This window comes from Pan troglodytes, chromosome 2 (genome assembly GCF_028858775.2).
Source record: "Pan troglodytes isolate AG18354 chromosome 2, NHGRI_mPanTro3-v2.0_pri, whole genome shotgun sequence".
NCBI lineage: Eukaryota > Metazoa > Chordata > Mammalia > Primates > Hominidae > Pan > Pan troglodytes.
The window spans coordinates 160,261,633-160,333,721 of NC_086015.1; the positions used below are offsets into that span (position 1 = coordinate 160,261,633).

At 45.1% G+C, this 72,089-nt stretch overlaps 3 long non-coding RNA genes across 4 annotated transcripts; 2 read left to right on the forward strand and 1 right to left on the reverse strand.

The window, feature by feature from the left end:
* Positions 1-1,067: 1,067 nt before the first annotated feature.
* On the reverse strand, positions 1,068-57,303 carry LOC107970825 (uncharacterized). Its single transcript, XR_008547165.2, has 4 exons — positions 53,635-57,303; positions 42,064-42,185; positions 20,245-21,985; positions 1,068-5,365 (listed from the first exon to the last, which is right to left on the reverse strand). It is a non-coding gene; the product is annotated as an uncharacterized LOC107970825 (long non-coding RNA).
* LOC129143549 (uncharacterized) lies at positions 20,494-27,245 on the forward strand. Its single transcript, XR_008547163.1, has 3 exons — positions 20,494-21,628; positions 26,558-26,715; positions 26,986-27,245. It is a non-coding gene; the product is annotated as an uncharacterized LOC129143549 (long non-coding RNA).
* On the forward strand, positions 27,953-39,841 carry LOC129143550 (uncharacterized). 2 transcript variants are annotated; one of them, XR_010155849.1, is made up of 3 exons: positions 28,379-28,820; positions 37,996-38,280; positions 39,384-39,841. It is a non-coding gene; the product is annotated as an uncharacterized LOC129143550 (long non-coding RNA). The 2 variants fall into 2 exon arrangements; XR_008547164.2 differs by having other exon boundaries at positions 27,953-28,820; positions 37,996-39,841.
* Positions 57,304-72,089: the final 14,786 nt, after the last annotated feature.

The following is a 72,089-nucleotide window of genomic DNA, read 5'->3' on the forward strand; positions in this document are numbered from 1 at the left end:
TATACTATAGTAACAGGAACAGAGGGACCATCAATTAGATTCAATGTGCTGAAACCCCATGAAAAACTAGGCAGTGCATGGGAGACATTTCTCAAAAGAAGAAATACAAGTGGCCAACAAACACATGAAAAAAAAGTTTTAATTTGCATAGAAATGCAAATTTAAAACACACTGAGATATCATCTTACACCAGTCAGAAGGGCTATTATTAAAAACAAAAAACAACAGATGTCGTTATGGATGCAGAGAAAGGGGAATGTCTATACACTGCTGGTGGGAATGTAAATTACTTAAACCTCTATGAAAAGCAGTGTGGAGATTTCTCAAAGAATTAAAAATAGAACTACCATTCAGAGCAATCCCACTACTGGGTATTAACCCAAAGGAAAAGAAATCATTATATAAAAAAGACACCTGCACATGGGAGATATATATATATATATATATATATATATATCTCCCATGTGCAGGTGTCTATATATATATACACACACACACACCATGCAGTACTACACAGCCATAAAAAAATAATGAAATCATATCCTTTGCATCAACATGGATGGAACTGTAGTCCATTATTCTAAGTGAACTAACTCAGAAACAGAAAATCAAATATCACATGTTCTCAAAAGTGGGAGCTAAACAATGGGTACACATGGACACAAAGATGAAAATAATAGACACTGAGGACTCCAAAGAGGTTGGGAGGGGATTGGGGGTTTGAAAAATTATCTATCGAGTACAGTGTTCACTATTTGGGTAACACACTAGCCCAACCCCCACCCTTATGCAATATATCCATGTAACAAGCATGTATATGTATCTCCTGAATCTAAAATAAAATAAAACTTTTTTAGAAGGAATCAGTGTGCTGGACACTGCTAAGTGCTCTGAGAATACAAAATGATTTAGAGTTGTTTCCCTTAAGGGACTCATCATCTCCTGGAGAAAGACAAGATGAGCCAATACTCTGATAAAGGTGTAAAGAGAAACTTTTGGAGCTAAGAGTGATTGATTTGAATTTTGGGCTTGGGATTCTGGGAAGGGCAGGGAGGATCAGTGAAGGTTTCACAAAGAGGGAGAAGTTCAAGTAGGACTATTTTGGTACCTATTGATCTCTAGCAGTACAACTATGGAAAAACATAAAGAAGCTCATTCATTATCTCAAGGCAAGCTATGTGCCTGGACCTGAGCTAAGAATTAGAGCTATAACCTTAAGCAAGACAGAGTTACTGCCTTCAAAGAGTGTATAGCCTGCTAACACACTCGTGATCACACCACCAAGAGTTAACCACTGCTGATATGTTGGTGCGGTCCTTCCCAATTTGAAAGAAAAAAAAGTTGAGATTACCCTGTGCGTACAGTTTTGTGCCTTGGTTTGTTTTTTCTCTCCTGGTGCACAGATATTGTGAGAATTTTCCTCACAGCATTAAATAATCTACAAAATCATGATTTTGAATTGATACATCACACATTGTCATATGAATATATCATTGTTTACTTGAGCGATTCTCTGTTGCTGGGAAATGTTTTCTAGTTTTTGCTACTACAAAATAACACTGTAACAAATATACTTAATCTTTATGCTTCTCTCACAATTTTCTTAGGGTAAGTTTCCAAACTAGCTAAATAACTAGTTCAAAAAGAAAGAACATTTTAGAAGCTCTTGCTGATAGTTTTTCTAATGTGGCTTATAGAAATGTTGTCCAGGTTTCTGTTTCCCTAGCAGGTATCTGAGTGTCTTCTGCCTGGAGATTGTCAAGCGGCAGACCATGAGGAAAGCAAGCCTGGTCCCAGGAATGGGGTGGGGAGTTTTGGCCAAGCGTGACATGAACTAAAAAATGCTGAAAGAAACCAAAAGGCAGGCTACAAACTACAATCAATGACTAGCTAGTAGGAACTTGGCAATTAAGGAAATAAATTGTAGGAAATGATTACAACACAGTCCAAGTCAACACAAAGATTTTATTTGCTTCTAGCACAATTTTAGGGCACCATTCTGAAACCTGTGTGTGACTAAAGGGATTCTGAGAAACAAAGGTGCATTGTGGGTGTAGTTAGAGCTCCTTGAGTAGCAAGCAACAGAAACTGACCTTGGCTCATCTAAATCAAAAGGGAATTTACTGGAAAAACAGCTGATCTTTCAATAGCTCAACTGGAAATCAGGTCCAGAAACTAGGAAAGAACAAACAGGAACCGGGGTGATGCCATAGGCAAGAAGCAGCACAGAATCAAGACCTAGGACCTCCTCATTGGGGTCGCTTGGCTACACAACTGTGAATCACAAATGAGCTCCAGTTGGTTTCCATCTTTTGATGACTTTGTTCAAATGTCAGATTCCAAGGAAGGAGGATCTGACCGACCTCATGTGGTTCACATGCATTATCCCAGGCCAGAGAAAGGCAGACACCCTGACTAACAACTTTCCATATGTAGAATAAGTAATTCTTAGAGGTAGGTCAGGGCACAGCCAGCCAAAACCAAAACTGTTTACCATACCATGTTACCTGGCAGGTGAGGTACACTAAGATTTAACCATTGTTAATCTCTGAGCCCAAATTAATTTCCCACATCGAACTCCTGCCTCCCCACCCCACCACACCCCACCAAAGTAGAATTCTGTGGAAGTGAAGAGACCCAGGAACTGTTAAGCTTTGATCAGACACGACTGAGAAATTCTAAATACCAGCCATCGTGTATGTGGTGCTGTGCTGGAAGTTGGTATGAATAAATAATTAAAATAAATAATCCTGCTTTAACTTGAACTGAGGTTTAGCCTTTCTCCCTCCCCACTTCTTTTTCATCTGGAGCTCTTGGCTTTGACTGATTAAAAACAACAAGGGAGCAAGTGAACTGGAAGGAGTCTTGACTGAGAGCCAAAGCCAGACTCCTGCTGCCTTCTGCTGGGCCAGAGTCCCCTCCTCCATCTGATGAGCCTAGTGCAGAAAAGAGAGCCCAAAAGATATTGCCTGGCTTTGTTTGAGAGGAATGCTAAAACCAGATCAGTACAGGGGGCAATGGGAAGCTGGCTCTCCCCAAGAGGTCTCTCCCTTGAGACAAAATCTCCCAGGCTTGTCTTTCTCTTCTGGCTTGTAGGAATCACGCCTCATCCCAGTGGCTATAACTGAAGCCATTGGCCCTGCGTGCGCTGCTTCTGGTACCCGCGAACAGAAAGAAGACACCCAGTTCCCCTCAGGCACCCTCATCATTCAGCCAGGCAGTGATAAGATGAAAAGGGGAAGTGATAACTTTCAGGAACAGAAGCAAAGTAACACAAATCTCATGGCACTGTGGCACATGACAAGTCACAGGATCAGGGCGGGGGTTCATGCAGGAATGTAACACGGGAGATGAGCTGCCCTTGAGGACAGGGCGGTGGTCAGGAAATGGCAGACTCCACTCTTTCTGAAAAGAGGCCAGGAGTCCTGGTCTCAGGTTCTTGGGTGCTGCAGAGCAGACGTCATTAGACATTCCCTTTGAGTAATCAGGACTGCAGGTAATGAATTACTCCCTTGGGAAGTGGGTTTGGGGCTGCAAAGTGGGGACAGCGATCCTACACTGATCTCCAGAGTCAACTCAGTCTTCAAGAGTACATTCTAGAAAGACTTTGGGATCTTTACATCCACAGAGCCAAGGCAAGATCCCAAGAGCTCGGAGAATGCTCTTCCAGAGTCCCAGAGGAGTGGAGAAATGACCATTTGGTCCAGGACACTTGCTGATTTGGGAAGGGGCGGCCTTGCCAGTCTGTGGAGCCAGGGTCTGAGTAGAATCATCACAGAGTCCTCGCCCAGAAAGAGTTACAGTGGCCCCACCACATGCAGAATTTAGAAACTGCCATGCCATACAATACTAGTAAAAATATTAACAGGGTTCCAGTTTTCCCCACGATAAACACTTCAATATTTTTTTCTAAAATATCAAATCATTTCCATTTTTTCTCATTTTCTAGGGCTTTGTTTGCCTAGTCTGCTTCGGGTAACGATGTGCTAGGCATGGCCCCAGGAGGCTCCACCAGACTTTGTTAACTGGGAAGAGGCTGCTTTTGTGCATCACAGCAGGAAGAAAGTCTACATGTGAAAAGCTTCCTGCTTGGAACGTGGGGGTCAAGAGGACTTGCTCCTAAGGAGGAGAATATCTGTCCTGGGCAGGCTCTGTTCTCCCCCACAGGGCTTCTCTGGGTGGGCCCCTCAGCCCCATCTGCAGAGCGGAGGCTGAAGGACCAAGAGCAGGTCATGTGGGTCTGAGGGCACCTGGGATGAACTGTCACCCTGAGAAACATCTGTTGAACGCAGCCTTCTCTTCGGTGACACTTAGTCCCAATCTAAGGGTCTCTGGCATGGAGCGTGTCAACTCAGCATGCAAGCTCTGCTGCACCGGCCATCCCTCTTCCACAGATGCTCTTGCCTGCCTTTCCCTGTACTCATTCCCACCCTCGCTCTGTGTCCATCCCTAAACCCACTGTAGCTGGAAGTCCATTTCTTTCCTTCTATGGGGCACTTACATTCTTCTGACCTTTCACCTGTGTTGCCTATACTTAGCTTTTCCTTTTAACTTTTAATCTGTTTTGGGCTCATATCTAAAGTCTATCATATGCTCCAGAAGGCCAGGGTCATTTTTTTTCTATTCTCTGTGTGTCCTGCACAGTCCCTAACACATAATAGGTGCTCCTCTGTGTCCCTTTTTCCTCAAAAAGCTTGCTGATAATAGCTCAATTACAGGACACATACATCACCTTCACACATTACCTAGAACAGTGGCCCTTAACCTCTTAAGAGTGACTATATTCTTAAGAATATAGTGAAAGCGACAAACCCCTCCTCAGAAAGATGCACATGGACATATATGGAAAAATTGCTTCATGCAAATTTCAGGATTTTACAGCCCCTCTGCAACCTGTTCAGCCATTGACTCTAAGCTAAGAAACACTGTTTAAACCGGTTCTTTTAACTGCACTGCGAGGTGGCTGCACAGACATTGTGGCCTGTGTTTAACAGGTGGGAAAAACTGAGGGTTGGAGATGGGGAGAGACTCCTCCAGACTGCTCTATATGGTTGATTGGTGTGGCTCCTTGCCCAGTGCCCACATCTCCTTTGATATCTATTTTGCAGATTTGCCCTGAGAAGTGCAAAATCAACACAGAAATATCTCTTCCATCAGTACCTGTGCATCAGGGCAGAAACTGTAATTCTTGTCATTCTTGCCCTTGCTATGACGTTTGGCATCTGATGAAACAGTGCCTCACAAAGTCCAGCTGCAATTCTTGCCAGGGCTGAAGCGAGTTCCTCTCCTGGTGTCAGAGGACAGCTTGCTTGTTGTTGTAAATTTTTTATTTTCTCATCAGAGGCTCCCAGCTGTCTCTCCAAATCTGAATACAAGAAGTCAAATGTGAGAGCAGCCAGGTGGAGTTATTAGCATTGAGGCAGACTTTCTCATCTCAGCAGCTGCATCAGTTATTCTCGTGTGTTGGCTCGAGATGCCCTGCACCAAACCATGGGCCCTTTACTCAATCGACCCCATGATTCGGAAGGCCCCGGCATCTCGGCAGGCAAATGACGTGATGAGGAAGGAGTCATGGAAGGGCATTGAGCCAGCACCTTACACAGCAGCTTCGGTTTCCACTGTCAGTGCGTGATATGTGAATGAAAATCCCTGCGTAGTCATTAATGCATAATGCCTCAGTCACTGCCTCAAAAATCAATCTTTTACTGCCTCAACGAGGAAAAAAAAACAATCCCACTGCTCTCCCAGGCCCTGTAGTGTGAGTCTATCATGGCCACTTGGGCATCACTTGGGCTTAGCTCCCTGACATGACAGAGTGTAATAGCTTCATAAAAAAGCAAGGGTGGTGGTTTTTTCAAACACCATTTGCTGTGTTTGAACAAATGTGCTTCATCACAGCTCCGCCTGCCTGTGGGCTGCTCTGTAGCTGACAGATAGCCCCAGCCTAAGGAAGCTAAGGTAAGGATACATGAAGTTCACCTTCCTGCACACTCAAAATATTCAAATCTTCTCTAACCACAGCCACAGGGCTCGTGCCAAATAGGTGTGCCCCTTCCTTGAATTTGTATGTGTGAATATTTCAAGCAGTGATGGCCCTGTATACCTTCTAAGGAAAAATATGTCTCTCAAATCAGCTGTTGTTGTTACTTTTTGCCCTTGTGGTTTCCCGGCATGACCCCAGGCACCTGTTAGTAGCTGTTGTGCTCCAAGACCACAACCTCCTAAACAAAGGTATTTATATTTCAAAGGGGATGAGGCCTTATTCAGTTCCTTCCTTCCCCACCTCCTTTAAGAAAATTCCAGCATTTGGGCTGGGCGTGGTAGCTCACTCCGGTAGTCCCAGCACTTTGGGAGGCCGAGATGGGTGGATCTCTTGAGGACAGGAGTTCGAGACCAGCCTGGCCAACATGATGAAACCCCATCTCTACTAAAAACACAAAAATTAACTGGGCATGATGGTACATGCCTGTAGTCCTAGCTACTCAAGAGGCTGAGGCAGGAGAATTGCTTGAACCCAGGAGGCAGAGGTTGTAGTGAGCCAAGATCTTGCCATGCACTCCAGCCTGGGCGACAGAGTGAGACTCCATCTCAAAAAAGAAAATTCCAGTGTTTGACTAGCGTGCACTGTGATAGCCTGTCAGGGAGAAATATTTGGCCAGAGGTGTAAGTGGCTGCTGTGCACTGTTGTATTAAAATGACGGTGACTCTAGGAGTCAGGACACTGTGTAGGACATCACTGAGCATCATGTCTGGTACTTCCTCTCAGCCTCCTTTGGGAATCACCTGCATGAGTGGTTCTCAACCAGGGGTAGTTCAGGAGACATTGTCAATGACTGGGGATACTGCCAGTGTTTTTGATATCATAACTTGGGAGGAAGAGGAGGAGGAGGAGTGCTACTGGCATCCATTGGGGAGAGGCCAAGGATGCTGCTCAACATCCAGCAGGGCACAGGACAGCCCCCCACAACCAAGAATTATCCAGCCCAAATGTCAATGGTGCCAACGTTCAGAATAACTGACTACATTGACTAAGTCACTGCCACTTTCGCACTACAGTCTGTTCCAATAATCTGTGGTAGAGATACACATCTGGATAGGAAAATTGTCATCCTTCTTCAATTCATTTAAATTTCATAAAAATGTATTGGATGTCTAACCTGTGTAAGGGCCATGGGAATGATGACAGAGAGCGTCTCTGCCTTCCAGAAACTTAAGTCCAGTGACAGAGACAGACAAGTGCGTACCAACCATGCAATGCCATATCAGGAGCGGGTGGCGAGTGCTGTCACAGCATACAAGGGGCTGGGAACCTGAGAAGCAGAGATGACCTCCAGCCGGCCCAGAGGGCAGGCGGGCTACGCAAAGTTTTCAGAAAAAAATAGATGTGAGCTGTGGGGGCTGCAGGGATGAGGAAACCTCACACAGGTGAAGCAGGACGGGGAGCTCTGAAGACTCAGGGAAGAATGTGAGCAAAGGCAGAGATGCTGCCTGGTGGGATGGTGGGAAAGGAAGTAAGGGGCTGATTTCTGTGGCTTGCCCTAGGCCGCCTGGTGCACTAGGGTGGAGGAGGCTGACTTTCTTCCTTTTGTTACATTTACTATTTTGGAATAGTGGGCCACATATTTACATTTCAGACTTTTATAGTCTCTTCCTTTGTTTGCTACGGTCACATTAATATTCAGTAGAGAATCTTGCCATTTTTATGCAGTATTTAGTGGAGAAGAGACTTTTCACCTAAAAGTAAATTACAAGTTTCTCCTGCAGAGAGTGGTAGCTCATGCCTGTAATCCCAACACTTTGGGAGGCTGAGGTGAGAGGACTGTTTGAGACCAGGGATTTGGGACCACTGGCAATATAGTGAGACCCCATCTCCACAAAAAATAAAACAATTAGCCTGGTGTGGTGGCGCACGCCTGTTGTCTCAGCTACTCCGGAGGCTAAGGTGGGAGAATTGCCTGAGGTGGGAGCATTGCCTGAGCCCAGGAGGTCGAGGGTGCAGTGAGCCATGATTGTGCCACTGCACTCCAGTCTGGGTGACAGAGCAAGACCCTGTTTCAAAAAAAAAAGATTTCTCCTGAGGCCAGAACTAAATAAGCTGCTGTATTTGGTTCAGTCGTTAGTAATTCACATGAATCACAATTTGGTTTTAGAAAAACTCATTTTTAGTGCATATATTTGAAAATATCTCAGAATCATGGATTCCAGAGACGGAAGAGATCTTGAAAAATGCTCAGGTTCAGTTTTGTCTGGTCCAACCAGATAAGCTATTTTCGTCATCATTTCACAGATGAGACAATTAAACATCTGCACATTTTAGACAGAAAATAAGCCTACGTTAAGTGGCAGGATTTTTAAACCTGATGCATTTGCTAAGTGGTGCAGTACTCGAGATTTGGAGGTGAGAGAGTAACTATCGTCCAGACTCAATTGCCCAGAGATCAAGGAGGTAGACTTGGGGGTAGAGGGATACAGGCTTAAAGGGCAGTAGGAAGCCATCCAAGCTCAAGATTTATTGGAGGACAGATTCTCATCTCTATACTGATTGAGTGACCCCAGCCAGTGAGATCTCCTGGAAGCAGATGTGGGGAACAGTTGTGATTGTTATAAGTCAGAGGACAAAGTTCATCTGGAGAGAGCATCTGTCCAGGGAATCTCTGGAGACTGGAGCCACTGTAGGAAATTCGGGATTTCAACAGAGAAAAAGCTTCCCTTGGGTGTGGGCAGGCAGGGGATATCCCTGGGGATCTTGACCGTAAGTGACCACCAAGATGTGCTCCAGCCCAGACTTCCCTGACTCTGGGCAGCCTGTGGACTCTCCTACCCTGGCTCAGAATCTCCGCCTTGGTTACAGTTCGAACTGAGATGACCTCTTGTTTCCCATCAAAAATGCACCCTTTTCCTCTCAACATCCCCAGTATGGGGCTCACTGCCACATCATTTGCCCCACTCCAGGGCAGGGCCCACCCGGGAAAAAGCCCTGGTTTTCTTTCTGAAGACCACCCTAGTTTATAATAGCAAATAAATATGGATTATTTTTCTCAGTACAAGTTCCTGGGTATGGGACTCAGAGAGTTGCTTTTGTCAGCTCATGAGATGGAGAAGGAAACAGTGTGGGGAAATCCCAAATCCTTGGCTACCCCATTTCCTAAAGTGAACTTTACCCCTGGCATCATTAAGTGACTTTAACAGCCTTGTACTTGCAAAGTGAACTAAAAAGGCAAATGTATAAAAATCAGGTCCTTTTGGGGGGATCACAGAGATGCTTTATGAGATCCTTTTACAGCTGCCAGTAATCATTCACTCACATTTTGCTCGACACAGGGGAGGTCCTCTTCTGCTGGAAAGAAAGGCAACTTCCTATAAAACAGACTTGCGTAGAATCCTTGGCAGGGAGAAGAAAGCAGTGAGATCACTTCTGGGCATGGCTTCTGGGGACTGCTGATTTCCTTGACGATAATGCCAGTCAGGCCCATAGCAGTGCCTGGCAGCTGCTTCCCTCCCACACCAAAGAAGCCCAGGCCTCCTTAGGTTTACAGGCCCCTGGCCATGGGCTCTCTGTAGGAAGTTGGTTGTGTATTTGTTCTGGAAGTGAGCCCTTGGGGCCAATGCACCAGGCGATCACTGGTAATGTCTTCTTTGGAGCAAATTCAGGTAAACGACTCTGCTACATGTGGCCTTGTTAAAACAGACAGTTCTGCTCAGCACATTTCCCTGGACATTCTAACACTTGTTATTACACAGGAGTGAGTAACCAAAGGCAAAAGGCATCCATGTTAGCACTTAAGGTCTGTTTCCACTTTGGGTTCCAGTCCCATGGCCTGTGTCCTTTTCCTCAGAAACTGTGGTCTCACGGGGTACCCTCTTCCTCAAGCTGATCCTGGCAAACAGATGTGGTACCAACTCTGACCATTGCTCCTTGGAGTTGGAGGTGCAGATTACTTGTCAGAATCTCGTGATGTCCTGAGTGGTCTGGGATGCCCCTGCTCAGAACTACCATTTCCTGAATGTTGACTCTGGCAAGGTGTTTACATATGTCATCTGACTTAGTCCTCGCAAGGATCCTGTGCTCATTTTAGAAGAAAAAGTCTCCCTCTACCCAGGCAGTGTTCCCCCACATCTGGGCCAAGGAGCCTTACCCGAGGGTAAAACTAAGCTGAGGGGCAAGCAACCACACACCCCATGTTTGGTCTCAAGCACTGGCTGTTTCCTTACAAGTTTAATTTTTTTTAGGAAGATGCTACTTGAGGCCAGGAACAGTAGCTCATGCCTGTAATTCCAGCACTTTGGGAGGCCAAGGCAGGCAAATCAGTTGAGGCCAAGAGTTAGAGACCAGCCTGGCCAACATGGCAAAACCTCATCTTTACTAAAAATACAAAAATTAGCTGGGCGTGGTGGTGCACACCTGTAATCTCAGCTACCTGGGCAGCTGAAGCATAAGAATCAGTTGAACCTGGGAGGTGGAGGTTGCAGCGAGCTGAGATCACACCACTGCACTTCAGCCTGGGTGAGAGAGAGAGAGAGAAGAGAGAGTAGAGAGAGAGAGAGATGACAGAGGAGAGAGAAAGAAGAGAGAGGAGAGAGGACAGGAGAGAGAGAAGAGAGAGGAGAGAGAGAGAGGAGTGAGAGAGAGAGAGGAGTGAGAGAGAGAGGAGAGAGAGAAGAGAGAGGAGACAGAGAGAGAGAGGAGTGAGAGAGAGAGGAGAGAGAGAAAGAAAGAAAGAAAAGAAAAGAAAGAAAGGAAAAAAGAGAAGAAGGGAGGGAGGAAGGGAAAGAAAGGAAGAAGGAAGAAAAAGAAAGAAAAGGAGGAGGAGGAAGGAAGGAAGGAGAGAAAGAAAGGAAGAAAGAGAGAGAGAGAAAGAAAAAGAAGGAAAGAAGGAAGGAAGGAAGGAAAGAAGGAAGGAAGGAAGGAAAGAAGGAAGGAAGGAAGGAAAGAAGGAAGGAAGGAAGGAAAGAAGGAAGGAAGGAAGGAAAGAAGGAAGGAAGGAAGGAAAGAAGGAAGGAAGGAAGGAAAGAAGGAAGGAAGGAAGGAGCTACTTGAAACTCTAGGCCTCCTGGTGGGAAAGTGACACCAGGAGGTACCTTGGCTGTGGCTGGCCCAGGGTAGCAAACAGCCCAGGAGTGGGCACAGTGGGCTGTAGAAAACCCCAACCAGTTGTGCTATGAATTCTGCTTTTATTTTTCTGAAAGAAACTGAAAATCCTGGGTTTTTGTTTTGGTTTGGGGTTTTTTGTTTTTGTTTTTGAGACAGGGTCTCACTCTCTTACCCAGGCTGGAGTGCAGTGGTGCAATCATGGCTCACTGGAGCCTTGAACTCCTGGGCTCAAACGATCCTCCCACCTCAGCCTCCCAAGTGGCTGGGACTACAGGTGTGCACCACACCTGGCTCAGGGTTTGTTTAATGGGAAAATCTTACAGTTTTAAATGTTGGCAATTTATTTAAAAAACAAACAAAACAAAGCTTGCTTAACACTCTGCAGATGAAACAACACACTTGTGGACTGGTTTGCAATTTCTAGGTTAGGCTTTCCCTCTAGACATAAAAATTCAAACACGGATAGAATAGGATCAAATCTTTCATTCTCTTGATTTTTCATGAAATATATTTTTTATTACAATGTATTAAAATTCTCAAATTTTAGAACAAAGTTCTAAAAAATATAAATGCTTAAGTGTTTTTGTCACTAAGTTTATTTTTCGTATGAATGATACCGCTTTCTGTTCATTGACAGTTCACATGGTGATTTGAGATCTACATGTTATTTATTGCTCACAAGGCAGCTGTGAGGTGGGTGCTGTGACTTCTGCAGGCATTCATAGAGAAACTGAGGCTAAGAGAAGTTCACTCATGCTCACATGACCACATGTTTGAAAGAGCCTAAAACCCAGCCAGGCGTCCAGACTCTGATAGACCTTTTCATTCAGTAAACCGTGGTTTCTAGTTTCTCCCACTAATACTACTGTATCGATGATTATTCTTTGCTTCAGGCCACATGATTTTTTTTCTGAGTTGCCTCTGGTGATTAAATAAAAGAGAAGTCATGGGCCGGGCACGGTGGCTCATGTCTGTAATCCCAGCACTTTGGGAGGCCGAGGCAGGCGGATCACGAGGTCAGGAGATCGAAACCATCCTTGCTAACATGGTGAAACCCTGTCTCTACTAAAAATACAAAAAAAAAAAAAAAAAAAAAAAATTAGCCAGGCATGGTGGCGGGTGCCTGTAGTCCCAGCTACTTGGGAGGCTGAGGCAGGAGAATGGCGTGAACCCGGCAGGCCGAGCTTGCAGTGAACCACTGCACTCCAGCCTAGGCGACAGAGTGATACTCTGTCTCAAAACAAAACAAAAACAAAAAATATAAGAGAAGTCATAAAATGTCCTTTAAGCTAGGACTTAATTTTTTTTCTTTTTGTTTTGTTTTGTTTTGTTTTTGTTTTTTGAGGGAGGCCAATAAGGGAAATGTGGATGGTTTTTAACCTGGAGTTCAGGGACCTAAGAGTGAGTCGAAGGGAGCCTGGGAGAGGGGCTGAACCCCTGGTAATTATTTGAAACGTTTTGTAGAGACATGTATTGGGGTATGTTTTGGAGAAGGAGATCTGTAGCTCTTTCCAGAGTGTGTCTGACTTCCTCAGGGTAGGCAGGATCCATGCAGGCTGGACTCCAGCCCTTGATCTTTATCGACACTGGAACATAACTTCAGCAACATTCCTGAATCTGCAAATTGATTTCTCCTCCGTGGCTTTATTCTGTTAAAAAGATGTAATGCATGCATGCCACCTAGCATCTGGAATTAGTCACCACCAGTGGCTTTGCTTGAATCCCTTGTTTATTATGCCTCATTACCATGCAACCAGATTGTGCTCCTGCAGGACAGGCCTCTGCAGTTTTCACAACCTCCATCAACCCTGTGACTCTGATTCGTTCCTTCTTAAAAGATGCAAAACCTTTTTTCCTATAAGAAACATTGCAAAACGCCTTTTAATAAAATATAAGTTTTCATGAGCCAATAATCAACTCATGCTAACAATTATGTGTCAAGAATATGTAAAAAATGAGAATGACATTGGGGCATTAATTTTGTTACAAAGGCTTTTGGGGTAGTGCAAGAACCTTTCAGGAGCAGGTGCTTTTCACTTAATGGTAGAAACTGCATCTGGGACCTAGAGATTGTCCTTTATAATTCTTTATAGGACACAATATGTGGGGAATTTTTATAATGGGGACATGAGGATCACCAAAGACTACATCAAGGGTAACCACAGAGCAGGTGTGGCATCAGGTGGCCTGGACTTGATATCCAGCCTTGCAGCAGCTCATGGTGTAACTGAGGACAAGGCATTTTACTTTTCCAGGCTCTGAGCTTTTCATCTCTTAGACAAATGCTCAGAAGGGAAAGGCAAGGTAAGAATAGCATCCATTGAGAACCCACCAGGTTGCCAGGTTCCATTCTTGGTGTTACTACACGCACCCTCCTGCTTATGCTCACAATAGGACATTTGGATTCATGCCCAAGGACACACAACTTGTAGGTGGCATGGCCAGAATCCAAAGCTGGCTCTCTGAACTCCAAAATTAAGCTCTTTCCATGACCCAGTTCAGTGTTCCTCAAGCTCTGTCAATAAAGCACCCTCAGCAAGAGAAGAGAATGGCCACATGTATTAGTTTGCCAGAACTGTCGTCACAAAGTACCACAAACTGAGTACCTTAAAACAAGAGAAATTTGTTGTCTCACAGTTCTAGGGGCCAAAAGTCTAAAATTTGGGGCTGTGAGTGAAGGATCTGTTCCAGGCCTCTTACCTACCTGGCAGTTTTCTGGCAATCTTTTGCATTCCTTCTTGGGCAGAAGCATCACCCTGATCTCTGCACATGGCTGTGTCCAAATTTCCCCTTTTCATAAGGGCACCAGTCGTATTGGACTAGAGCCAACACTACTCCAGTGTAACCTCCTCTAAACTTAACTAATTTCAACTGCAATCACCCTATTCCCAAATAAGTTCACATTCTGAAGTACTGAGGGATAGGATTAGCACTTCAACATATTCTGGGAGGACACAATTCGACTCATAATTCTACCCACTTCAGGAATCTGAGGGGATCACTTATGGCACCTGTTATAAGCATTGAATATTTTCGATGCATTGAACATTATCTTTAAAATTCATGCAAATTAAGCACTCAGCTCCATTATTACACTACCACTTAATATAAAAATAACATTTCCCAAAAGTTTACGAGTAGAATTACTGATCCAGAAAGCTGCTCCATGCTGATCCTTGGGGTTCAAAACCCCACTGTCAAATCCCTGACCTGCATCTTTTCATGTCCTCAGAAGATGCGGAGACACCTTTAAGGAGGCACATTCAACTTAAATGAGTGCGAAGAACGTGGACCTATACAGGGCTGAACAAAAAGCAATGCAAATTAAATGCAAACAGAAAATCTGAACATCCCTGACCAAAATCAGTGACAAAACACACCAGTATGGAAACAACACTTGCAGAGAGCTCTGTTGGAACTGCACGGCTTCATTTCATTCTCCTCTCTTTCGTTTTTAGAGGAAATCAGCATTAGACAAGCACAGTTTGTCCTGCTTCCCCAACAACAATGGCTTTTGAAGAACATGCTTTTAAAGTACAGGATCGTGGTGTTTGGGGACAAAGATGATGGTTGTGGTAGTAACAGACCTCCTAACACACTGATCAGATTCATATTTTTCTATTACAGTAACTGTGTGTCAAGTAATAGAACTTACCAGCAAAACTAACCATGGCCATACACTGTTCTTTTATTTCCTAAGAAATAACATTTTCAAAAGTGACAAAGGACTCTCTGACAAAGGCCCAGCAATGGATGTGAGAATGAGTCAAGGGGAGAAAAGGGCCTCTCCGTGTGGTTAGCTTAATGCCCCACTTGGTTCGTTGACACAAAAACAGGTCCAGCCAATGCATTTCCACATCCTGAGGATCTGCTGCCAGCCCAGCAGAGATGTGCTCTGGCCAGGACCCAGAAGATGGGCAGGGCTCAAAAGACAGAACCAGGCACCCTGACAGCATAGAAAAAGAGATGGCTTTCCGCTTTCCACTTTCCTTGGTTGAAAACACGGAGACCACAATGTTCCTTTCTTTTTCCTGCCACTCTATTGGGAGAAATACAAACTTTCCAAAGGCATTCACCATCCACTTAGCAGAAACATCTGTCAGCTTTAGCTACAATCAAAGAGAAAACATCTCCGGAGAAGGAATATCCCACAGGGTAAAGCAAGGGACAAACCTAGAGAACACTCGTGACCCATTGCTCTAGCTCAGGGGCAGCAAAGAGGCTGCAGCTCTGTTCAGAAGTAAGCCCTGCTGGTCTCTAGGTTCTGGGAGCTTTGCTAAACAAACCCAGAATGCAGGAGGTCATTCACCGAGTTAGCAAATGCAGGTGACCAGACCCTTGAAATTAAAAAAAAGAAAAAAAAAAAGGCACATGGGTCAGGCGTGGTGGCTCACGCCTGTAATTCCAGCACTTTGGGAGGCTGAGATGGGCAGATCACTTGAGGTTAGGAGTTCGAGACCAGCTTGGCCAACACGGTGAACCCCCATCTCTACTGAAAATACAAAAAAAAAAAAAAGAAAAAAAGAAAAAAATAGCCAGGCATGGTGGTGTATGCCTGTAATCCTAGCTACTCGGGAGGCTGAGGCAGGAGAATCTCTTGAATCCAGGAGGCAGAGGTTGCAGTGAGCCAAGATCGCACCACTGTACTCCAGCCTGGGTGACAGAGCGAGACTCCGTCCAAAATAATAAATAAATAAATAGGGCATGTGATGACAGAGTGTGATGACAAAGAAGGGTGGTCTACAAGGGAGGAAGGGCTGGGGGATCTGCAGAACCAGTGCCTGTGCCGGGGAGGCACAGCCCCTTTCAGCCAGAGAGCAGCTCCCGCTCAGGGCAGAAGTGACTGTGCCCATCTCTAGGGAGATGAGCTCCATACAGAAGCAGAGCATTTTCATCAGGCTTTCCCACAGCCTGGTGAGAATAGCTCCTGAAATCAACCAACGCCCTCTGTCCTGACTCCACCTCTGCCACAGCTACTGCAGTTCTTTGGTCATCCTGATAACCGAAGGCCACTCTGGAAAGGTGTCCACCGGGAACGACTGGCACTCTGCCTTGGGACACCAACATTCACTGAAGCAGACACCGCAAATTATTTCTAAAGATCGTGCACATCTTTAAGCTCTCACTCTTCTCTTAAATCCCAGCTTTTTCTCTGCCCCACCCTCTCCTGGCCACAAAGGTCATCCCCTTGGCAGCTGAGACAGAAAGGGCCAGACATCCGGGCCAGGGCTGGGGCCCACTGGCCTGGGGCCCTACGTGCACTCTGGGCTACATTTCATGCTGCTTGCCCACGTTCCAACTCCGGGTGAGGGCTCCGGGGATACGCATTTTAAAGCAATACTGTAATAGTCTGGTGTGCAGCCCAGTGTCTGGTGAGTCCAGTTTTGGTGAATTATTGCTCCCAGTGGCTTACTAATTCACAGGGAAAAGAAAAAAAAATCTAGTTCCCAGATCAGCAAAGTGGAAAAGCAGAGTCCTAAACACAGTATCCTCATGAGGGCAGTGTCCAGGCCCTAGGACAGCAAAGCAGCCCACTGGTGCCTCTCCCAGCAAGTCATCATGTGCCCGTCAGAGCTTCCAGAAAGCTATTCCTAAAACAAGATGGGATCAAGCCACAGAAAGCAGGTCCAACCTAGTGCTAATGGTGAAAAAAAATAGCCCCTAAGGGGAGAAAAAGGGCAAAGTGGTCAAATGCTGTATAATTTAAATGCATTTGGAAGACTCTCCTCTCCCAGCTGTCAGAGCAGAACACCATGCTGCTTTCACTTTTATAAAAACAAAACAAAAACCTCCAAAGAGAAGAAGAACACCTAGTTATGACTATCATTTCCTTTTTTCCATGGCTTCCCTCTTCCACCTTTATCCCTTAAAGCAGTAGCTCTCAACCAGGGGCTTTGCTCCCCCAGCCCACCCTAGGGACTTCTGGCAATGTCTGAAAATGGTGGGGCATGCTACTGGCATCTATGGGTAGAGACCAGAAATGCTGCAAAATGTCCAGCAACGCTCACGACAGCCCCCACGACAGAATTATCCAACCCAAGATGTCAACATGCTGCTGTTGAGAAACCTGGCCTTTAGAAGCAGTCTTCTAATCTTATTTTCTAAGAATAAGAAAATATTATTCTTAGTTTATCCTGCAGCTAAACAAAATGCATAGGGGAAGATTCATGATGAGGAACGGGGCAATGGTGACTAAGAACTTCACAAAGTCCTGAACCATTCAACCTTCATTCTGAGAGGATGGACGATCAGATTTAGTGATTCACTTCTCTGATTGTAAGTATCATCTTCTGAAGTCCATTAAGTGTTTAGTCATGCCCTGTGTTTTTGTCAAGTGGTAGGCAAAGGGAGTTAAGTGGAACCTCAGTCCCCTAAGAGTTTATCATCTAAGATGGGTAACAATGACTAGGCAGAGATATAAAGGTGAGATGGACAAATAACCAAACTACAGAGTAAGGCCAAACCAATTGCAGAAGCTGGGAGCTGAGCATAGTGTGAGGAATGGGGAGGGCAAGTTATCCAAGTGAGTAGGTGGCATTAAAGAGAAGAACTAGGGATGGCATCACTCTGCACCTCCATTTATCCATTTGCTTTCACTAAAATATGTACCACATGCTTCTGGGCATGCAGAAGTACATTTCATACTCCAAGCACTTGCAATCAAGCCAGTGTGACAAGATTCATACACAAATAAGCAAAACACAAAAATTCCATTCTGAGAGGTATAGCAAGTACATGTCACAGTGCTTAGAGAAAGAACTGATGCCTGCATGTGGTGGAACTGGCATTTGGCTGGGCCTCGGAGTGTGGGGGCTACTGGGGAGCAGAGCCTGCCTGAGAACCTAGGGCAGGGTGGCAGCAGGGGTGTTCGCTGTCCTACAGACAAGAATCTCCAAAAATGGAGTTCTGGCTTAAGTGTTTGTCCTGGCTTATCTTTTGGCCACTCAACAAAACTTTCTGTGCCTCATTTTCTCTCTTCTTCCCATTTCCAAGCAACAAAACCATGTCCATCTACTCTTATTAAAAATCTCCAAGAGTGGTGGCTCATGCCTGTAATCGCAGCACTTTGGGAGGCCGAGGCTGGAAGATTGCTTAAGGCTAAGAGTTCAAGACCAGCCTGGACAACATAAGGAAACCCTTTTTCCAAACAAATAAAAATAAAAATTTTTTTTTGTGGGTATGGCAGCACGCGCCCATAGTCCCAGCTGCTCAGGAGCCCAGGAGTTCAAGGCTGCAGTGAACCATGATTGTGCCACTGCACTCCAGCCTGGGCGACAGAGCAAGACTCCAGCTCAAAAAAAAAAAAAAAAAAAAAAGAACCACAACATACCAAGTGAAGCCTTATGGAGCTTCATGCAAGAAGATCAACATGCACCAGGTTCAAGGGAGATGCTAGCAGTTACAGCTCACAGGCTACCTCAGGTTTCTCTCTTTCACATGCTTCTGGCCTTACCCAGTAACAGCAACTCTGAACACTATCCAAGCAAAACGTCATATGCTTTGAAGATGCACTAGTATTTCAACAGGCTAAACGTTTTCCAGAACAAAATCTTTACCAAAGCTGCTAACAAGCAGTCAGATAGACTGCCCTGTGAGTGTTCTCCTCCAACAATGAACCAGCAGAAAGGTCAGCAGCCGGACACAGAAAGAGGAGAAGGGTCCTAAATAAACACAGTTTAATCAACCGTGAAGAAACCTAAAAGTTGCCCGAAAGTGCTTTGTTAATGGGAGAAGCAAGGCCCCTGCCCTCAGAGAAAGGCAAGGAAGGTTGAAGGTCACTTCAGCTGACCAGAGGATGCCATGGCGGCAGCGACATTCCCTGGTGGGAATCTCAATGGAAGACGCAAACGCAGAAGAGAAGGAAGGGAGAGGAGAAGCCAAAAGGTGGACCTTTTCCAAGGACCTGGCAAGCAAATGTTCCCTAGAAAGAAGATGAAAATTTAGGTCAATAAGAAGGAAAGACACTGTTTTTAGAACCATTATGATGACTTCAGAGTTGGTTCTCCTTCAGGCTTTTGTCCATCAAGTCTGTCATGTCTGATTCCAGACTCCTCAGGATATTTGAAAAAAACTAATTTATTTGAATTACATCAATGTCCTTTACTTGCATCTAAAAAATCAAGGTCAAGCTATGCTGATATGTGAGAGAGAATTGAGATGAATGAGGGCTGACTCCCAGTCTCTGCCCCTGTAATTACTTTCTTTGTAAGCCTGAATACCCAATCAGATGGACGCCTTCTGAACGCATTTTTTCATATTTATGAAATACCTTTGAACAATGAAATCTGGAAACTCTGGCAACATCTGTGTCCAAATATATCCAAGTGTGTTTATGTTTTTAATTGAAGATCAAACAATTTTAGATGAACTCATCTATGGTATCATAGAAACTGCATATTTTTAGGTAATTCTTGAGAGCATTTCGCAAACTATTAAAGTAACTTGATATCATGCTATATCTTTAAAAGATATTTCTCAGCTGTGAATACTATTGGAATGAAATCGGGACTTTTCAAAAAAGTCTGCAGCATGAAAAGGTTTGCATATGAATTCTGATTCCATTAGAAAACCATTTCTTTTAGGACTGTTTTATCATTCTCTATTGGTTCATGTAATATGATTGGTTTGTTCTTATTCTAATTAAAGATGCAATTTATTAAAGAGTCTTTAACTTCACTAAGGCAAAGTTTTAAAAGCTTCTAATCAGATATTCTTGGTAGGCAGGAGAACTATAACCTTCAAACTCTCTGATGTTGTATGAAGCAGCTCTCATCTCTACACAAAGATTTTCACTTCTGTGATCTGGCCTGGTAAAACATTTATTCCTTTATACTCAGTCCTAGTTTGTTTTAGATCTGGGCCTCTGGGCCCATTAATTTGTATAGGATGATAATTTTTATAGGAAGACAGGTGTGCTGTTTTTCTTCAATCCTTGAGGATATTAGGAAAAACTTTACCCAATTAAGGGATTCCATCACCTGACGTTTCTTTGGGGAAAATGACTTTTGACGGCATGTGGGGATTGTCAAGGAAATAATTTTCCCTTTAAATTACATGTTTGTACGTAACAGGAGTGCTGAGCAGGATATCAAGAGGCAGTGGTCACTCATGGCACTATTTTCAAAGTTAGTTAAACAAGGAAACCAACTCACATTTCCCCAGTTTAGCTTCTCATTTTTAAAAGTTGCTGAATTCAGGTACATCTCGATTGCTCGTGGTAATAAAGGAGACATTAGGCGTGGATAACAAGACCGCAAATGGTGAGTAAAGCAAGACACCAGGTATCGTTTCTTTCCTGTTTATTAACATTCACTCCAGGCTGTATACTTTGGTTACCATGGTCGCGTGGTGTCTGATGTCACAGGCCAAACCACATAAAATCACAGAGGCCACAACAGGCAGGAGGAGCGGCCTGGCTTTGTCTGAGTCAGGCGGCCCAGCGTGTGGGATGTCAGGCTGGATGTGCTGGGCCTGACCAGCCGCCCGCTTTCCTCTTCTCTTGCCTCTGCCTGCCCCCTCGTGGACAGCTGGGGTAAAGCATGGGAGTGCGCCTTTGGGGTCTCAGTGGGGCTGAAATACGACTCCTCCCCTAGGACAGCCTGCCTCCCCCAGCCTTGTTCTCCGGCAAAGTCAATTTCCTGGAGAATCGAGGCTCTGCCTCAGATGTTCGGAGCCTCCGCAGGATGAACACCTCCATTTCAATTCCAGGGGCCTTGATCAACCTGTGCCTCCCTTGATCCCCAACTTGTGGGCACCTTCCCTTGAGCAGTGCCCCCACGAGGTACACCTTTCCCGGGAAACAAAAATCATTCCTTCTTTGGGTCCTGCAAGCTGTAAAGAACCAATACAGCACTGTGCTACTGAACATGTTGCCACTATAGAAGCCCCTTGTGTTTTGAAGAGTACATCTCTATAGCCATTCATTTATTCATCAGAAACCAGCTAGAAGCCAGGCCCTGTGCTGGGCACTGGAGACATGGAAGAAACTGGGCTGAGGCTCCCGCCTTGAAGAGCTTGTGGCCCAGGGAAGGGACAGTTAATCTGTCATTGATTGCCACGTGACAGTGTCTATGATGCTAAAAAGATGCCAGTGCTGTGCTGCAGGAGCAAAGGCCGTGGAGGAAGGGGCTTTGGCTTTGTTGCGAGTTCTTGCCAGAGCCAGGCAAAGCCAGTTACCGCTTTGTTCAGATGACTCAGGTAAATAAATGAGGCTACACAGGCTGTCCTGACACCACACACCTCTAGAATACCCTGGCTGTGCTGGGAGCTATTGGTGTCAGCTGAGTATTTTCATCCCTGTCCAAGTCACAATGATCTGACTGTACCAGCCTGTGTGGATGTTGCTAAGAGGAGGCAGACAGCGCCATGAGCTCCCTTAGATGACGATCGGCATGATGTTCCTGCTGTGGCAGCGCTCAGCTCTTGCCAATGCTCTTCTCTGCTTTGCTCACTTTAAGCCTCTCTTAATTTTTTTGAAGCCCAGTTTCCACATTGCTGATTCACAGATATGCAAGACTCAGGCAGGAAAAAAAAAAGGTAATTATTTCAAATGACTCAGGCGCCCTCCTTGACTCTGGGATCTCTGTACAGACTTGCACTTTAAAAGCTGAGGGTAATGATGTTGTCATTTGTATAGGAAAGGCTGGAAGAAAAACACATTAGTGTTCTTCCAAACTCTTGACTTTTGGAAAAAATTAGCATAGAGAGGATGGATGCTCAGCCATGGCCTGAAATCGAATGCCTAATGCAGAGGTGAAGACACCTGTGCAGTCCCATGCACTGGCGAGCTTCCTGGGGACAAGGGCAGTGCCTTGATCACCTCTCTTCCTCATGTAGTAAATGTTTGTTGGATGAATGGTTGTCAACTCTAGTCCTGTCAGTCCTCCCTGAGCCCTGAAAGAAACAGAAATTAGGAAATAAAAACAATTAGCAGGTCCTATACTCCTAGATTTAAGATTTTTGAACAAATAAGGGAAAATTATTTGCCTGCTACAAAACTGCTAAGGGAGATGACAATGAAGGAAGGGTGGGAATCATCTAAGGGAAAGAAGAGGGGAATCAATTGCTCCACCAGTGGCTTGCTGAAAAGCTTTCCACGCTTGTAGAAAAAAATCCCCCACCGCCAAGAGTAGAGGCCCCAGCAAGGGCAGTCACAGCAATGGTGGCCGTCAGGTGCCCTATGCAGCAGAGTGGAGCCATGGGCAGCAAGTAGATCATGCTGGGATAAAAGCTGTGGGGGCTGTGCTAGGGGTGGCAGTAACACATGGAGACTCTCAGTAAGGGGGCCTGAGGTGTCATCCACCCCCAACTCGACCATTCCTCCCCTCCCCAGAGGAGAGCCAGCATCAGCATCTAAGGGAGGGAGGGCTAGTGTGGCTGGATGGGGTGGCAGGGGTAGGAAGCACAGCCAAAGGCTCTGGAAATCAGCTTGAAATCTTAGGTTTTCCCTGAGGCTGCTGTAGCTTGGGGGAATGGAGTTACATCTAACTGTAAATGTTGTTGACACTCAGTCTAAAGAAAGTCCAAAAGTCATTTTAGGATGGTGGTGTACTTCAAATTACTTTTCTATGCCCCAGTTTTGGGTTCCATTAAATTCTCATTCTTCCCACATTTCTGTTTTTCCTCCAGGTACCCTCACAGAGCACCCATAATTCATTCATTCATTCATTCACTTATTCAACAAATACTGATTGAATCCCTGCTCTTTACAAGGTTATGCTAGGTACCAAGAATATAGGGTCAGCAAAGGCAGGCATGGTCCCTGCCTTCAAAAGGAGAGGACCTTGATCAAACACACACACAAATTAACATCATTGCAATGTGTGGGGTCCTGGGTATACAATGAGGGGATTTGGTTAATAAGGGACGTCAGGGAAATCTCTGAGGAAATGAGTGTAATAAAATCTGAAGGAACAATAAGATTAACTAAGCCCAGTGGGTCCTGGGCATCCCCTAGAGTGGGGCTGCACATGTGTATTCAAGGCCATGAAAGATGGCAAGTGTGACCTGAGTGCAGACAGCAAGGAGGTGAGATTCTCAATCAGGCTGGGGAAGGCCATGCACGGGGAGCCACTGAAGTGTTGAAGTGGCCAGGTGATGTGATCCAATGTGCATTTCAGAAAGAGTTTGATCTCCCTGTGGAGAACAACTTGGAAAACGTCATAACTAAATGTCATTAGACCAGTTAGGAAGCTATTTGCTGCAGGTGAATTGGGGTCCAGGAGAGGAACAATGGAGGGGAAAATGATGATGGGGTAGATAGGCTTACAACATATTCCACTCCTGAAAGATCTTCCAACAGCCTTGCCCTGCTATGAGCCCTTCCCTTCATGGGCTAGATCACCATCTGAGGGAAAAGCACAACCTTCCTTTCTTTCAGCTTTGTCCCTAAGGATGTCTCTTTAACTTGTCCCTTTGGATGCCTTCATGGTTTCTTTCTAGCTTGCTCTAAAAATGAAGTAAAGCATGTCCATGATACCTGGGACATATCAACTTCAAGGTCATGGATTGAAATGATGATAACTCAAATTATAGAACTGTCAACTTTCAAGCCCCCCTGACCTTAAGTGATGGATCAAGGGGCTGGAATCAGATCAAGAGAGCTTCAAACCACTGCTGGCTGCTAGAGCATTCAATCTGCTGACTGGATGCTTAATATAATATATAATATAATATTGGAATATATATATATGTGCATATATGTGTGTGTGTGTGTGTGTGTGTGTGTGTGTGTGTGTGTGTGTGTGTGTAGTCCAATTACCCAAAGTGGTCTTCTTCCAAACATTTTGAGGATGCTGTAATAAGATCCCTGCATCAGGTGAAAGTGGAACTAGTTACCAGATGTTCTCTTCTGCCTGGGATCCCTGCTCCTGCAAGACAGTCAGTAATCCGTTCCAAGAATGATGTTTTACCATGGTGCTGTGCTAGGCACCAGGGATTGGAAGATGAAGAAACATTTCCTGTGCTCCTGGAGCTGCAGCCTAGCAGGCCTACCAATAAGGACAGTGCCATGGGATATGCTGCAGCACAGGCAGAAGCAAAGCGCTGTGGAGACCCCAAGGCCGGATATAGGAGCTCTGCCTGGCTGAGTTAGGAAGGTTCTCCAGAGGTCACATCTGATCCAGGTGTCAAGGGATGAGCAGGAATTTATCTTGTGAAGAAGAGGTGGCTGGTTGTTTCAGCAAAAGAAATAGCTCCTAAAAAGACACCTGAGAGTAAAATGTGCCCCAAAAGTGTCCCCAGGGGTGATAGAGAGGCTGTAGCAGGAGGTAAGTCTGGAGACAGAATTCTGGTGGGGTTACTGGAGCAGGAGGGTCTGTCTGCTTTAGGGAATATACTGTGTTCGTTTTCTATTGCTGCATAGCAAATGACCCCAAAACTGAGACGCTTAAAACAGTCAACATGTGTTATCGTATAGTTTTCATGGGTCAGGAACACAATTGTAACTTAGCAGTCCTCTGGCTCAGGGTCTCACAGGCTGTAACCAAGGTGTCAGCCAGGACCAAAGGCAACTCAAAGTTCTACCAAAGGAGGGTGAACTTCCAGGTTCACTCCTGTGGCTGCTGGCTGGAGACATCAGTTCCTTGCCACATAGGCCTCTCCACGGGGCAGGTCCCAACATGGCAGTTGGCTTAGAGAGAGACTTTTTGTAACCCAATCTTGGAAGTGACATCCCATCACTTTTGCTGTATTCAATTTGTTTAAAGCCAAGCACCAGGTCCATCCAGCCCACGCTGAAGAAGAGGTTACATGAGACAGAATACCAGGAAGTGATGATTACTGGGGGCTGTTTTAGAGGCTGCCTACGGCATATACCAAGAGCTATTTATGGCCTCATTGCAGCATTATCCCACTCTGCATAAATTAGAGAAAGACATATAATTTTATTGCATATTAGTTTTTGTTGATGGGTACATTCTGGTCCCTAGGAGCCCTGAAGAACAATGTGCTTCATTTCACAGCTCTCCCTAAGGATTTTATACAACCCACTTGGCACTCACACTGTTATTATTAAATGGATTCAGCCAAAAGCTGCCTGTGGGGGTAGAGATCGGTGGGAAGGTAGGGCGGCAGAGAAAGGAAGTGCTCAGGACCCCAAATTGAATAAAGAAAAAGGTCACATGCCAACTGCAAGTTAGAAATGAATCTGAGTGAAAGTAAGTATCCTGGTTGACAGCTCACACATGATGCCAACTTGCCACAGCTTGGCAGCGCCTTTGGTTTTCCCACATGCAACTGAAAATAGCTAGCATTCATCCTGAGGGAGTGCTACTAAAATAAGTAACTACTTGGAGCTATACCTCACTGCTCATTCAAGCTGGAAGCTGTGTGCAATTATTTTGCTGAAATTAGATACAAATTAAGTTGCCACTTCCGGAACTCTTTCTCCTGTGCTGTATTACAAAAAAGAAAGTGATTTTTGAACTCGGATAGCTTAGATGTTGCTTCTTAAAAATAAATGTGATCTCTTGACAGAATATCTAAAAAGACAGATTGTTGATTTTAATCTCTCAGGAGACCTAACCTCTTCACGATCCAGGTTTCCTGATTTTCAGAGCTGAGTTAAGTTGCTATGGATACAGAGTGACAGGCCAGTGAAGGAAACTGGGGACAGGGAGTGGCCTGCCCACAGGTGAGATATACTGTCTTTAAACTTGTTAGGGATAGAAAAGGGGGCTAGCCTAGAATTGTCCTCTGGGATGTAAGGTAATGGTCCTGCTCCCACTTTTTAAACAGTGGTTTGAAAGTTTTCTCAGGGTGTGCATACATTTGGACGTACAAGTTCTGCTACGTTTTAGAAAGCAAAACAGAATAAACAAACATATATGAAAACAAACAATAATAATGATAATCTGGGGCTTTCCTCAAACTTGGCTGGAAGTTACTGGCACACAAATAGTAGAGGTGTTTGGGGGTTTTCTGCTATGAAGGAGTCCTTGATTTGTACTATCTCAATAAAGCAACACCTTCTTTTGACCTGCCTTTGGAAGAAGTAGGTGAATTTCTAAGAGCCCAGCTGTGCTGGACCCTAGGAGGCTGTCAAGACTCCCAGGGTAGGAATGTTTCTCCACAACTTTGAATTTCAATTTCCCTTTACAAAAGGCAAAATTTGTTTTATTCCCCATTGTTGGAGACATTAGTCATGGATGAAACACATTTAAAACTCCCCCTATGCCCTGCTTCTTGCCCACCCCACACATTCCCACTCTATATCCTCATTCCAATCTAGTGAATCTTAGAAATGACACATTGAATGAAGAGCTTTGCAGGTAACCTTCCCTTCCTGATGAAGTTTCCTTTTTGCGGGGTTTTGGGGTGTGTGTGTGTTTGTAGTTCCATAATTCTCAAATGAAAAATTGCTAAAAGGTCATCTATACAAATCCTTAAGATGGTGAATCTCTACAACCTTACTTTAATTTTAGGAGATATTTCATTTCATGCCTTAAGTTTTGCAATTATTTTCAGTGTCTCCTTTTCCAGACTTCTTAGAGGACTTGGAAAGAAAATGAAATGACGTTGAACGAAATCGAAGTAAATTGAGTGATCTGAAACGATTTGATGTCAGCAAGAATTCCCCATACAGCTCACAGCCCTACCCCGAGCACGCCTCCCTCTTGGGTATGGTGAGTTCAGCTCCAAATTTATTCTGACAAGAAAGCACAGGCAATGGCTCCAGTGGGTCTAAATCAGGTGAAAATTCAAAGCAACCACCCTTCCTGGACAACCTTCTGCTTTCTCAGTGCTTATCATGGTCTGAAAATTCCTATTTAAAGAAGCAGAGCTTTCTTTTAAGTCCTAACAGAACAAAGTCACACTCAACAGTGCACAGGCACACGCCGGGCTCGAGAATGCATTTTTGGCAAAAAGTCTCCTCTTTTCTCTGTCTCCTCCAGCTCTCTGCAGGCCCAAACCTTGCAGAAGCCATTCCATGTTTCCTGAGCAGGAAAAGACAAACTCAGACCGACAACCTTGGACTTCAAAAGACGGCACACAAGGGGAGGAAGGACTGAGAGTACCAAGGCGTGAGAATTCAGAATGCTGCTATCTCATTTATTTTTACCATTTAGGAAACGTTTTGATCTGCATCCTTTTCCCTTCCCTGATTTCAAAAAATAAAAATAAAAATGCTTCGGTTCTGAGGAGTAACTCTCCAGATGGAAGGGGAAGATCAGGGGATGAATGGGGGAGGGCTGCTTGCGTCCTCTCCCCTGCCACACACACGCTCTCTGTTTCAGCCAGTGTAAAAATAGCCGCCCAGGTTTATGTATTCATCCCTAAGCTGCAATGAAGCGCCTGCCTCCCGGCCAGAGTCCGCTGCCTTTTAGTAGCTTATAACATCAGGTGACGCCTCCAGCCCTCCCATTCCCCGCCCCAGCCCGGATAAACGTCCTCCGTGACCTTAGAAGTTTTCAGTTTAATCAGCGGTATCGTTTTTGAGAGGAAAATCCTCCCAGCTTTGCGGGCTGGCAGGGCTCTGGGGCCCTCCCCTGCCTCCCAGCCCAGGCCGCAGAGCGAGAGCGTTTCCATCTGTGCTGCGAGCGGGAAGAGCCTCTCTGTGCTCCCCGGCACGTCCAGCGCGCGGGCGGGAACACGCTCTCCTGTGGGGGGCAGCTTTCCCAGGGACCTTGCCTAACGAGGGCCAGGCGGCTCCCCCGTGGGCCCCGAATGGCTCCTGGCAGGCAGACCCCTATCCCTGTCGAGAGCACTGATTTCCCCAGCGTAGGGGTAGGCAGCCGCGCCCTCCTGGAGCGAGGCAATCCAGCGGTCAGGCGGCGGCGAGGGCCTGCGCGTGAGCAGAAAAGAGCTGCCTCCGCGCCAGGCAAGGGGCGCGAGGGCGGAGGATGGAGGGCGAGGGCGCATGCGTCAGCCGTGCCGCTGGGGCCGCGTAGGAGAGCTGAGCTGCTGGGTCCTGCCGTCAGTGCAGTTTCTTGGCAGCACGTTGGGGACACTGCGCCATGAGAACAGAGCCACAGAATGTTAAAGGCACAGCCTCCTTCGAGGGCATTTGCATAATGCCTCCCGTTTACAGATGAGGAAATTGAGGCCCAAAGAGGTGATGGGAAAGGCCCAAAGCTGCATTTCTGGATTCTGGCAGCTGGGACCAGATCCAGCTCGTATTGACATGGTTTAAGCACTTTTTCAATGAGCACTTATCAAAAACCTAGATACTGTGTACTCAGTGTCTTGAGTGGCAGCGAAAGATAACCACGAATACGTCAGAAGCAGTGTAGCCACGGCTGCTCTGGATTTGGGCATAGAAACAGACAGACCTGGGTTTGATATGATGATTTCCAGGACCACACTACTAGTTGGATGGCCTTAGTGAAGCAGTTAACCGCTCCATGCCCTAGTTTTCTGGTCTGCAAAACGGAGATAAAAATAGGCTAGGGTCGTGGGATTTAAATGAGATAAGGTGCACATTGTTTAGCACAGTGCCTGCGCATGGAAGGCTCTCAAATAAATATTCGTGCAATGTTTTGAGAAGTAGAAAGTGCTAGGCACGTAGGCGTTCAGGAGACAGTCACGGTACTCGTTTCCAGACAGAAGTCATGAGGAACAAGAGGGAAGGTGCTTTCCCGTGTGCAGCGCTTGGGGAGACTCACACAGACAGAGGATCTGGCATGACAGGGAAAGGAGGAAATGGCTTCTGTTAATCTCTCCTTCAGCTTCTCCCGCCCTTCCTATGCACCCTTTCTGTTTCCCTTTCCAGTTCTCACGGTGACTCAAGGTAGGTGGCTGCAGAGAGACATTGAGACCTCTTACCAGGGAAAATATGTTCCGTAATCTGGCATAATTTAAGTTTTAAGTCCCATTTTATCATAGGGGTTCCCCTCCCCTTTACCTAGGTGTGATAGGCACAAGAAAAAGGAATGGAGTTAAGTGGATAAGTGACTAAGGTGTCACATTGGAGTAGTGTGGATCATAGATCTCAGAGCTGAAGATCATCTAGGTGGACTCCCTCATATTAAAGAAGAAGCAGTGAAAAACTGTGAAAGGCAAAATGACATCAAGTTTCAGACTCAAGTTGGAGCCATGGTGTTCTGTAGCACCATAGTTCATTCATCCACTCATACACACTACTCTGGGTGGATATCTGATATACTGCCAGGTACAAGGTTCTGCCTCAGTAGGCAGGGAAAGGGGAAAGGAAATAGAAATCCGGGAGGATTCTCGGGTTCTTTGTGCAGCTTCATGGATGTTGATACCATTTACTGTGATTGCAAGTAGAGGAACAGAAATTGACCTGAGAGGAAGATGGCATGTTTTGAACATGGGTTTGATGTGGCTGTAGGACATCCAGGTGGAGACCTCCAGGAAGAGTTAGGAACATGAGTTCTGAGCACAGGAGAGAGGCCTGGAGGTGCCCACTGGGGAACAGTCAACTTAAAGATGGTCACTGAAGCCAAGGCAGGGCTGGGATGGCCCAGAAGAGCAGGCAGAATGAAAAGACTATGAAAGCATGAAACCCAAACCTGACAGATACCAGATCCTAAGGATCAAATAAGAGATCCTGAGGAACAGATGGAGAAATGGAAAGAAAACCAGAAAAAAGTGGCATCAAGCAGTTCACATCAAGACTCTCCAGGTTGAAGACGTAGTCAGGAGTGGGAAATGCCACAGAGATGTCAAGCAAATGAGCACCGGAATGTGTCTGTTGTATTTGACAATGAGGAAGTCATTGATTACTTGTGAGACATTGGTTTTAGTGGGGATGTGAGGGCAGAAACCAAATCACACTAGGTTAGAAGCAAAATGGAGTCAAAGAAGAGAAGAGGCAGGGGTAGTGGGTATAAACCACTGCTTCAAGAGAGTTGGTTAGGCAGGGAGGGGGAAGTTACAGCTAGAAGGGGAGGCAGGGAGAGTTTCCTTTATTCATTGTCGTTTTGTTTTATTTGTTGTGTTTTGTTTTTGCAACTATGGGAAACTGGAACGAGCTTATAGGAAAGGGGAAGCAGGAGGGGTCAGCAAGGAGAAATAACTTGGAGTCTCAGTACAACCCCCAGCACCACCACAGGGTGAGTGACAGAAGAGGGGATTCTGGCCCCAGATAACCCAAAGGAAGGGATCCTCTTCCTTGGTTATTTTTTTTCTACCACTGGAAAGGAAGAAATGTACATGGGAGGTTTAGAAATGGACTTGGGGAGCTCTTTAAGCAAGGTTTATCTGTGTCAGGATCTAACCCTGGCAGTAATCTTACCATCAAATGCATTTAATCAGACCCATTTGCATGTGGAGCTGTGCCCAGTGCTATTCAAATAATGTGAAATGGATACTGTTATTACCATGTCAGTCAGGACTATGGGTAGCAAGTGACTGAAACCCAGCTCTAACCACGGGATCCGTGGGTTTGCTAAAAACTGGGTAGACTGGCTTTAGGCCCAGTTAGATTTCAGGTGCTTTAAAGGTGTTGTCATGTATGATAGGCATAATGTTTTGAAATTATCAATGTAGTTTTCTCTTTTGCCTTTCAAAGCATATGAACTTAGTCTACTCTAGGCATTTATCTGCCTAGGAAGAGATGAAAGTTCTTTCCAGAAAGTATGCAAAGAGAAAGAAAACATAACACTCAGCTTCTGGCATTCAAAAATAAATTTTGTAGCAAGGCAATAGCCATGTAATTCAAGCCCTTACCTTGAGAAAATATCCTGTACATTCCATTACCTTCCTCTTCAGAGGGTCAAGAACTGAGCTTGGTAGACTAAACCTTAGGGTTTTATATTCGAAAGGTCTAGACCAGGAGAAAGTGGGGAATATCAGAAGACAGAAGTAGCAGAATAAACAAGAGGCCTGAGTGGAGAGATTGTATTGGAAAAGTAAAGCTTAACCACAAAGGCAGAGGGAGATCGTTCCCCCACGCCCCCTCCAGAATTATGAGAGGAAGAGCCCAGTGTTGGTCGGGTAGCAGCAGGCCCTGCTATGGACTTTTCAAGCTGTGTCAGGTCCCTATGAAGGCTAGATTCTACCCAGACATAGCAGAAAGCCTGTAGCCAGCTTGCCAGAGGTGATCATTGTAGTGAGGTGACTCAGTGGTTTGGGCTGCCGAGGAGACCCCTGGGACCAGGGTTGATAGGAAGTCATGGACAGAAGTCAGAGTCTGTAGCAGCAGGAAAAGCAGAGAAGGAGCTAAGCCAGTCAGGAAACACCTTCGGGAGCACTGCTTCAGATCACCTCAGATGGACACAAGCTCCCCATCCACAGACCCCCACATCAGAGGCTTGCAGTGCACCCAGGACGGACAAAAAGTGGATGTTGTCTCAAAATAATCACATACAAGGCAGCTATGCTCAAGGACCAGTACAAGGACAAAAGTTCCCTTCCTCTCAACACCATGAGGACACAGAAAAGACACACACCACCATACTACCTCCACCCCAGCACACCCTACATGGATGATGATCAAAACATTTAAAAATCCTTACAGGTTCAGGCGCTGAGGAGTATAAATGGAGATGTCTTACTATGTCCAGAGTTAACCCTTTAGTTGATGGATTATGAGGAACAGGGACCTCAGGGCAGAACCTGTTTACCAACTGCTCCATGCATACTTTAGTATTTTATCAATGAGGGCAGCCATAATGCCATGTACCTGTTGAATATTGGCCATGCATCCAGATGGCATCTTTATAGGAGAAGGAGAAAGAGGAAGCCATCTGAGAAAGCGAGCATGTTCTCAAAGGCGATATTGAATTATTGGATTGAATCAAGATTTAAACCCTAACTAGTGAAGGACCAGACTGGTTATGGACAAACTAGAGAAATTATATTTTATTGGCACATCCAAGTTGCAGTATGAGTTGAATTTACCATCTGTCTGCTTTCTTTGTGTTAGTTTCACTCTCAGGTAGAAGCTCCAAGCATCAGCATACCAAAGGGCAAAGAATCTCTTTCTTAATAGTGCCTGCAAAATCCCAGTCAGGCTCACATTGGCTTAGCTTTGGTAATGTACCCATCTCTGAACCAAGCCCTGATTGGCCAAGCCCAGGTCACATAACTATTCCTAGCGTCATGAACTGAAAGTGGAGCGAGAGGTGGCTCCCCTAAAGAAAATCAAAAGGCTGTGAGCAGAAAAATGGGGTAATGAATGTTGGGTAGGCAGGCACAACAGATAGAACCACTATTGCCTTCTGGAGTTTAACTCTCTAAAACTCAGAAAGCACAGTATCTCCATGGCAGGAAATGAATTGGCACCTGAGCACTTATTCATACATCGATCAGTGTAGAAAACTAACTTTGAAAATCATAAAGCAGATTTATTTTTCCCTCTTAAATTTTCTTCCCACACTGATTAAATTAATTTTAATAATTAGAGTTGGGAAATATAATCAACTAAATATCTAGTATAGTTTAAAGCTTGGTATAAGCTATAAATTGTTCCACTTAGGAAATGCTCAGTCTCCCTTTTTATTGATGTGAAGACAATAACTGTTTTACTTTTTCTCTGTGTATTATTTTCTCTTTTTTAAGAATCACCTTCTTGTTGGGCATGGTAGCTCACACCTGTAATCCCAGCTACTTGAGAGGCTGAGGCAGGAGGATTGCTTAAGCCCAGGAGTTAGGGGCTGCAGTGAGCTATGATTGCACCACTGCAGTCCAGTGACAGAGAAAGACTCTGTCTCTACAAAAAGAAAGAAAAAAAAAAACCATAGAATCAACTTCTCCTAAATCCAAGATGAACTGCACAATTAATTTATTGCCTATTTTTAAAAAAGGTTTTTATAATAAACAAAAGTTAATTATTCCAGATACAAAGAGATAGTAAAGGCAGCATCAGCTTTTCTTCACAGACTCTTATTTTCAATGTCACAAAACACTTCCACATAAATTTTTAAATCCACATGATTTTAAAATCAGCCCTAAGTAAAAGGAGATATTTAAAGTCTAGAAAAAGGAAACATAGTCATCAGTTTTACTCCAAAATTTATGCTGTCTTTTGGAAAGAATATTGTTTCATAAAGGATATCTTGATATTTACAATATATAAAACTTAAATCTCAGAATTGAAAAACTCTTTGGGAAAAAAAGTATTAATCATAATAAAGGAAATAAACTCATCATCCTCTAGTGTCTGAGTCACATAATTAATTCAGAAGGGGCTGGCTTTCTCTGCATGTGGGATCCCAGGTATTCATTTATGCATCAAATATTTATCACACCATTCATAGCTTCTCCGCACTGTGCTGGGCACTGGGGATGTGAAGATGAGTAAGACAGGCTCATGTCTGGGAAGAATGGAGACAGATGGAGAACATAGAGCTCTATGCTGGGGGTATAAGGGCATAATGAGGGCTTGCAAGAGGAACAGTTCGTTTTCCAGGGGGTGATGGCTCAGAGACGAGCTGGGATACTAAGCTGCCTGAAGGGTTTGCATTTCCCATGGTGCCCAGTGCAGTGCCGAGAATGAACTTGTAGACCATTTATTGCTGTGGCTAAGATGGAGGAGGTTTGGAAATCTTTGACAGCTGAGCCCTGTGACAGAAGAGAACAAGAATTCCTGGTCCTCCCAACACCTCGGTATGTGTACTCTGGTGCTGATGTTCAAGGTCATGGTCATTCCAGTCATGCATTCAGCAGGCAGTCACTAAGCACCTACCAGACACTGCTCAAGCAAAGCAGACTAAAACCTCAATGAGCTTACTCCTGAAGTAAGCTATACGTTTTGCTATATATTGTGTATCAAAATGCTGATTAATGCTATGGAGAGAAAGGAAACAGGAAATGGGAAAGCAGGGATTGTAGGTTGAGGGTTATGTAATATGAAATGGGGTCTTTAAGAAGTCTGAACTGAAGACAGCTCCCTCAGTTACCTAAGCACCAACAACTGTGGCTGGTGACACATTAGGAGCCCTGCAAAGAAAGTGGCCAGCCACCTAATCCCAGAGTTTCCAGGAAGTGGCCAGTTGGAGCCAAGACAGGGTGGTGTGCATCCTCCTTCATGCCCCAAGAGTTTTATTATGTGGTGAGTGGAGCTGGTACAGCCAGAGTCTGAAGCAGTCGAGAGGGCATGCCTGGGAAGGTAACAGTCCTTTGTTCTGGAAATGATGGGAAGGTTTGTTTAGATGTAGTCAGGTCCCCAGGCAATGTCTTCTGGGGAAGAAGAGCATCCAGCTCCCTAAAGGAAAGATTTGGCAAGGCCAAGAGAGAAGGTCAAGGCCCTGACCGAGAGAATCAGAATGGAGCATAGATGCCACATCGCTGGAATGGGCTAGGAGGAGTGAGCACATGGGGTACAGGCCCCATCTTTCATGGGCATCAGGCTACAGCTGGGAGGAGAGAAAAGAGAACTTAGGGTCATGTGTAGACCTTTAGGCTGGAACAGAGGGTTGGTATAGGGTGACCAGGTTATAGGGGCTTTGGAATCAAGTCAAGGAATATGTGTTTTTCTCAGATCTACTAACACTGGCTCAGGTGTATCTTTGCAGTAGCCAGGACTTGCTTGTTCTGTCATCTGTGTAAGCACCACAGTTCTTTTCTTTTCCTTTTTCTTTGGTTGGGGGGTGGGTGGGATGGAGTCTCGCTCTGTCGCCCAGGCTGGAATGCAGTGGCATGATCTCCACTCACTGCAACTTCCAGCTCCCTGGTTCAAGCGATTCTTCTGGCTCAGCCTCCCGAGTAGTTGGGACTACAGGCGTGCGCCACCACACCTGGCTAATTTTTGTATTTTTAGTAAAGATGGGGTTTCACCATATTGGCCAGGCTAGTCTCGAACTCCTGACCTTGTGATCTGCCCTCCCTGGCCTCCCAAAGTTCTGGGATTATAGGTATGAGCCACCCGTGCCTGGCCCCACCACAGTTCTTTTAACCATAAGCCAAATAACAATGAAATAAACTGTAAGTTCACTGGGAGGGCAGCTAGGAATGGGAAGGAAGGTGAAATGGCAAGGAATCCCCGTTTTTCGTGCCCAGAGTATAATTCTCAGTGGAAACCAAGCAGAAACAGACTTAAACAAACCCCTGGGGAGGAGAAAAGCATGTCTAGTAAAGAGTGACCAGCACAGTTTGCCCTCCTGTATGAATACCAGGGTCAGAACAATGTGTCATGTTGCCACTTTGATCACAGGATTTTGGTCAGAAAGAATGTGGGATTTGGACTTTGAGTTTGGCTCTTGACTGTCACCTGTTCAGTGTGTGACCTTGGGTAAGTTTCTTTACCCTCTGAGCCTTCGTTTCCTCATCTGTATAGTGGGAATGTGCAATCTGGAGTCTGTGCTAGGATTCCGTCACATCTAGTGGACTAGTAGGGAAACCCTACAGGGATCTGGGAAAACTCCCTTCTTGAGGAAATGCAGGGAGCTGCGCACAGTGGGCTCACCAAAAGGCGAAGCATCATACTGGAGAAAGGAGTAGTTTTGAGTACACTGTGGTAACAGGGGCGGAACCCCATCCTTCACCCTACCCCATATCAGACCCATGTCTCATTCCTGGGCAGAGTTGTCCCTAAAAGCTAAAGGGACTATTTGTTAGTGCTTCATAAGACACTGGAGTACAGGGTCACTGAGATGAAACTCCTATAAATGAACATAAGAGAGAAAAAGGCAACTTTTCCACCTGACAATCCACAGAGCAGCTTTACCAGAGTGAGATGGCAGAGCAGAGTAAGGGACAGTGCCTGGGCATTGATTTGCTGATGAGCACATGTAAGACCTCCTACCCCAGGAACTCCCCAAAAGTGCAGGGTAGAAGGTGCTTTGCAGGGAGCTAGGTTCAAAGTGAGAAATGGTAGTAACAAACTAACATTTAGATTATTAGTCTTGATGTGACTTTATTTGTGCATGCGTAGTGTATCACACAGGGTTCTCTAGAGAAACAGAACCAATAGGACATATACAGATATGTAGAAGGGGATCTATTACGGGAATTGGCTCATGCAATTGGCTCGAGAAATTCCATGTTATGCAGTCTGCAAGCTGGAGAACCAGGACAGCTGGGGGTATAATTCAGTCTGATACTGAAAGCCTCAGAACCAGGGGAGCCGATGCTGTAACTCCCAGTCAGAGGCCCAAGGTCTGAGAACGCAGGTGACAGCTTATGTAGAGAACGCAGCTTATGTAAGTCCCAGAGTTGGAAGGCCCAAGAACCTTGAATTCTGGTGTTGGAGGCGAAAGAAGATAACGTCCTGGCTCCAGAAGGGAGAGCAAATTCACCTTTCCTCCACATTTTTGTGGAGGCTGAGGGCCAGTTGGATGCTGCCCACCTGCATTGGTGGGGGTGATCTATACTTAGTCCACTGATTCAAATGCTGATCTCTTCCAGAAACACCCTCACAGACAACCCAGAAATATTGTTTTATCATCTATCTGGATGCCCCTTAACCCAGTGTGGTCGACACAAAATTAACCATCACACCTGGTGGGGGAAATTTGGCTAATACCTACCTCATGGGAATCAAACAGGATGTTCCCAAGCATGAGCCTGGACATGGCAAATACACAGTAAATGGCAAATTCCCTCACAAACCACCCAGGGAACCCACTGGAACCATTGCAGAATGCTCAGAACATCTCCTGGTGTGTTTGGGGATTGGACAACATTCTTGTAGCAAATATCTTTAATCAAAAAGTAACTTAACACATATCTTTGAGCATGTATATGTTCCAGTAAAGTATACATGCTAAGAGGGGTTTGAAATTATCTTTTCTTCTCAGCACTTTACAGTTTACAAAATACTTCAATGTGAATTTTAGTCACGTTAGCTCTTGCAACAACTTAATAATGTAGGATCCCCATATATAAATCAGAAGATTGCATTTCAAAGAGGTGAAGTGACTTGTCCTTAATAACCCAGCTAATAAGGGGTGCGGCTGGACTCAAACCTGGTCTCTTTCCATTAAAGTCTGGTAGAAAACTAAGACCAAAACAAACACAATAATGACAGAAAAAAAAAAAAAAACCACAGCAAATACGAAAACCTGTGGTTCTGACTCAAAGTGCTGGAGACAAAGACAAATGTCTGTGGCTGGACATCCAGAAGGAGTCAGCTGGGACCTGAGCCGATCTAACTAGAAAATGAAAGGGTGCTGCTGAGGACAGGGAGGCAGGGATGGAGGAGGCAGGTTTCCAGTGGGACCTCACCTGGCACCCCTTGAGCTGGCACCCAGCTTTTCACATTTCACAGAGCATTTCTACTGACCTTTCCAAAGGGCACTGCACCTCACTGCTCCCAAATCTCTGAAAGTCAAAACGGAGGCTTTGCTCCTGCATCACTGTCTGGACCATACAAATCACCTCTTGTGACTTTGGCAACTGCTGGTCTCAGGGTTTGTATCCCAGTCATTTCTACTTCTTGGAGAATCATTTATGACATTCTAAAAGTATAGAAAACCATCTACTGAAATGTGTCAACATTAAAACATTAGTTAGCTAGAAATGATGCTCATTTAAGTTACAGAAAAAAACAAGAGACAGGAAAAGACATGAGCATTTATGGGCCAGCCTCTGTACTAGCATCTCTCACACTCATGATCTCTTGTTATATTCACTGCAATACAATTTGGGAAATGGTATCATTCCCACTTTGACAGCTGAGGAAATGGACACTCAGAGAGGCTAAGTAACGGCTAAAGTCACACAATTAATAAGCAGCAAATCTAGGATGTGAATCCACGTCTGACTTCAGGGTATTTTGCAATATACCACAGTTTATGGCCTGTGGAATTCAAATGGAATTAAGAGATGACCAGTAAACATAGTTTCATTGCCAGTAAAATTCTTGACTTTGCTTTTTTATTAATTCATATTTACTAACAATGCAATTTCCAAATTACCAGCTTCGGAAGAGTTCTTAAATCATTGAAGTACTCAGGATTCATGGAGTCCTAACAATTAGGATTTGACACTGAGAGAGATGCCACCAGATGACCCACGTGGAGCTGAGTGACTCTAATGTGAACTTTCTTTTTTGACAGTTCTCTGTAAAAATGTGGCCTATCTTGCACTGGATGGAAGACGAGGAAGAGATTCTCAGTCAAACCTGCCTGGTTTCCTCAAACTCTGTTTAATACAAATGCCAAAGTTTGACACATTCTAACCACTTTGCTTTCTTTGGCAACTCCAACTTTGACAAGAGAGTAAGAATGTCTCCTCCTTGACAGGAACAATGTGTGAAATGAAAGACCTCAGGTGATGTATTGGCTCTTGACAGCTCTTCAGAAGAAAATACCTCCTGCCTGTTCTGTTCAGTCCTGGTGCAGGTGAGTCACTGCCTTGCCAGCCAGGCAAGTATTTTAAGAAACAAAATCTAAGCCGGAACCAGCAGAGAAATACAAGGGATGGATTAGCGCCATTAGCTTTGATGGTGTCTTGTTGTCATGGTGCTAGGAAAATCACTATCATTTAGAGTCCCACTCACCAGCTGTTTTGCTGGAATTTTTGACATGAGAGGCTGGTGGCCACCCTAACACAGGCGTGGGACATGGGTGTGCACACACACGTACACCTGCAGCAGACACCCACTCTAGAGGGCTCACGTTGGTTGTCTGGGACGTGATTCAAAGGCTGTACCCATGTGTATGACAATCCTGTTTCCCGTACATCAGCTTCCAGGAAGCCAAATGACCCACCGGCTTACCCACATCGCAGGAAGCTTTGGAGCAGAGTCAGTGACTATGTGAACCTGCCTCAACCTCTGCTCCCTGGTTCAGCATTTGGCTTGGGAAAAATGACACTATTTCCTGTCTCTTAAACATTATTTCAAGGCACAGGTCTTCCACCATTCTGAGAGGCAGGGGGATCTTTGAGTTCTGCCAGGAGCTGGGGGTTAGGGGTAGGGGAATCCCGCCCAAGGGAAATGACTAGAATCTTTGTCAGGCTGTGGAACACAGGCATTTCTGGGTAGGTGGCCTCCCCTGTGGCCTCTCCTGGCATCTACACTGCAAAGTCCCCCGTATCTACTGAAAGGGGTGAGGGTGGGGGCATTCATTGGTACTGGGAGGCAAGCTTTGAGTGGAAAGGAGCTTCTCTCGTGGCCCTCCAGTGAGCCACACTAGAGGAGGCCTCAGATGCATAGTGCTCCCTGCTCAGACTCACACTTGCCTGACTCCCTCCCTCGTGCTCTTCTTTCGGCTGCCCTTACCTGGGGGACTACAGTGGCTGTGGGGGTGCAGCAGGGGTTGGGGGGGCGGCAAACCTCACTACCTGGCTTTTCCCAAGTCCCTTTAATTAAGCCAAATCTTTGTATGAATGTAAAACACAAGTAGGCTTTATCCCTGGGCCCTGTGCTCCTCTGCCCCAGATTCTGACTCAAGGGCTTGGAGCAGACTTATTTTTACTAAAAGCCCAAGTGATTCGATTGCAGGTGGTCCTGGACAACACTTTGAAAAATGCTGGGGCAGAAACAAGCCAGCAAGCATATGGGATTCATCTGCTGTGAGTGATAATTTATCTAGTTTCTAAAAATAGTGTTATAGGCTGGACTGTGTCCCCTTCCCGTGCCCCGCCGCCATGCATATATGGACGCCCTAACCCCTAGTACCTCAGAATGTGACTGTATTTGGAAACAGGGCCTTTGAAGAAGTAATTAAGTTAAAATGAGGTCATTAGGGTGGGCAGTAATACAGTATAACTGGTGTCCTTATAAGAAGAGATTAGGACACAGATGCACACAGAGGGAAGACCATATGAACACAGAGGGAGAAGACAGCCACCTGCAAGCCACAGAGAGAGCCCTTCAAAGAAACCAACCCTGCAGACAATTTGATCTCAGGTTTCTGGCCTCCAGAATTGTGAGAAAATAAATTTCTGTTGTTTAAGTCACCCAGTCTGTGGTATTTTGTTATGGCGGCGAAGCTAACAAACACAAACAGAAGGCTGATTTCACTTAATAATCATCTCAGAAGGCAGAGATTGCTTCAAACTATTGCATAAACAAGGCTGGTTTGTGAACCAAAGGACATGAGCCCCAAACCTGGAGTCGCAGAGGCAGCATGACAGCACAGACAGCACAGCTTCTGGTGTCAGGCATTCCTGCACTCAAAGTCTCAAAGAACCTTCCTCCCTAGCCTTCCACCTGAGTTACTTTAGACAAGGCAGCTGTTATTTTATTTAACAAATATATGTATACAGTGCTTACTATGTGCCAGATAATAGTCTATGCACTGTACAAATACTAAGTAATTTAATCCTCATTATAACCCTGTGATAGATACACTGAAGAGCCACAGTCCCTTATTCAAACCCTTGTTTGGAACCAGCAGTGCTTGGCATGTCAGAACTTGGGGATTTGAGAAAGATATACAGTATATGTACCATAGGCTTTATAACACCTCACGGCATCTGCAACAGCATCCTGTTATGAAACATACTAATGGTTCTAGTTTCTGTAGTGACACATATATATGTTGCATAAGTAAAGACTGTAAGTATCCTTGCGTCAACTCAAGATACAAGGATACTTTTAGTCAATGTGCTTGTTTCAGGTCAGGTTTTGCTGCCAAATGAATTATAAATACATTTTTTCATATTTTGGAGCTTTTAACGTTTCAAAATTGTGGGCCTGTGTTATCCCCATCTTACAGATGAAGAAACTGAGGCACAAGGAGGTTAAACAACTTACCCACATTCATTAGCTCATGGGAGGTGGGACTGGGCCACCAACCCCCTGGGTTTTGCAGCCTTGCTGTGAGGACCCAATACAAGGTAGACTTCTGGGTTGAATTGTGTCCTCCAGAATTCATATGTTGAGGTCTTAACCTTAGTACCTCAGAATAGAACCTTATATGGAAATAGAGTCATTTGAAATATAATTAGTTAAGATGAAGTCATTAGGGTGGACCCTAATCCCAAGTGACTGGTGTCCTTATAACAAGGAGAAATTTGGACGCAGAGGCAGGCATGCACACAGGGAGAGCACCATGTGAAGATGAAGGCGGAGCTCAGGGTGACACTTCTACAAGCTCAACAATACCAAAGGTTGTTAGCAAACTGCTAGAAGCTGGGAGGGAGGGGCATGGAACAGATCCTTCCCTGCCAGCCCTCAGAAGGAGCCAACCCTGCTGACACCTTGATCTTGAATATGTGAGACAATACATTTCTGTTGTTTAAACCACCCAGTTTGCAGTGCTTTGTTACAGCAGCCCTGGCAAACCATTACATGATCCTTACCCAGTGCTGGATTCTGAGTGGGAGATCAATAAGTGGTAGCTAGTCATACTTACTATCAGTATGACTGAGGCCTCAGACTGTTCATTGAAACATAAAGTCAGTAAATTATTTCTAAGACCTCTTTCAAGTTCTGGGTCTAATTTTTTATGTTTATAACATGAAGATAATTCAACTTCACTTGTACCCCCAATGGCCTGGCTCTTATAGTGTTTCTTTGTTGTTTTAAAAATGGGAGCCAACCCAAATGTCCATCAATGATAGAGTGTATAAAGAAAATGTGGCCCATATACACCATGGAATACTATACAGCCATAAAAAAGAATGAGTTCATGTTCTTTGCAGGGACATGGATGAAGCTGGAAACCATCATTCTCAACAAACTAACACAGGAACAGAAAACCAAACATCGCATGTTTTCACTCATAAGTGGGAGCTGAACCATGAGAACACATGGACACAGGGCAGGGAACATCACACACTGGGGCCTGTCAGGGGGTGGGGGACAAGGGGAGGGAGAGCATTAGGACCAGTACCTAATACGTGTGGGACTTACAATCTAGATGACGGGTTAATGGGTGCAGCAAACCACCATGGCACATGTATACCTATGTAACGAATCTGCACGTTCTGCACATGTATCCCAGAACTTAAAGTAAAATTTAAAAACAATAACAACAACAAAAAGATGGGCTAAGCTGGACACAGTGGCACACACCTGTACTCCCAGCTACTTGGGAGGGTGAAGTGGAAGGATCCCTTCATCCCAGAAGTTTGAGACCAGCTTGGGCAACATAGCAAGACTCTGAACAATAGATGGGCTAATGTAAATGTGGTCTTAGAAAGCAAAACAACAAGCCAGGCTCAGTGGCACATACCTGTAGTCCCAGCTATTCAGGAGGCTGAGGCAAGAGGACTGCTTGAGCCTAGGAGCTCAAGGCTGCAGTGAGCTATGATCAAGCCACTGCACTCTAACCTGGGCAACAGAGCAGTAGGCCATCTGTAAAGAAAAATGCAAAACAAAACAAAGAACATTAAAACCAAAACCATGTGGGCCCTAATTTTCCTGCTGATGTTTCTGCTTGCATTGTGAATTCACTCAGTCCTTGGCTTTTCTGAGTCTCTTCTGCTTGTGTCTTCAGGCCTGTGGAGTTAAAACCAGTGTGTTCAGGCTACAGATTCTGCAAACGAAAGCAGAAATCTAAGTTAGAGGTTCTTTTCTGTGAGTTAAGAGTGTGTTGCTAGAACCCTATTTAGGCTTGGACATTTTGATTCTTCATGTGGAAATTTGTCCCAAAACTGCCACTTCACTGAGGAGATAAAAGCTGCTTTAAGAGAGCAGCTTGAATACTTTTTCTGTTCATAGGACAAGGCATGGTTGGGCCCAGTCTAGGGAAAGAGGTAAAATGATAAAAAGTGTTTTTTTGAGATTTAGTGACAGGAATGCCCATTGTCAAGCTAGCTTGGAGCTTTAAGCCTCTGCCCTTAACACTCTACCACATCAATTCAGAAAAGGATTTGCTATGGGTGGGGTGTGGTCCCAAACTCTCATCTGTGGAAACAGGACCTCAATGACTTTGTGTGTTCAAAGAATGGACTTTGGGTTTCCTTCCAGCATCTGATTGTGGCATGTAGTAGTGGTTCTTGGGGCTGCCTCTCTGACTCCCTGTCAGTCCCTCAGCCTTTGTCCAGGAAGCGGCTCCCAGCTTCTTTCCTGGAAGCACTTTTGCACCAAGTCAAGGGGCCTCTCTCATCTCCCCGCAGCCCAAGCCCCTCCCAGAGCCAGGGGTGGTTTTAGCATTTGCTTACGGTTTTTCATCTTTGCTCCTTGTTCCTGGATACCATCTCCTAATTTTAGAAGTGTGTCTTCTCCTATCAGTGGATGCAGCCCAGTGGAATTCCATGGGGATACAAAAATAGTTGCAGGATGGGGAGTATCACTTTTTGGTTGGTGATTCTATGCAATACCAAATGAGAAATTTAAATAAGCAAAAAAACCTGCCTAATCAATTGAACTGCTGGGGAGTAGAGATCACATATTGCTCATTTTTGAATCCCAGGTGCTTGGCACAAAGTACGTGCTCAGCACATTATTTGTTGAATGAATCCATCTTAGTTTTCTTCCTTCTTCAGAGAGGTGCTCTGACATGCATTAAGTTTAAACGTGGTTGCACAAACAAAGTTGGAAGATGTTTCTGCTTCATAATAGCTGTCATGAGTCATGTCCAATAAAAACGTCCTGGGATCAGGAGGAAAAGGACACACAGTCCAGATCCAGCTCAGCCATCACCCAGGCAGCCCCAGGGTCTTCAGCCTCCCTGTGCCTCGGTGTCCTCCACTGCAACAAGAAGGTCATAATTTCTGTTCTGCCTCCCTCACAGCTGGTTATGAGAATGTGGCAAGAACAGACATGAAGAGATCATACTGGAGGTCCTACTTTTATTGTCATTATTATTACTACATGTAATTGTAGAGTTGAAGTGCTCATAATTATTTTTTACTACCTCAATCTCTTTTCTTCTCCATGAGCCTTCAAGGACCAAAGCCAGGTTTACCTCCTACCTCAGCTGAAGAAATGTCCATCCTGGTGAGGACTTCTTGCAGCTCGACCATCTGCTTGCTCAGCAAACATTTTCTGCATCACAGGTGGAGACTGAAAAGTTAAGTTGTGGAAGACTAGCTAAAAAACAGTTGTTTGCTGACACAGTTCCTGTGCTTGAAGCTACTCAGAGCAGAAACAGTAGGGTCTTCTCACCCAGAGACTATGCTCCCCAACAGAATCCTTGAACCAGCTAGAGAGCTCTCAGCCCCAGTTCTGCCCAGAACAGGCCCAGGAGGTGAGGAGATTTGTTAGGGGCAGCCAGCCAGCGGCCAGCAGAGAGGCCAGGAACCGAAGCCTCCTGATTCCAGGCCAGTTTTTACTTTACTCCCCACGCCTCCAGTGGGGGCATTGGTAGGTGGTGCTTTGCTTCCTCTTGTGCAGATGCTGTTGCTAAGGTAACCGGGTAAGCATAAAACAGAAACAGCCCATAGGGTCTTGCTGCCTCCACCTGTGTGTCCAGACAGTTTCCCATCCCGGCCAGAGAGACACAGTCAGGCTTATTGATCCAGGCTGAGCATGCGTGTTGGAGCCTGGAGAGAAACGCCTGATCTGTGTGGCAGCCTGTATTCTCTGAACATTCTTCCTGGGCATGGTTTTAGACAAGATGTTAAAGATGGAGACAGATGATGAGGAATTGAAATTGCTTTAGTATACCAGTTGTCAGTGTGACATGGCTAAAACAGTCCAGGGCCTGGGTTCTTGACATATCCTTGGTTTATTCAGGGCATCTGTAGAATAAGAGGGCTGAAAGTACGGCCTCAACTCTGAATTCTGTGTCTAGCTTTCCTGTTGTACCCCAAGATGGAACCCTCCAACTTTCAGACAAGGGACTTTCTTAAAGAGCTATGTGATACTGTGTGGCTGATTTTCTCTTGTTCCTGGGAAGGGTTAGCTAATTAGTGCGTTAACCAGGGTCTTCCTTACCTCTTTTTCTTAACCCTTCCCTTAGTAGGCCCACCAGGGTTGGTCCCAAAGGAGAGAGGAGAGAACATAAATGAGCCAGTTTGGCTGCAGTGACAGCTCACAAGATGGTCAGATCATGGAGAGGGACTGAAATTCAGTCTAAGCTGCAGAAAAGGAGGAGAAGCGAGTACAATTCCTGCATTTCCAACTTTAAGTGGCCCCTGGAAGAAGCAAAGCATGTCCACATTAAGGCTGGACCTCACTTAGGGACTCCCTGGCTTAGGATCTCACTGTGACTACATCCCCAGTTTCTTTGGGGTGCACGTTGGAAGAGGCAAATCGGTCCTGGTAGCTGGTCATAGAACAGTGGCCTTTTGAGGTCTGAGAGAAGCATGAGATGCTGCAGGGGGCTAGAAACTCAAACCTTGAAATATGAAATCTGCCACCCTTACAGGGGACCACACACACTAACTCAGCCCCTCTCAACAGACACACAAACTTACCACCCACTTTCCAGGCAAATGCAACAGCCAGCTGCTCCCTACATGTCCTTTGCTTTTCTACCACTGTCCATTGCCACCTCTCTCCACTTAGCAACATCTGTCTTAGACAGGATACATTGGTTGCAAGTTCAGAACCCAACTCATATGAGCTAGGGAAAAGGAGGGCACAGCTGATATTTGGGAATATCTGGAGTCAGGGGCTCAGAGTTCACGACAACTCTCCCACTCCCACTCTCACCTCTTCTCTCCACTTCTCTCCAGGTGCCTATTTCATTCTCTCTCATGGCATACTGATTTCGTCCACATTGCAGGAAACACGGCTGACCAAATCCCTCCCTGCCACACCCACATACAGGAACCTCCTGAATTTAACCTCTTTAGGCTTTCACTAAAGATATTGCCAGCTTTAAATCTGAAAATCCCAGGTAAGACTAATGAGTGGCTGGCCTTGGTCAGGCGCCCACCACTGGACTGTCAGGCAAAGCAGGGCGAGGGCAAGCTCATAGCATGCAGTTCCTATGGGCTGTGGGGAGAGGGCTGTGGGGAGAGGATACTTTCATATGAGAGAAGAGTGGTAGGCAGACAGCCCCACAGACATCCACAGCAAGGCCTCCCTCCAACTTTAAGGCCCAATTCAACAAAGTTTCTCCAGAATCCTCTTCAGCTCCACCTGGACTGGAAATAGCCTTCTCCTCTTCTCCACCCTTCCAGTGTCTTCACCTGTACCTCCCCGTGCACTGAACACCTGTTGACCACGTGGTCACCATTTGAATAACTTTTCCTATACAAATACTAATGTGTGTCACTGAAGAAAAAAATTGGAAACATAAATAAATAAAGAGAATAAAATAAAAACCACTCATAACTCTGCCATCTGGAGATAATCACTTAGCATTTGGGGGTGTTAGCAGCTGTTAGATTGATGTCTTTTTTTCTCTGCCTACATTCAGCCCTTCAACATCTCACCTCTCTGTGCTCCCCCAGAATCACCACAGTGCTTCCCATTCAGCGTGGGCTCCCTTTGAGCATGTTAAATAAGCAGTGAATAAAGGAATAAACAAATGGATGAGTAAATAGAAAGTCGGAGAAAAAGCTCTCATACCCAAAAGTTGCCCCAGAGAAGGTATCAGGAAGGCAAAAGAAAGGTACCAGTCCTCAGAGGGCACAGTCACCCCACCCTCCCCATTCCTTCCCAGCCTTCTCTGCTCCTATTGGGGCAGAATCAGTGCCAGAAAGTGAGTGGTGCATAGTGAACAGGCCAGGCCTGGGCCATAAACATTAATGAAAATACTGTTAGGGACGGAAGCCCTATCCCTGCCATGTGACTTAGAAATGTTGCCCGTGGCTTCAGGGAAAAGAGGATTCATGGAAACAACCAAGTCAAGGTCACCACATGCATGCAGTATTTTAGGCCCAGCAAGCAATGTGGCATATTCAAAGCTTCTGATGAATGGTTTCCAAGAAATCTGATTTTTAGCAGTGCTGTTGACACAGGAGTTGCAACAGCAACCCCCATGACTTGCCCCTCACTGGGTTGAAGATTATCATTGATTTATCTGGAGCAGAAACAGCAGGAATCCACATCACGCCTTGGAAGGCAGCCTGGGCAAAGGCAGAGAATTAACAGATCTTTGTTATTAATTCCAATACCACAACTCCTCATGGGTCCGTGCAGTAAAATCACAGGCTCTCTTGACAGGAGTTTCTCTGTGTTTAAGAGGGCTAGTGTTTGTTTTGTTTTGTTTTGTTTTATGGGGCAGGTCCTTATTCTTAATTACAAAGACAATCCCAAATCACAAATATTCATTAATCACACACCAGCTCAAAACATGTTAGGTGCTACAGGAGGTGCAAAATAAGTAGCACAATCTCTATATTTCATTCATTTGAGCATCAAACATTTATTGAGGCCGTTCTATGTGCCAAACATTGTGATAGTCATTGGACTTTATAGCACGGTTATTTTCCCTTTTAAAAGTGAAAAGATGAGGTTCAGGGAGGTTAAGCAACTTACCGAGCTTGCCTATAGTCACGCAGTTTGTAAGAGACTTGGGATGAGAATAAAGGGAAAGAATCTGACAGTTTGTTATTATTTTTATTATCATTGTAGTGCCATTCATGTAGCCTTAGAAAAACTCAACCTCATGCATTTGCATGAGCCTCCTTTTCACTAACACACAACAAGCCACAATTCACGTTGGGGAGTAGGAAAGTGGTTTGTGCCCATTTACTCTTCCTCCGGTGAACCTCCCAGGAGCAGCTGGTGTGTGCAAAACCAAGAGCCCATGGCCCTTGCTCTGTTCTTATGCACAGTGGTCTGTTGATAGCTGCCCTCCAAACAGCCCTGGCACAGGGGTCAATCACAGGCCCACAGCCAGCAAAGATGAGCAGAAGGAATGCAAGTTTTGGTCTCCCAGCAGTGCTTTGCTTCTGACCCCTATGTTTTTCCTTCTTGACCTGGAAGCAGCATTTGGGTGCTAAAGGAAAGGACCCTGAATGCTGGAGTCTTGCAGGCCAGGATTTAAATCTCAGCTCAACCTCTTGGAAGTTGTGTGAACTTGGGCACAGCTCTTAGCTTCTCTGAGACTTCATTTTCTCCCCACTAAATGAAGGCAATACCCACCCTGCAGAGACGTTTAATAGAGGCAATACCTACCCTGCAGAGAGGTTCAATTGGGTAACATATGCACGATGTCTGGCACGCACTAATTGCCCAATCAATAGTAGTTATTATTACTGTCCAAACTAGATTTCACCCAAGAAGTGGAGTCACAATTATTAAGCCATAAACTAATATGCATTTATTAAAGATCTATTTTTAAGTAGGATTGATAATGGTTGTGAGAAAAACCTTGCCCACCCCCTCCAGCAGTTAGGGACCCAGACAGGGAGTAAATAAAACCCATGGCAATGAACAAGTCACCAACAACTCAAGTATCTAAGATACAAGAGGCGAGAGATAAAATTTTCCTAGGTGTCTGCAACTTTGGAGATAAGGGCAGTGAGTGTGGGCAGATGGAGGCCCTAGGGAACCCCCTGTCTAGGCCCCACTGCACTACATCACAGGTACCCTTCACAGGCCTAGTATCCATGCACTGTTCTTTTCCCCCCTTCTCCAGAGTTTGCTTTTTGGCTCATTCAGGTATTTTCCTTTCTGAGAGCCACTGGGGACTCAGAGCATCCTCAGGTTATCTGTCCCCAGGCCTAGCCGGCTCCTTGCTGGGTTCTGACCTCACCTCTGGCGTCAGTCTTATCAGGTGTGGACAGAATCGTCTCCCCAGCTCCTGGAGCTGGAAGCCCAGGATTCTCCCCACACCCAGGCCTCATCTGGTATGATGGAGGAGGGCCAGGCACCTCTGGGACTAAACACAGTGGTCACCTGCCAAATCAAAATGACCACAGGGGTCTGCAAGCAAAGCCATGAGGCCCAGAATCAGGGAGGAAGGGTGGGGTTTACATAAGTGTTGACAAAGAACAGAGCAGATGCCATGCTCCGCCAAGCAGGAAAGAGGGAGGAGGATGCTGGGGAGAAACAGCAACCCTCTGCAGCCCAGGTCTTCATAGGGACACTAGCAAAGGGACAACAGGTCATGATGGGGATTTAGTGTCCTCTGGGAATTTTTTCCTCCCAGGGAGCATGAAGATCCAGCTGAGCTCAGTCTTAAGAAATAAGTCTTAGGGTGACTGAATAGGAAGCGAGTGAGCTCACTGGGAACCAGAGAGGTAGACATACTGGGTACCTGGACAGAGGTACCAGCTGCTCTGTGTAAACTCATATTCCATAATCAGAAAGCACACTTCATTTCTTTTCTTTCTTTCTTCTTTTCTTTTCTTTCTTTTTTTTTTTTTTTTTTTTTTGAGACAGAGCTTTGCTCTTGTCGCCCAGGCTGGAGTGCAATGGTGCAATCTCGGCTCACTTCAACCTCCACTTCCTGGATTCAAGCGATTCTTCTGCCTCAGCCTCCCAAAGTAGCTGGGATTGCAGGCTCCTGCCACCATGCCCAGCTAATTTTTTTGTATTTTTAGTACATACACGGTTTCACCATGTTGGCCAGGCTGGTCTTGAACTCCTGACCTCAGGTGATCCACCGGCCTCAGCCTCCCAAAGTGCTGGGATTACAGGCATGAGCCACTGCGCACGGCCAGTACATTTCATTTCTACGGCACCTCTGGTTTGTTTAAATTTGTCGGCTGGCTTAAGTACTCCTTGGGGTTAATGGCTCAGGTGGGGTGGGAGTGGGTGAGTATTTAATTAGAATTCATTTCACAGGGGCCTCTTTGTCCTGTTAGGGTCAGCTCCAACCACTTGTTTCTCTGCACCGGGACTGCTGCGTTTATTGGACTTGTTAGTGTCTGTCAGTAAATGATAACTCATTTGAACTGTCTCCAGAATCACAGTGGTGCAGGGCGCAGAAGCTTCTCACATTGGTGTTTCACATTCTAGGGCTTAGAAGGGAGGCAGGGGTCAGGCCACTCCTCCAAACCATGGAGACTGCAAGCCAGAGAGCTGGCAGGCACCCAAGGAGCCAGGCCTCATCCTGGGGTGACAGAGAACCAAGGGAGCTGCAGACCCCCAAGGGGGCAAGCCTGGGACTGGCACCCTGTCAGCAAGAAACTAGTAGGGAACTGTGGGAATAGGCAGGCGGACAGCTGGGGTCCACAGAAATGGAAAGCCAGAGGAACAGAAAGCATTTCCTTCCCTGCAGGCTACATTCCACATGCAGCCCCACTGTACTCGGACCTGTGAGCCACAGCCACGAATCTAGCCTTCAGAAATACATCTGTGCAGAATGACAGGGTGCCACTTTGTTCATTGTACCATTGCTTGAAATAGCAGAAGACTTGGATCAATCTAAATCTCATCAATAAAAGTCTGATTAAATAATTCACAGTCTGTGCAGACAGTGGCATACTTCAAACAAAGCGCCTCACACTGTGATGGGGGATGACCTCCGAAATACATTGCTACATCAAACAAATACAACTAGGTTCAGAACTGTGTATTATCACTTGTTATTTCTTAAAAGGGGGCAAGTAGAGTGGGGAAGGGAAGAGAATATATATTTATGCACTCATTTATGCATAAACTATCTTTGGAAGGATTCCCAGACTGGTAATATGGTAATATTTTATTCCTCCAGGAAGGAGGGTGCCGGGATTGGGTGTGAGGGATGGGAGGGGACTGTATCCCAGCCCAGCCCAAACTTAGTAGCTTAAAGCAACCCCCATTCATCCAGCTCAATCTCTGTGGTTTGGCTGTGGTGGCTGGGGCCTCTCTGCACATGAGGACCAGGAGGCTGGTCCTGCCTTCACAAGGCAGCGTCAGAGTTCCCAGGAGCCAGAGACTCCTGAGCAGAGCAAGCCCAGTGAACAAACACTTTCAGACTCTTATTTGCATGATGTTTGCTGACATCCTTTTCGCCAAAGCAATTCACATGACCAAGCCCAAATTCAAGGCAGAGAAATAGACTCCATTTCTTAATGGGAGGAGCCACCAAATATTATGGTCACTTGTTTAAATCTACCTCATGGTAGGGCAGGGATGATGACGGAGGGAGAGACTTTTCTCTTTTTAGCCTTTTGAACTTTTTGAATTTGAGTCATGTCAATATTACCTAATCAAAAATAACTAAAACCTTAAAATTTAAAATAGATTCCCTGAGATTAGCTTCAAAATAATCCAGCTGTTGAAGGAGATGAGGCAGGGAGAGGGGAGAGTTGAGACACAGGCAAAATGAGATTGGCAGTGAGTTGGGAACTGCGGAAGCTGGGTGATGAACACAGGAAGGCTTGTAATAATCTACTTTGTGGATGCTCAAATTTCTTGCAGCAGGAATTTTTTTAAATAATAAAAAAGAAATAACTAATAGCAAAAACTCACACTTACTAGACTTACATGGTAAGTGCATTGCCTGCATCATCCCCTACAAGGTGGTCGGGACTCTTGTGGCCTTAACAACAGCTTTCTTGAGTGGCAGCTGCAGAGTGAGGCCACAGGGCAGCCTAAAGCAGAGAGGAGAGCAGGGAAGAAAGGAACGTAGGAAGCTGCCTGCCAGTGTGGGCAGGACTTGTAGCTGAAAATCCAAGGATTGGGATGGTATTTGGTGGTGGCATGGAAGGTGAAAAATACTTGATTGTCTCAGAAACACACACAGAGCTTACGAGGGTTGGAAACAAGACGGGAGCCTTTCCAAGGATTCCAGACAAACACTATGGGGCATGTGAGCACATTTGAAGGAAAATGACTCAGTAGGAAATTTTCTCAATAGGTACATTTTCTTGCCTCTTATCACTCAAAATGACCACATGTGTGACCCTGGGCCTCCAGTCACCCACATAGCCTGGGCCTGGCGCTGAAAGGCTGGTCATGGAGCAGTTCTGAGAATGCTATTCTATGGCAGAGGAGGAAATCCTTCACCCTATCTTCTGAGTCCCTGGCCTCCCTAGCTAACCCTTAGAACTCTCTCCCTGTTCCAAATGTCTGCTAGGAGTTTTCCCAGAGGCTGTGGCTTCTGAAGCCATGTTCAGCCTCTCTGGAAAGCTCAGCTTTTAGGTGTGTTCCTGTGAATGCCAGTGCGTGCACCTGCAGATGCTCCTCCTGTGGCGGCTACAAGGTGGACACCTCTGTAGGGGAAGTGACTGTGGCACTTTCTAGGAATTTAGGGGTGTCCCCCACCCCAACTCTAGGCTAGGGTAGGTGACACCTATATCATGCCTTATTCCTGTCTTTATTGCTGAATCTCCACATTGTTTAAAATTGTTCATCACTATTCAAAGACTTAGTATTAAAGAATTACTGTTAAGTTTTTAGGTGTGATACTGGTATTGTTAAATTTTGCTTCATCCTTTTATTAAGGTATAATGTATATACTGAAAAGTGAACAAATTATATGTGTACAGCTGAAGAGATTTTTAAAAGAGAAAACACCTGTGTTGCCAGCCCGCAAGTCAAAAAAAGAGATCATTGCAAGCAGGATATTCATGCTGGTTAAAAAAGAAGCTTTGTAGTAATATGTCCTTAAGGATCTACAGAGGAAATATTGATGTCTTGGGTTTGCTTCAAAATAACCTGGAGTTGAGGGAAGGCACAGACTAAACAACATTGCTCACCAATTGATAACTATTGAAGCTGGTACGGTTTCCATAGGCCTTCTATGTATTCTCTGTCTTGCTCTCTGTCTCACATATTTAAAATTTCTCCGATAAGATTTTTAAAACAATCATTAGGAGCCTAGGCTTTAACTGAACCAGAGGTGGCTCTGAGGCATGAGGTAAAAGCTAAGAGGTGAAATTAAAATGTCCCTTTAGGATATTACTTGGTAATTAAGAATCTTTGAGTCTACTGGATTAAATATGTAAATAATCTATCTTTTTAAGTGGGTTTTTATGTGCCTATCTTCTCTGTGTCACTGAGAGCTTCCTGCAGGTGCTGGGTTTTATTCCTATCTGTATCCCTGCTGCTTATGTAGTACCGTTCTTGGCACACAGGAGGTGCTCAGAAGTGCTTGCTGAGCAAATGAATCCTTGAATGTTATATCATATCCTATGACAAGGTCTAACAGAGCACCAAGGTGGTGTAGGTGCCCAAAACTGCTATATCACTTAAATTGAAATCAACACCACCAACTTCTTTTCTCTTTTGTAGTTGCTTCCAAACAATAAGTTGCTTAAATCCTAAAATATCAGAATTGAGAGGGACTTAAAGGTCACTTTGTATAACCTGCTTATGTTCTAGATGAGGAAACCAAGGTCCAGAGAACTAAGTGACCTTTTCAAGGTCACACAGCTGTTAGGGACAGAGCCAGAGCTAGAGCTCAGCCTTGTTGAGCCCCATCGGGCCTGTTGTTATTATATCATCCAGCTCCATGGCTGTTAATTTGACACACGCAAAATCCTATTTTCACAGGTAAAGAAAGAGAATTTCAAAGAGGTGAATATAATTTTCCCAAGGTCTTCGGTCATCGTGACTCCATAGCTCTATCAAAAACAGTGTTTGCCACCTTGGGTTATGGCCTTTACTTTGAGAAAATTTAAAATTCAGAAACTTTAATTTTAAGAACAGAGAGGTAATTATTCTCATTAGAAAGGACTTTGATGCACGTTTTTATTCAAGAGGTGAATTCTTCTTTCAAATGTCTTTGAAATATGAGCAGATTTTTAAAACTTCCATCTGCATCTAGCTTGTTAGGAACAAAGCAACTGTATAAAATCAAGCACAGCCCAAGCCATGTCCTGTCCTGTCAAGTGTCACAAGGGTGCTTTCAACATTCCCAAGCCAAAAAATAAACCAATCAAAGATAACACACCAAGACTGGAAATAAATGAAAAACCCCAACAACAAACAAACAAAAAAAGTCAACCATTTCATAACATGGTATCTTTTTAAAAAAACATATTCGTTTAAAAAAAGTTGTTAAATTAAAATGTTAGGATAACCATACCTTATAATTTAATTTTGTTGTCTCTCAAAGCAGCATAACTATAGTGGTCTTTTGTGCCATTCATTTTCTGGGCTTTTCCATGCAAAAGTATGTTGCAGCTTTGTCCAGTGCCTTTTTCAAGCATCTTGTGACATTTCCATCCCCCTACCTAACAGGGTGGCCAGATTTCTTTGCTGTTAAGAGGATTACTGAGACGTTCCCCTTTATATAACTCAGAAGACTCCGTAAATAACAAGAAAGAGCAAACAAGAGATGTCAAGGAGAGAGGTTACAAGCAAGGGCTGCATTTCAGAGAAGCTGGCTAAGCAAAAAGAGGTCAAAGAACTTTCTTAATTGACACTGATAAAGCTGGGGCTTGAGAAGCAGTGTCCTGGGCGCCATTTTCATGGGCAAGCAGAGGGGTTAGCTTACATTCATCCATCAAGGGTTAAGCTTTAAACCCAAGAACTTCGGGTGAGTCAGGGCCAATGACCGGTAAAGGAATGAGACACCTTATCTCTAATCAACCCTGCCTCAAAATAGCTCTCTTCCCTTGGGCAGAGACTCCCAGCACACCATAGTTCAGGGAAGTGCCTGAGCCACACTTAGTCAGAAAGTCAATGAGTATGCTTTGTGCACAAAGTTAAGTTAGACCTCTCTGCGTGGAGCAAGGCATAATTTAACAACCCTCACTATGGCTTGCACCAAATCAGGATGTTCCAGCCAGGAAGGAACTTACAGTTTACCTGGACCAGCTCCTCATTTTACAGATGAATAAACGGAGACCCAGGGAGATGGATGATTTGCAAAAGAACACCAAGGGAGTCAGTGGCTGGGCTGAGGGCTGAAACCCTGCGCTAGAGCAGACATTCTCTTTCTCTTGGCAATTCTGCTATACTCATCTGAAAAATGAATGAAACACTCATGCCCCTGGTCAATTTTCCTTCCGTTGTTAAGGAAATCATTGCCAATGCTCCAATAGTTTCTAAGTCAACACATTCACAGGCAGTTCTTGTTAAACCCTTTCATTGTGAGTCTCCCAAACTTCCTCTTCTATCTTCATACTTCAGAGAGCTTTACTTTTGAGGTTCACTGTGTGGGCTGCCACTGTTGTTCCTTTCTCTGCCGCTGGGAGAATGTTACAAATGGGTAATTGAAGTACTTGGGGTGTTGCTCTTAGGATGGGGTCAGACAAAAATTGACACCAGCCTCATCAGCTGTTCACCCCTAACAAGGGTTGTGACTCACAGCTCAGGACTGCTGTTTCAGAAATGATCTGTGACATGGCACAGCTCAAACATTCCTGCCTCGATGCTTCCTACACCGCCATTTGCATACTGTGTCCCCTTTGTGCGTCCGCCACACAGTATGGGCTCTGTCCAGAGCTATCAGAGGCACATGAGGTCTAAATAGGAGTGGGGGAAAGCCTGGAGCTTGCAAAAGACTGCTGAAAACTGTGCAAAATAATAAGGATTTAGGACATGGACAAAGTTCTGGAATGTGCTGTTAGAAAAATGCCTGGCCCTATCTAACTTGAAGGAGTTTTGTGTCATGTTATTACTATCCAAGACTTTGTGTCAGAGACTGAAGAGAAATAAAGCACTAAGGGACAGGACATTCAATTTTGACACCCCTTCGTTTCTCCATGATTGTCATTTCTTAAATGTTCCACTTATTTCCTCCATGAGTCAACTGGGCTGGACTTATTGCAGCTCTCAGGTGGAAACTGGTCCTAGTTGTTCTTCATGCATGAGATTTATCTCTTCTAGCTAGACTCCAAGTTACTCTATAAAAGTCTCAGGGCTTTATAATTCCTGCAAGGTTTCCTACTGAGGGCTGGACATACAGGAGGTGCTTAATAAGTGTTAAATAACCATGTCCTGCTTGGTCAGCATCACAGTTTTAAACTCACTTCATGCTAAAGTCAGGTCATGCTATTCAGGTGCTCATTGCATTCATGAGAAGGCACGAGAGCAAAGAAGAATGATCGCCCGAGGTTTATACCCAGTGAATGACAGAGCCAAGCCTCAATCCCAGGTCTTCTGAAATCAAATCCAGTTCTCACTAACTCTTCTGTCTATCATAGGATGGATAAAGAAAATAGGCTAAAGACATTTAGGTTAAAGCTGGTGAAAAGTGAAATCGTTCATTGCTGGGGGTGGAGGGTGGGGCAGGTCTTAAAATTTTTAAAGGACAATTTAACTGTTATATCCTCAGCTTACTACATAAGTTACACAAAGACTTCCATACATTTATGTAATTGTAACAGTGTAACTTTTTTCTTGCAAGAGTTCCATCATAATCAATTGGTTTAGCAGAATAAAAATTGGTTTCTTTTTAGCTGAAGAACTAAAAATAGGAGGCAAATTAATATTCAGCAAATGAGATGAATCTCTATGAGGTATGGCTTTATTGTTCTGATGAACACCAACTCAATGTGGTGTTCGAAATGTCTCAGTAACACCCATATTCATGTTCAAAGATGATGTCACCAAGGAACATCCACAGGCATTCACTGAGTGCACAGCACGGTTCTGGATGGCTTTCCAGAACCATCAGCTAGCTATAGGACCTTAGGTACATACTAAAGGACCCAACGTTTTTTTAACACCAACCATGTTCCAGAAACCTTGAAAAACACTTTGCATGTTATTACATTTAACCCTTGTGACAACTTTATGATTTAAAATGAGGACCCTGAGCAGACAGTAGTCATTAATTTACTCAAAATGACATGGCCAATAAATGGCAAAGCTGGGAGCTGTATCAGATATTAGTGACTCCAAAGCCCATATTTTTCCCGCTATACCAGAGCTTCTCAATCCTAATTCATATTAGTATCACCCAAGGAGCTTTCATATTGTAATGATGCCTGGGTCTCACCTCAGACCAATTACATCAGAATATCTGAGGATCTATCCTGGATGTTTTTTTCTGGGTGTCTTTTCATCACCCTAAGTGATTATACTATGCAACCAGAGTTAACAACCACTGAACTGGGTGTGCTGAGACTCAGTGCCTTCAACTGTAAAGTAGATGGAGATCTCTACTTTCTACTTCTGTAGTCACCAGAAGGCTAATTACCCTGGGGCCAATAGCTGCCTGAGAAGCCCCAATCTGCACCTAGAGTAAGCAGTTGTCACCCATACTGTCAGATATTCTCCCAACTTTCTACTTAAGTGTGGGCTATGAGTACAGCTGTTTAAACTTCCAGGAATGGGACTCTAAAATATACAATTATTTCATATATTCATATATATGTGAACCCCAAATATCTGAGACAGATCTCAGTTAATTTAGAAAGTTTATTTTGCCGAGGTTGAGGATGCATGCCCGTGACACAGCATCAGGAGGTCCTGATGACATGTGTCCAAGTTGGTCAGAACACAGCTTGGTTTTATACATTTTAGGAAGACATGAGACGTCAATCAATATATATAAGCTGTACATTGGTTCTGTCTGGAAAGGCGGCACAACTTGAAGCTGGGAGGGAGCTTCCAGGTCACAGATACTTGAGAGACAAACGGTTCATTTTTGTGAGTTTCTGATTAGCCTTTCCAAAGGAGGCAATCAGATACGCATTTATCTCAGTGAGCAGAGGGGTGACTTTGAATAGAATGGGAAGCAGGTTTGCCCTAAGCAGTTCCCAGCTTGATTATTCCCTTAGTGATTTGGGGGCCCGAAGATTTATTTTCCTTTCATATATATATATATATATATATATATATATTTTTTTTTTTTTTAAATCAGAACAAGGCCCTAAAACTCTAGAAAGATTCCCATGCCATTATTTTCTCTGTCTTTCTTTCCAGATATCAATCATAGCTATTTTGGTGAAATCCCTATTGCTCCAAACTATTTTAGTGCTGCCTCTCTGCCATCATGACAACAAAGGTCTTTTGAAAAATGTTCATAACCTTTGACCCAGAATTCTTTTAAGGAGGTAAACCAAAAGCAAGGAAAAAAAAGAACAAAAAAAGCTTTGGGAAGAAAGATGTTCACTGCAGTATTATTTATTATAGTGGAAAACTGGAGAAAACTCTTATGTGTAACAGTAGGAAAACAATTTAATAAAATATGAGGTAGCTTACTAAATGGGAAAATGCTTATTGCAAATGGTTTTTACATAGAGAGTTAATATGGAAAAATATTAATTCATGTTAAAATGCTGAATGAATGCAGGTACAAAATTACATAGTGATCTATGAGTTACATTACATAGTGTCATATCAACTATGTATGTCTTTTTATACACAGAAAAAAGAAGAAAAAAATTATATTATTCCAAGGTTAAAATACCTAAAATTTAGAATATTTAGAATTGGGTTAAAGTACCTGAAATTGTTTCCACTATCAACCCAATTCTATATGTTTGAAGAACAGCATGTGAAGGTGGTTATGGAGCAGGCCCTGTCCAGAGAAATTTTATATCCGGCCCTGGGACCTCTAGGCTTGTATACACAGATAGAGGACTTATAAACAGCAGAGTTGAAACATGAGTGAATCTGAAAGAGCCAGTCCCTCAAGATGAATCCTGAGTGGCTACATAAATTTAATATAGAGCCAAACGGCCATTTACTGACTAGAGATTACACACTACTCTGAGTTCCTGGAAAACCCACAGTCGGCTTAACACTGGGGCTTTCACAGCTGACTGTTACCGCTCATGTGGCCTGAAGCAACGGAATAGGCTGTGCTCCCCATCAACCAATCAGGACTCAGCTGCATTGATCAATCAGAACCAAGCCAGTTTGAATTGTTCATTTGCATAAATGGACCTGATTGGGAACCCAGGTAGGAATTTTCTCTGTAAACGCCAAACTGTCTCTTTGTTCTCTTCATTTTACACTTAGGGCTATGTTTCCTCGTCTGTAAACTGTTCATTGTAATAAAGTCTGTTTCCTCTAAATTCCTTTTCAGAGAACTTTTGTTCACACATAAAACCACAGGTCACGTGATTTTTTTGTTTGTTTTTGGAATGGTATGCACAGATAAATTTAAAATTAGAGTCAAGGGAGGGGTAGCTAAGACAGCCCAGTGACGATGATCAATTCTACTTCAGGAAGAAATCAAGAAGAAAATGGGGTTCACAAATGAGTTAGTAACAACCGAGATTTCCACTTTGAAAGTATCTTCACACCGTTATTTCACGGGATCCTCAAAACCCCCTGAGGTGGTAGGAAAGTGATTGTTGGTGTCAGTCCCATTTTGCAGAAGAGAAAAATGAGTGTCAGGCAGAGTGGCTCGCTCGGTGCCCTGGCGGCGGCAGCGCGCCAAGGCCCAAGGCCCCTCTGGTCTCTGGGCTTAGACCTACGGCAGGAGGCGGGGGAAGCCTGCAGCGCAGCTCAGCAGCAGGTGGCAAGCTCTCTACCCGCTGGGAACGTTCAGGGTTATCAGCCCGTGGGAAGCAAGGTAGGACCTGCAGCTTGCAAGAATCTGCAAGGTGGGAACGGCGCTTGGGATGTGTTTGGCCCCCCAAGGCCAAGGCACGAAGGGGTCCCAGGCAGGTCGCCAGCGGCGCGGCTTACAATGGCCGGTTCGACCCAGAAGGGTCGCCCCCGCAAGGCGGGAGCTTTCCCGCCCTATGCGCCTGTTTCCGCGGGCCAGGCCGTCTGCCCGCGCCGCGTGGCCTGCCTAGCTGCACCTTAGCCCCCATGCGCCGGATAGGCCCGGGCCCCGCCGCCGCGCTCTGAGCCCGCGTGGGTCTCACAACCATGGCCCTCTTATCTGCTCCTGTGCTTCGGTGTTTGGTTTTCCCTGTTTGACAGACTGAACCTTGTACTTTCGCAAATAACAAGTGTTTGCTCAGCAATCCAAGCAGCACCGGCAAGATTGCAGGTGCTGCGGCGGGCATGAGAGGTCATGCATTCGGGATGCCAGGAGGTCCTGGAGTCAGGAGCCCTGCAGCCCCCTCAGGGATGCCAGTGGCTTGGGCTGAACCCCAGACTCTGCCCTCGAACTTGAAGGGAACTTGAAGCTTCTTTAGGCCAAGTTTTATTGAAGGGTGTCCTGGGACACAATTCAGTGACTAGTAAATTTTGGCCATCGGAAAGCTCTCTTTACCCTAAAGAAAGACGAATACACTTAATGACAATTATGATAATAATAAATTTAGAAAGGCAATGGTAATTCTTTTTTTCCTAACTTGTCTCACTCTACTTCTTTTAAATTCAAAACAGGTCCCCCTTTTGCTGTTGTTAAAAAGGATTTTTTAACTTCTGAAATTAAAGCAGAGTATTTCACTTTTGTTAAAAAATAGAACTTAATCCACAGTTGAGATTTTTGTTTTTCTAGACTTGAAAATCTGCTTGTAATTTGCACAAATGCCTTTCACTTCAAAACCTTTTATCCAAATAGAAGCACAAAGTTGTACTTGCCTTTCCTTCCACAGAAGGCGTTTCCAGTATCTTGCATACACAACAACTTGTTCAGGTTAAACATAGTTTCATTAAAGAGCTATTAAATGGTGCTCTTAAAGTTTATCTTTGCATTTTAAAAGGGGTATAGATGTTGCCAAAACAGCAAGGATAGCATGTAGGGTACTTTGCAGTTCTCTAAACTTTTTCCTCCCTGGAGTCACAGAAGTCCCTTCCTGGATTAAGTCACTTTGGTACTCAATACAGTGTTTGTTTACATCATTTAGCATTATGCCCCTTAGCTTTACCCAGTGTCATTTTAAGAAATGATCGGGTGAAAAACAGCTTTAAATTATCTGTAAAATTGCCATAGATATTCATTATGTTGCTTCACATAAAAAATTCCTTGTAACTAATTTCCACTTGGACTGTAGTACTAGAATGAAGTTTGCCTATGTTTTCTTTTTTCAGTTAATGAAAGCTGTGGAATGCATGGGACTATTCTTTTTGCCTAGGAATCTCATAACTTAATTTTGAGGATCCTCCTTAGCCTACATTTTCTGACATAGTTCTTACCCTATATCTCCCTTTCCCCCAACCACCATCAGATATTTCTTTCTCTAAGTTATTCATCCCATCTTCGTTTTAAGGTACCTATATGTTCTTTTATGATTCCCTTAAAAAAATCCCAGAAGTAGGAAGATATAAAAATTAGTTATTCTAGACTTCCCCAAAATGTTCTTTCAATCTGCTTTTAAATGGCATATACAATCATTCTCGGCTTTGGTATTTGGTTCAGGTGACACCTGCAAGTTACCTTACCAAAGGCCTACCCAGAATTGTGTACAATCCCAGCAAACAAGGCTCTGCCCCTCTCAAGAGTACTCTCAAACAGCAATGCATATCTCATCTAATGCATTACTATTTTGTGAGTCACTAACAAGCTTCAGTACTTTGTTTTATTAGTAACAACTGACTCACAGCACACCTTGTAGCTGTGGAAGCCCCATCTGATACCCAGACCCCTGATGCAATGCAGCTGCTCTGAGATATGCCGGGAAACCACAGCTTAGGAATCAGTTCTTATTTTCCTTCAAGTAGCAGCACAGATTTCCTTACTTTCAACTGTCATGAGCTGAACTCATTTTTCAACAAAGTCTAACATCTGTGCTTCCTTCCATCCAGCAGGAAAACTTTATTTCCCCAGAACTTATTTCTTCAGTCAGAGGTGTCTGCCAGTTCTCAAGAGAGCTGTACTTACAAAGATGCCCAAGAAGCAACTGGGAAAAACTCTTTGGGGTTCTGAGGACCCTTAGAGGAAAAGCTGATGGAAAAGAGGAAGGGAGTGAATGTCTCCTGAACCCCGGCTCTGTGCTAGGCACTCCTTGGCAAATTTCTTTTAGCCTTACCAGCAGGCCTCTGATTTAGACACATTTATATGCATTTTCCCCATTGAGGAAACAGGCTCAGAAGGGCTAAAGAGCTTGATCAAATTGCATCACTGTTGTCTTAGTCCATTTTGTCCTGCTATAACTGAATTCCAAAAACTAGGTAATTTATAAACAACAGAAATGTATTTCTCACAGTTCAGGAGGCTGGAAAGTTCAAGATCATGGTGCTGGTAGGTTTGGTGTCCGGTAAAGGCTGTCTCCATTCATAGATGATGCCCTGGACACTGCATCCTCTGTAGGAGAGAAACACTGTTCTTCACATAGCAGAAGCATGAGGGAAGAGCTCTAATGACATGAACACCTCCCGTTAGGCCCCACCTCCCAACACTGTTGCCTTGGGAAATAAGTTCCAACATGAGTTTTGGAGGGGACAAAAATGTTTAAACCATAGCAACTTATTAAGTGGTGAATCCTGGATAATAGCTCAGTTGGCTGGATGATGGGGCCCATTCAGTGTTCACTATAGAAACTGCCCAGAGAGAGTGAGGCTGTTAATATGCTCCCTCAGACTGGTTACACAGAGTACCCTATAGTTCAGGCCACGTGCAGGGACTCTGAGGCTGCAGGGCCTGGGTTCAAATTCCAGCTCTGTTACTTGTGCATGACCTTGGACAAGTTACTTAATTTCATGGGATGCCTGTTTCATCACCTTTAAGATGGGTTAGTTGTTTGGAGCAAATTATTTAATCCTGGCACAATATAAGTATTCAACAACTGTTAGCTATCGTTATCCATTCATATCCCACTGTTATTTTATTGCAGGGTAAAAAAAATGATGCTTTCTTGCCCAAATGGTGGTGTTTTTATGTTGCCTATCATTTGGAAATCATTCACTTGGAATGGTAGACCTGGTAGTGGGGTCATCTTTGGAATCACCTAGACAGTTTTTTAAAATACTGATGCTTGTGTCCTACTCCTAGAGATTCTGATTCAGTTGGTCTCCTAGGCATGTAGGAGAAGGAAATTTTTAAATGCTATTAAATGCTCTTAGTGGTTCCCAAAGTCTATCCCTGGACCAGCAGGCTTAGTATCACCTAGGAGCTTGTTTGCTGGAAACACAAATTCCCAGGCCCCACCCCAGACCTAGTGAATCAGTTACTTTGGGAATACAGCCCAGCAAAATAAGCCCTCTGCATCATTTGATGTCCATGAAAGTCTGCAAACCATTGCTCTAAGGGAAGGCAGTGCCCTGCAAGACTGCTTCATCCTAAACACAAGGCCCAAAGACTGATGCCAACCTACAGGGCTTATCTGTTCATTTACATGGGGCAATGTAGCTCTAGTATACTAGTCTCCCCTAGGGCCATAATATGCTGTGACTTTATCAGTGCATCCTCTCCTAGGCCCAAGGAAAGCCGGGTCCTCATCAGAAGTTTCTTTATTAAATGTTAAAAGATATCAGCTGTCCTTTGCCTTGGTTATGCTCCTTTTTCTCTGTTCCAACTATTCTGCCTATTTTCCCATAATCAACATAATCTTTCTCTGGTATTAATATACTTAAGGAGGTTTTAATTGATTTTTCCAGGCTATAGAGACACTCTGCACCTTCTAGGTGACTTTGTGTAACTCTATTCTGATCCCTGATGTGAGGCTGTGGCACTCTCAGAGGGAGGGGTATTTCTTTTCCCCTCTTTCTTATAGAGGAACTCTCCATAGTGTCACATGCTTCAGCACCTGAGTCTTGCTCCTTGCTTCTGCTTCCTTATCCATCATTATTTTCTTTTGAAAATAAAGAAATTTTGCATTAAACATTTGCCTTCCATGTTTATCCAAATTATGTGGAACTTTTGATCAGAAGATGCTTCCCTAAGCTTACACAATCTATCTTTCATCTGATTAAAGAGAAACACTATTGTAGCTCCTAGTGGAACAAATGCCATCTCTGTGTCTATGCATTTTAACTTCTCACAGAAAAAACACTGATGTTTTCCTCATTGGGTTGCATGTAACTACCCTCTAGGAAATCTAAACTAAAATTTTACAAATTCTTTTTATAATGTACTTATAAATAACTCCGCATCAGCTTTCAGCACTGAACAAGCAACAGAATCATCAAAACAAGGGCAAAAGAACAACAGCAGAGCATGAATGTGGGAGAGGAAGCAGAAGAGAGATGATGTGAGTGAGTTAGCAAGGAGGGAAGGTAGGTTCTGAAATGTAGGCTAAGGAGAAGCTATGCAGGCAAGTGTTACACTCAGTCTTGGTGATCAAGGCAAAAAGGGAAACACAACAAATTCCACTGCCCTATAGCAGGCTGTTAAGGGGGGGCTTTTCCTATTGCTGCAGAGTTTCAGTTGATTCCTCAAAACCAAAAACAAGGGGTGTTATGTGCCCACTACACATTTTATGCAGGGTTGCTAGATCATCAACACTGACCTTGCTAAGCAGTGACCCTGAGCCCATCACCTACCTCAGGGGTGTGCAGCAGAGGGGAGGAGGTGAATGAGGAGGACTAGAGAGGGGGAATTTATTTCAAGAGAGTTGTCAGTATGCTGAGAACATGAATCATCCACTTCAAGTGAAGAGAGCCACTCAGAGAAGGTAGGATGTCTCCCAGGAGGAGAGACTGACAGCTTGCTTCCTGGCTGGATTTTTCAAAGCCCTAGAAATGGTTCAGCCTTAAGCCATCACAGGACTGAGACAGAATGTGAGGAGAGCAAGGGCTGAAAAACAACCTATTGTGTACTATGTTCATTGCCTGGGTGACAGATTCATTCCTACTTCAAACCTCAGGAGTGTATCATACAATATACCTTTGTAACAAGGCCGGGCGCGGTGCAATCCCAGCACTTTGGGAGGCTGAGGCAGGGGGATCATGAGCTCAGGAGTTAGAGACCAGCCTGACCAACATGGTGAAACCCCGTCTCTACTAAAAATACAAAAATTAGCCGGGCGTGGTGGCACATGACTATAATCCCAGCTACTCAGGAGGCTGAGGCAGGAGTAATCACTTGAACCCGGGAGGCGGAGGTTGCAGTGAGCGGAGATTGCGCCACTGTACTCCAGTCTGGGTGACAGAGTGAGACTCTGTCTCAAAAAAAGAAAAAAAAATCTGCACATGCACCCCTGATTCTAAAATAAAAGTTGGAAAAAAAAAAGAATGTGGGCAGAAGGTTTTTAGGAGGACTAAGAACTCTCTGTCCTAAACGACCTGTGTCCCAAGAGTTTAGGAAAACAAAGACTGGAGGCTGAGTTTTATGATGCCTGTGATGTAATCTGATATGCTTCGACATAGGCCGGGTGATACTGTGTGTGTTTGCTAAGCTGTACTCTTACCCACACTCCAGAGGCAGCTACCATGAGGATATATAAGATTATCTTTACCTTTGAGCAACACCAGAGGCTTTGCTAATCAGCATAATGAATACTTAAAATGGATTTCATGTTGTGAAATTAGCAATATTCAAAATATTTGAAAGACTCTCCTCACACTTGCATTAATTGGGTATAGATTTAGGGGAGACTGCAGCATAAGCCCTTAAAGTCACCTAAAGCTTGATCCTTAAGTGATCCTATAACCAGCAACTGGTTCAAAGGAATCTGGCTGTCTGATGCTAACCCTCTAGTTTATTTGAATCTTGCCTCTACAATATCATCATATTCGCCCTCAATTAACCTTTCATGCAAAGGAAAGCATCTTTCATGATAACCCAATAGCAGAATTATGGAGGAATAACCAACCCTCATCTTCCCTCTACATAGTAGCGGCTACTATTATCTACCGCAAAAAAATCCAATGGTCACGGCTGGCCAAAATGGCTTAGGACAGTTCATCACACTGAAGCTAACCTGAAAAAAATCTAAGTTGAGTGACGGCAGGAGCTACCTGGGATTGAGGAGTGAAGAGTGATTAATCAGTGAAGCTCACTGATTAAGTGAGCTGAGCACAGCAGAGAGAGGAGCTTAGCTTTGGGGTGTCATCTCAAAGGAGACCCCACCCAAGGAGATAGCTGCAGGAGTGAGATGGCACCAACAGAAAACTGGGTTCTTGCAGGGGTAGTATTGATGTAGGAACTGAGGGGAGAGTTGTTAGGGGACCGCCAGTGATTAGGTTGCCTTGCCAGAGAACTGTGTGGTTGGATGTCTCTGAAAGGCTCGCTGAGTGAAGAGCCACACACTGAGTCAATGAAGTCTTAGCTGCCCCTTACCTCTCCTCCCTCCCATTTACCCTCTCCCACCCTCGAAGGAGCCAGAGGCAGCAGAGTGAGTGGCAGAGCAGTGGAAGAATAAGGAGGGAAACTAGTTAGGAAACTGACCATCTTACTCCCCAGCACCTGCTCTTCATTTCTGTAGGCCTTGGGGCCTCATCAGGCCCAAATTAGGGCAGAAAAAAAGCTTTATATTGGATGAGACATTGAAGCTTTGATGGGAGACTGGACTGAACTTTCCAGACCAAAAATTAGATGTTTAGTAAAACCTGAAAGCGACCAGAAAAGCTTTGGAATATGCCTGGCATTTCATCCAGGAAAGTTGAAGAATAATTCAACAGAGTGAGCTTAAAAAGATGGCAATGAAAGAGAATTAAGTTGGTTACTTTTTGTATCCAACTGGGTCCAACTTGATCGATCTTCTACAGGTTTCATTATTGAATGAAAGGGACTTAGTGTCTTTCCTGTAGTTTTTCCAATTATTTATTCTTATATCTCATTAAGTAAAAATCAGGGGGAGGGGGATGACTTAGTTTTCAAGCATGTTCTTTAAAACCACAAACTAGAGAGCAGTGGGGTGGGGAGGTGCAGGGACATGTATGGGTTCCCATTGGTGCTATAACAAATCACATAGCAAAGCTTGGCAGGTCAGGATGGGTTTCACCGGGCTAACATCAAGGTGTAGGCCGGGCTGCATTCCTTCTGGAGGCTCTAGGGCAGAATCTGTTTCCTTACTTTCCAGCTTCCAAAGGCCACCTGCATTTCTCAGCTCATGGCCCCTTCCCCGCCAGCAGCAGGGTAGCATCTTCAAATTCTTCTCTGACCCTGGCTCCCCTGCCTCCTCCTTTCATGTAGAAGGACCCTTGTGATGACATTGGACTCCCCCAGTAATCCGGATAATCCAGAATAATCTTTTCATCTCAAGATACTTGATCACATTTGCAAAGTCCTTTTTGCTATATAGAGTAACACTGTATATTCACAAGTTTCAGAGATTGGGGAATGGACGTCTTTGGGGGACCAGTCCTCTGCCTATTACAGAAGAGGCCCAGGTGCATGAGCTGGGCCTGTGATTCACCTCTCAGAGAACACCCTCCCCCTTGCCTGTGGGTCAGCCAGGAATAATGGTGACAGAGAGGAAAGAGGCTCTGTGTAATCTTGGGGAAAGTACACAATCTGCCAGTACTTCAGTTTCTTCATCTGTGAAATTATAGCCTTAGCTGTCCCTAAAGTCCCTTCCAAATCTAAGCCCTTTGCTCCTTTTATCTTTTGGCAAAATAAGCATTTGAAGAAATCTGGCTATCTCAAGAACCCCAGCTGATCTTCTAATGCACACTGTCAGGCCTCCACCACCCCCGGGCCAAGAGGGAGTCTCTGACAGCTGAATTGTGGAAGCCTCTGGGTGAGGCAAGCAGCCCTTTGCTTTCTCCAAGGAACAAAGAGGGACGAGGAAGGCACTGGTGGGAGGCTTGGGGTGAGAGGCCTCTCCACCAGGGCAATGAGTTATCCTGTCCCTTTCTACTGACTCACCACTGAAGGCCTTGGGCAATTGTGCCAGCCAGAATCACAGAAGTGGCTGTGGACTCAGAGCTAACAGAGTGGTCCACGGAAGCCCCAGTGGACTGAGTCATGGCCAGGCTCTCACAGCCCTCTTCTCGAGTCAGCATCGACTCCCTGTGATCTCCCTGGAGCCTCAGACTCTCAGAAGAGCAGGTCTCAGAACACTGGAGATGAAAGGAACCTGAGACACCATGTCATAAGCCCTGCCCACCAACCTCCCTATCATGTGACTTCTTGGGCTGGTTGTGTTTTTTTTTTTTCCCCAGCTACTCTGATAAATCACATTGTTTGGATGGCTGAGCTCTGTCTCTGGTCTGACTTTAAAATTAAGGTTCACTTTGCCCCTCAACGCCGTGGGTCCAGCTCTCAGGACTCCTCCAGGCTACCTTTACCTTCCATTTTTGAGGTAGTGTCATCTACCAGCAAGAGCTCTGAGCCATAAATCAGGAAACCAGGGCTTCCTGCTTCTGTCCTCTGACCAGACAGAAATGGAGCATTCACCAAGTCACATCATCTCTTTGGGACTCATCAGGGTTTGACTGTGTTTTCCCCAGAGTCCCTTCTAGTACCAACAGGAGAGGATCAGATCATCCTAAAAGCCCTCTTCAATTCTGAAGTCAGTCATCCTCTATCAGAGTTCCTGAACACAGCCAGGCTGGTTCTGCCGGGGATAGCCGTGGCTTGTGACTGCCATGCCTCTCCTCCTCCCAGGAAGGTACAGAATCCACAGCCTCAGGAATGCCAGGCATTCTGCCAAGGGCTCCCTTCCTTTTCTCGGTCTGGTTTCTCAGTCTCTCTCTTCCCAATCTAGACTAGACTGTCACCTCCACTCACCAATCCCGTGGAGGGGTCAGGGGTGGGACGGAGGAGAGCCAGAAACGATGAACTGCGACTCTACTCCTCATCTGTGTGGCAGGCCTGTCATTCCTCCTCCAGTCGGGCCTGCCTAACCAGACCAGCACTGGGGTCACTCTGCGTGTGAGTGGGGAGGGATTCCTGCCTATCCAGTGACCCTGCTTAGTGGGTGGATGCCACCTCTGTCCCTGGAGCACCCGAAGCACCCAGGGGCCCCCACCTACCTGTTTCACTTCTCCAGGGCCTCCGTGTAAGGCCACCTCCCCCACCTCAGGCCTGGCCCCTCTTTGCTAAGGACTGCTTATCCCCAGGATGTTTTTGGCACCTTCTGGGCCACAAAGGTGCTTCCTGTAAAAGAACAAACCGCCCCAGGTTGCCTTTTGACACATCTATTTCAGGGTCAGTTGGCATCTTATGTTTCACCTAAAAAACTGAACAATCTTTTTTCTCTCATCCAGTAAGAAAAGTCTTCTTTTTATTTTCACATGGGTTTATGCACCCCCTGCCCCCCACCTTTTCAGAAGGAGGCTCAGTGCAAGTATCTGTGTTATAAACTAGCTTCCTACACTGGCCCTGCCCCTGCGCGGACTTAGCCTTCCTAAGAAGGGGCTCCTTTTCTCCTGGCATGTGCTCGGCTGCTGGAGAGAAAGGCCTATTGTTCTTCATGTGCCCAGTACACTCTGCCAGGCAACACGCTGGGTGTTCCTCCCAGGAGGTAGAAAACCGCCTCCCCAAGATCGGATCATTTTATACCTTGTGTTTTGTTTGGTTTTGTTTCTGGCCTTTCCTTCTTTGCTGTACCTCCTTCCCGAGCGCTCAGAGCCCATAGAGCACTTATTTCTTTCTGTTCCCTTTGCACAGTGAATTGCCTTTTGTACGCCTTTGATGTGATTGCTCAGCTTCCAAGGGAGGGGAACGAGTGTCTCGTCTCTCCCACCTAGAGGCTCGTGCTGCGTGTGGTCAGGAAGAGAGCGAACAAAGGCGTGCTTGGCCCCGAGGGAGGCTGGGGTAGGGCCCACGCGTGGAATGTAGGGTCTCTTCTGCCCAGAGGTGGAAAGTCGAGCAGTGCTTTGGGGTCTGCGGGGCTCTCCAGCGATGATTTGGGGTGCTCATGGCAGGGCTGAGCTGGGCAACAATATGAGGAGAGGTTTTGCTTCTTGGTCCCTGTCCCATCTGCTTAGAGTATCCGGGTTGTCTGGGGCTCCGAGGGAGGAGCACTACAGCAGGAGCCAGGAATTCGCCTGCCTCTGCCACCGTGTGACCCCGCATGACACTGACCCTCCCAGGGGGAGCCTCCCTTTCCTGGCCCTTGAGTGGGGCAATAACTCCTGCCCCACCCGCTGGCTTTCTGGGTCTCATGTGGTGAGGAGCAAACACGACACTCTCTGAGGAAACGCGGTGAGAAGCAAGAGCCCTTTGTGAGTCAGAGGTGGTGGCTGTTGCTGTCTTTCCCACTGTTTACCAGGCGCCCCCCACCCAATTTCCCGTGAGCATCTAGTGACCCCATGCTACCCCCTTGTGGCCAAAATGCGACTCATCATTCATTGCTGTGAAATTACATTGCTATTAAAATCGTAAGGAAAAATAAATAACGAAAGTAATTAATAATAATGAATATATAGTAATCAACCCAGACTGGAATACCTTTACTTTTCATCAATAAAGCCATAAAATATAATTTTTAATACTTTTTGATGGAGGAAATGGCGCATGAAGAAAAAAGTGCTTAATGTGGGCCCAGACCCAAGGTGAGCGTGGGACTGAGGGCGCCCTTCCCGGCTACTACCCAGCTGCTGGCGGCGCCAGGGAGGCCTGCCCGAGGCCAGACGGTGGCCACTTGCCGAGGGTCCCCTAAAAGGTCCTATATGTCCCCAAGATGATGGGGCCAGGATGAGGAACAGGTGAGAAAGCACTTGGCCGCTCTTCCTCAGCTCTTTAAAATCTTTTCAGGTCCCTCAAGATTACAAAACACTTTAATAGCTATCTTTTTCTTTACTGAGATAGAACCGGTTGTCTGGAGGCAAATTAGAGCTCCTGCATATTGAAAAATAAGTGACCAGTAACTGCGTGTTTCCTCGTTACAATCTCCTTCCTCAGACACAATCTCACCTTCCACTCACCACAGCCCTGAAGTAGAACTATCCTCGTTTTCAGACGAGGAACTTGGGGTCTGAGAGATCATATGCTGGTCAGATGGAGCAACAGCCTGAACCCAGGGATTCTGATATCAAACCCCTCACTTTTTTCTTTTCTTTTTTTGTGGGGGGGGGTGGTTGGGGGGACAGGGTCTCTCACTCTGTCACCCAGGCTGGAGAGCAGTGGTGTGATCACAGCTCACTGCAGCCTCACACATGTGGGCTCAAGCAATCCTACCACCTCAGCCTCCAGAGTAGCTGGGACCACAGGCATGCACCACCACACCCAGCTAATTTTTGTATTTTTAGTAGAGACAGGGTTTCACCATATTGCCCAGGTTGGGGTCGAACTCCTGAGCTCAATGAATCTGCCTGCTTTGCCCTCCCAAAGTGCTGGGATTACAGGTGTAAGCCACCATGCCTGGCTCCCCTTACTTCTTTTACTATGTGAAGGGCTTGGAGTTGAATACTGGGTGAACCCCAGCCCTGCAGAATGAGAACAGTCTATATGGAGAGGAGGAAATGCTGCAAAAAATGTACCAAGACTTTTCCTTCCATACCTGTGGAATAAATCTAGTCAACAGTCATCCTCTAGTCACGATGAATAATCTCGTGGAAACTCATGCCTTTGACCTGGATAAGTGCTTTCCTTTTCCCTTCTCCTCTGGCAGAGATTCCTTCAGAATATTCACCTCTCCAGATGTCTTCTTTACTTTCCCGATAGCCTATGCCCAGGTTTCTGAGGAGTTTCCTTTCAGACGTGGCTTCCTGGTGTTGGTGTTGTAACTGGGATGCAGTCTTGCCCTCTGTGTCCCTCCAGCCGCATGTCCTCCCTCTTTTCCTGAGAAGGCAGGGTCATGGACATCTAGAGACCCACTGCAGAAGTGAGAATTTTGTCGACTTAGTGCCAAGTATTGTCCTGCTTTGATGAAACCAATGAGCACAACACTGAAGAGCTTGTGAGGGTCTGACAGTGGAGGAAGGCGCAGGTGGACAGGCACAGAAGAGCACCCCAGAAGACACCCCTAGAGCACCCCAGAAGACAGTTGGACACCCCCTCTAAAATGCTGCTGGTTGCAGTACCAGGCATCCACAGAAGGGTTTCCAACACTCACAGTGCAGTGAAGTGACACACAGGCTCACTTTCTTACCAATGAGGACCTGAGCCAGAGTGCAGAAAGCCTTCTTGCAGATCTTCCATGTCTGGGGTACACTAAGTGAGATCATATTTGTGTTCTTACACTGTCTAGGAAAGCTCATAGTTCATAAACATCTCTTGTGTACCAGTCTCTGGCATTTTTTAATACATCATCTCATAAACATCAGGAAAACCCTCTGAGGTAAGGATTATTTGCCCTGTTTTGCATATTATTAAATTGAGGTTCAGAGAGGTTAATAGACTTGCCCAAGATCACAAAGCTAATTAGGAGAGTCAGGGCATGATGTGAGCTCCAGAAAATGTTACACCCTTGAAACTATGGTTTGCCTGACCAAGGACACCTCTGGCCACTTTTCTGCTTTGGGGTGGGAGTCCCTTGCATCACATTAGATGAGTGCATATGATCTTTCCATTGATTGCATTTATACATTGAGTGATCAGGTAACTTGGTTACACATGGATATGCCTGCACCCAGAATTGGCCATTGTGCCAGTTTCCTGCCCCCTTCTTCCACCACACACAAAGGCCAAGTCATGATTGTGTCAGTCCCTGTGGCCTCATTCGTCTGTCTGCCACAGATGTCTGAGCAGCTGTGGGGCAACTGACCAAGCACAGAGAGAACGTGGGCTTTGGAGCCAGGCAGGCTTGGATTTAAATTCTAACTCTTCCATTTTTTCAGGAAAAACTACCCAGATTCTAAGATGGGGATGGGGACAAGGAAAGGTGGAGAGGAAGTTAGGGTCAGAATCATGGGACCTCATCCTAGTTCTGAGAAGAGGAGGGGGCAGGTGCCAGGGCCACTGCCCTATGC